Here is a 54,621-nt window from a genome sequence, read left to right as displayed (position 1 = left end):
GTTCGAGGCCAGCCTGGTCTCCAAAGCGAGTTCCAGGAAAGGCGCAAAGCTACACAGAGAAACCCTGTCTCGAAAAACCAAAAAAAAAAAAAAAAAACCACAGGCAGAGATGGCATGGCATACAGATTTCTGGTTCTAGCCTGTGTTTCAGAACGGTGAGCAAGGCAAGGGATTGGCTTATAGAACATCTCCCTCACCTCCTTGATTGACAGATGAGCGGCTCCCAAGCATAGCATGTGGGAAAGGTTTTCGGGAGCCTTAATCTGATGGCAGGCAGCTTCTGTTGGGTCTGCTCATGTCAGCTCCAAATGGGAAAGGAATCCTGCCATCACTACTGGGTGTTCAGCAAACCTGTGAGAATCTAAAAGAAGAGCGGGTGGGGGTCTGGGGAGCGGCTTCAGTTGGAGCTGGGCTTTCCTGGATCTTGCCTGTTCCTGACTGCACCCTGACCTTTGGTGGTCAAAGAGAGTGATTCACAAGAGCAACTCCCGGGGAAAATAAGTGATAGGCTTGGAAACCCCACCTGAACTTCACAGAGGCTCTTGTCAATACTGGGACGAGCTGAGGAGGCTGGATCAGTTTATGGATTCCTTGGTTCCCTGTTCACCTCCAGCTGGTGTGGAAGGTGTGCGTTGGTAGCTTATTATTCAGACCACGGCTTCTTTTCTTTTCAGTTTCCCTCACAGGTACTTACCTAGCTGGAGCACCCAAAGCCACTTCTGAGGAATGACGGAGTTGGCTCTGCTATAGGGCTGGCCCCTTCCACTGGGTCCCCATGCAGCTCCCTCACCATCCAGACCATGCTCAACTTCCTAACTCGTGGTCACTCACGGGATGAGAAGGCTCTTCAGGGTTTCCTAAGCGACACACCTGGATCAGCTGTACCTCGTGCTAAAGCACACAGAGCCTTTATATTCCCAGAATCCATCTCGAGGAGTGACTATTGCTCTGTCTGGTGACTCCTGGGCCGTGAAGGCAGAGAAGGTAAGAGCAGTGCCCTTGTGGTGAGCAGTTGTGAGCCGGGAGTCTGGAGGGCTCGATGGTGGTTGTGTGCAGTTCATTTAGCAGGTCACCTGGCATACAGCAGAAGGCCTCCTGTAAGGCCGGTGCCAGGCTGGATGCTAGAAGGACAAAGCAAACTAAGGTATGTGGATGACCGCTACTCTCGTCATCTCTGGTCCTGTGAGAAACAGAGGGAAGACTCTGAACCCAAGAGCTGCCACCCATGGACTTCTCCGGTAGGTTTAAGGCTTTGATCTCCAAATGGATCCCCCGCCCCAACCAGTCTCATTCATAGAATAAAAATTACTTGACCCTTGAAGCGCTTCTATGAGGGGGGTTCTTCTTCTTCTTCTTTTTTTTTTTTAAGACAGTAATATCCTGAAACTTACTCTGTAGACCAGGCTGGCCTTGAACTCAGAGATCCACCTGCTTCTGCCTCCTGAGTGCTGGGATCAAAGGCCAGTGCCACCGCCACCACCACCCGGTGGGTGGTGGTGGGGGTCTTTCATTATCCTCATTTTACAAAAGAGAAACTGAGTCTCAAGGAAGATCAGATAATTTGCCCAAGGTCAAATAGATCCCCCGGCACCAGAGTCCAGGTCAGCCTTTCTTCGCTGCTCACACTGTTGTCCACCAGGTGACGGTCCTTGAGCACTTCATCTCCAATCTTTTTCCCACAGCTTTGTTGCTTTGAGTCAACTTATCACGCGCTCACTAAGACTTACTTCTCACTTTATGCATGGGTTTTACTTGCATCTCTGCAGATCTACCACATCTGTGCAGTGCCCTGGAGACCAGAAGAGTGTGTCACATCCCCTGGAGCTGAAGTTATAGTTTGCTGTGAACCGCCATGTGGGAAACGAACCAGGGTCCTGTGCAAGAGCAGCCAGTGCTCTTGACCACGCAATCATCTCTCCAGCCCTCACTCCCTCACCTTAGACGTTATCTTTAACCACTCACTCAGCCTGACACTCTCCTCTGGCCTCAGACAATATTGCATGCACACCTGCCAATCAAAATTCACTCATTGCCACCCCTTCTCTTCCTCCCTCTTAGGACCATATCCCTTCTCTTTTCTTTTCCTTCCTTCCTTCCTTCCTTGCTTGCTTTCCCTCTTTCTCTTTTTTTTTTTCTTTTTTTCTCTCTATGTAGCCCTGGCTGTCTTGGAACTCACTCTATAGACCAGGCTGACTCAAACTTAGAGATCTGCCTGCCTCTGCCTCCAGGGCGCTGGGATTAAATGCATTCACCACCACCTCCCGGCTAGGACCATATCCTTTTGACCCATCCCCCCATACTCACTCCCTCCTCTCAGTCCAGGAGTATGACAAAAGCTTTCCTTTTCTAAACCAGCACACAAGTGAAACACAAAAATATAAAAGATTCTTCTGCCCTCTGTCCAGTCCCACCTCATCCCTCTGCCCATCTTCCCCTTTTCATAGAGATCCAGAAGGTATCCACCTGACTGTCTCTACTCTGCCTCTGCATCCATCCAGGCCCATCTCATCCACATTCCTGCTTTGAACTGCACCTACCTGGTTCTGTCCCCCAAAACAAATGAAACCTAGTCACCTCACCCCAGTCCCCAGCCTTGCCCCGCTAGTCACCTCCACCTAACGTATTCAGGGCACTCCAGATCAGCATCACCACATTCACCTCTAAACCAACTCCTCCTGGGAGTCTCCCTATCAGCTGGTGAGGCCACTGTTTCTTTTTCCCTTTAAGCCAGAAACTTGGAAATAACACTTTTTTTTTTCAGTGTTGGGGATTGAGGACAGAGCCACATGCCTGTGGGGCCACTACTGTTCTCCCTCGGAGCTTTGTCCCTTGCCCAGACGTCACACTTGGTACTTGACAGTTGCCATTTAGTAGACCCTCTTCTGTGGGTCTCCCAGGTGTTCCTAGGTACATATATTACCATCACCCTGGTTCTGGGACAAGAACCATTGTCTTGTCTCTAAATTACTGTCGTGTCATCCTGAGTACAGAAATACCCCTCTAAATCTGTCTCCCTACCCTGGAGGAATCTATGAACATTTTAACTGCCTGCCCTGAAATCTCCAGGGGCTCCAGCGCTTTGGTGGGGTATACAAGGTGCTGTGTGATCTTGCAACTGTTTCTGGCATGAGTCTCTCCGTCACACTCTGTGGTCCTCTCCACAGCACAGAAGCTGCTGTGGTCCCCAAGGTGCCTTGCAGTTTCCTGCTTCCAGTCAGTGTGTCCCTCTAAGATTTTTTTTTTCTCACCCTAGCCCCACTCCTCAACCCATCCATTTGTTAGGAATCACTTCTAACCATCTGTTTCCGGGTGTATTCTCTCCAACCACGTATGCATGCATCTGTACCACGTTTTGCAGTTTCTCAGGAAAGATGACGTCACCTAACTTAAGCTCTAGGCTTCTGATTACCTCGTGCCGCCCAAATGTTCTCTTGCTTGAAGAATGAGATTATCAGCCACCCATTGAGGATGCTCTGGGTTTCCTAATCCACCTTCCGCAGACGAGAAAGAAGGACTTGGAAAGAAAATGAACACCCCATCAGCAGAAGGCAACAGGGAGCCTTGGCTCTGAGGCCTGGCAGAGTCACTTCTGCCTAGGCCTAGATGTGTCTGAGAAAGGACACTTTCTATCCCCAGTACTGGCAAGGCCACAGGTGATAGGTGGTGTATGTGTATGGACTTGCTAAAGCAAAGAACACGGAGAGAAATGTAAACATGTGCTTTTGATGCAGGGGAAGGAATAAGGAATATATTCTAATCTTTATGATAGACAAGGAAGGGGTTTGTTTTGTTTTGTTTTGTTGAGACAGAGTCTTACTGTGTAACCCATAGTGACCTCAAAACCACAGTGATCCTCCGTGTGCTGGAATTACAGGTGTGAGCCATCACATCTGGCAAGGAATTTGGGGATTTTAAAGCCTCATGAGGGCTCGGATGTTGCCTGATCAAGGGAAGAGAGCCTCCCTATGGCCCCTGTTGGAGTTAGGAGATTTGCCTGTGTGGGAACAAAGACCTCAAGGTAGACAGGCAGGCTGTGCCTCTTTCAAGACACTCTACAAGGCCTGCACACTCCATCTCCCTCCACCCTTCAGGTCTCATCCCAAGCAGAGCTTTCTTGGTGTTCTCTGGCATATCCTTACTATTTCAGAAGGGAGGGAGGCAATTTTTGAGAAATAAGTACTTTATCATCTGAGTTGAAAAATGCTGTTTTAGCTTCCAGTTTGACCAACTTTGCACTTCTGAAAGACGAGAACCGAGCGCCATCTTGTGGTTGATAGCCTCCACTTCAATGGCTATTAACCTCCAGTCCAGCCCCAGGGCTACCCAGCACAGAGATCTGGAAGAAATCTGGTCCAGCACAAAGTGAACCAGTGTCTCACTGGGGGCTAAAACGGTCATTAATGTTAACAGCACTGAGGTGGGTCCAAAGGAGTTTTTCTTGGTCTCTTAACTAGTATGGTTTTATCAGTAGATATGGATTCCGATTTGAAGTAGTCTAATAAAAACAACACCCTTGCCCCGTGGCAGGAACACCAGACTGGAAGCCAAGACACCTGGTATTTAACTGCCCCTCTGCCACATGGTACACAGGTAGGCTAACATCAGAGGGTGACAGACAGGGGTCTCCATCTGGGTCCAGGGGTAAGTGCAAGTATGGCCGGCCATAGGCTAAGAAAGCCTTTGCTAAGTATTTCTTTCCCCTGCATCTTCCCTGTATATTATGTAATTATTAAAATGGGAGCCAAGCAGTGGTGGCACACGCCTTTAGTCCCAGCACTCGGGAGGCAGAGCCAGGCGGATCTCTGTGAGTTCAAGGCCAGCCTGGGCTACAAAGTGAGTTCCAGGAAAGGCGCAAAGCTATACAGAGAAACCCTGTCTCGAAAAACAAAGATAAATAAATAGATAGATAGATAGATAGATAGATAGATAGATAGATAGATAGATAAAATAAAATGGGATCCACTAGACTGGCTTGGAGGATGTGGTCCAGGTAGTCCAACAATGGCTGTCTCACGTCAGAAAGGCTGAGAATCCAGTAGTTCTTTAGATTATGAGGCTGGATGTTTCAGCAGTCCTCATCTGAGGCTGGAGTCTGGAAGATTCCTTAAGAGTTGTGGTTCTTCAGTCTACATTGGAATCCTGGTGAAGCCGGGTTTAATACCAGCCACAGCAGCAGGATAGACACTCGCCAGCAAGAATGAAGGCCAGCAGGCAAAAAAACAAAGCCTCGGGGCTGGAGAGATGGCTCAGTGGTTAAGAGCACCGACTGCTCTTCCGGAGGACCCGGGTTCAATTCCCAGCACCCACATGGCAGCTCACAACTGTCTGTAACTCCAAGATCTGACACCCTCACACAAACATATGTGCAGGCAAAACAAATAAATAAAATAAAAATAAATAAATTATTAAAAAAAAAAAACAAAGCCTCCTCCTTCCATGTCTTTCTATCTAGGATGCCACCAGAAGGTGTGGCCTAGACTTAAGGTAGATCTTTCTGCATCAAATAATCTGATTAAGAGCATCCCTCACAAGAGTACCTAGCATCTTGGGCTTTAGTTGATCACAGGTGTAGTCAAGTTGACAACCAAGATTAGCCATCACACGTGGCAAAATTAAAGGAGGCTGCCCAAGGTAGCAAGTGATGAGCCAGGACCTGACCCTCGGCCTGACTCTAAAGTATGTGGTCTTTATTTTTTCAAAACTTATTTTCTTTTTATAATTTTTATCATGGTGAATATGGGGGTGGGGATCCACACATCATAAGCTGCATGGTTTAAATGTTTGCTTCCCTTGGTGGTCTGCGAACCCAGGCCACAGGAGTGCTCAGCAATGAGCAGGCATTCTTCACATGGCTGCCTGCTTATTCTGTGAGTTCTCTCTTGTTTCCATATGAGTTTTTGGCTTCAAAAAAAAAAACAAAAACAAAACAAAACCTATCCTTTTGTTTCTGAAGGTTGAACACACGGAGAGAGAACACAAGCATTTTGCTAAGGAAATAAGAGGAAAAGTAAATCTGTTACAGAAGAGACAAGATGCTGTGTTCACCATGGATGCAGACAGCGCTGTGCTCAGAGCTTAAAGCACCTTGTGAGGTACGTGTTTTCTTGCCCTCTTTTGACCCCCAAGGGAGCTCCCACGTGAAGAGCTCAAGAATATTGCTTCTGGTCACATAGATACACCTCTAACACAAGCCTTTCCCTTAAGCAATGTCATGGAAGCATCCTTGACATGCAACAGACTGCACATATTTCAAGTATAAAACATGAGTTTTGATTGTATAAACCTCCGTCCGAAACCATCACCACAATCAAGATGATGAACACATCTGTCATCCTGTCCATTTCCTAAGGCTCCTTTGAGATCTCCATACAGCTCCTCCCAGCCACCCACTGATCTGCTTCCAGCACCGCTTCCATTTTATACAGTTATGTGACTAGAAGCATACAGCAGATTCTCAGTTCTGACTGGCTTCCTTCGTTCTAATTATTTGGATATGCACATTGCAGTGTGTGTGAGTACCGTCCTCTTCATTATCAAGGAACATTTCTTTCTGTGCATACACCACCATTTCTTGATGATGGACATTTGGGTTTCAGTGAGCCCTCCACCCGCTGTAATCTCAAATTCAATGTGCATACACTGAGCATGTGCAGGTATTTCCCTGTGCTACTCCATTGGCAACACAGCTTAACAGCTATCTACCCAGCATTCCCATTGTGTTAGGTTGAGTGATGCTTTAAATCACACAGTGGATGCACATTGACTGTATGATTGTATGATAGTTCTAGGCTGCTTTGAACAGGGGACTTGAGCATCTACAGATTTTGGTGTCTGCAGGAGATCTTGGAGCCCTGGAGCCAATCCCTTAAGGATGCCAAAGGATAGCTGCATTTTTATTTGGGAGCTTTTATGAATGACACTTCTAAGAACATTGATGTAAAAGTTTCTGTGATGGATCTAAGCGTTGCTTCTTTGTGGTAAAAGCTTGCTCTTTTTTTTTTTCAAATGTATTTACTTTTATTTTATGTGCATTGTTTTGCCTGCATGTAAATCTGTGTGAGAGTGTCAGACCTTGGAGTTACAGTTAGCTGCCATGTGGGAGCTGGGATTTGAACCCTGGTCATTTGGGAAAGCAGTCAGTGCCCTTAACCACTGAGCCATCTTTCCAGCCCCTCTTATGTCTTTTAAAAAAATTACTGGGGACTGGAGAGATGGCAGCACTGACTGCTCTTCCAGAGGTCCTGAGTTCAATTCCCAGCAACCACAAAGTGGCTCACAACCATCTATAGTGGGATCTGATGTCCTTTTCTGGCATAAAGGCATACATGGAGATAGAGCACTCATACATAAAATAAATAAATAAATCTAAAAAAAACCCATATATATATATACATATATATGTATATATAATTATTTTGTGTATATGGGTGTTTTGTCCACATGTATACCTGTGCACCATGTGTGTGCTGTACCCTGGAGGTCAGAAGAGGGTGTCAGGTTTCCTGGGACTTGAGTTACAGAGGCTGTGATCCTCTGTATAGGTGCTGAGGAAGAGCAGCCAGGACTCTTGACCAGTGAGCCATCTCTCCGGCCTCCATGTAATTTCTTTAATGATGTCTACTCGGATTTTCTTTAAAGAGGTCTACTCAAATGTCACTCTCATTTTAAGACTCGAGCGTTTCCTTAGTTGACTGCTGGGATCTCGAAAGTTCTGCAAAAATCCATGTGCTAAACAAGATGTGGTCCCCAGGTGGCGCTATATCGGATGGTGGTGTGTTGAGGTCTGTTATGAGGACCTTAGACCCTTAGCGGGGTACTCTTGAAGGATTCATGGGACCCTACTCCCTTTCTCTTTTCGATTTCTGACTAGGAGATAAGAGCTCTGTTTTGCCATAACACCAATATGATGCTCTGCTTCCCACAGGCCCAAGCAAGAGGGCCAGTCATGGCCCAGAACTTGCCGAACTGATCTGAAGAAATCTTTTCTCTGTGTTAAGTTAAAGAGCCCAGCTCTTTCACTATAGCTGCAGAAAGTTAACACACTGACTTTTATGAGGGCTTTTTTTTTTTCTGTTTTTAAGAATCCTTTTTTTCATATTGGATACTTTATCACATACGGGGCTTTCCAAATACTTCCTGTTACTCTTTCCAATGCCTTTTCATTTCCTTAGTGCCTTTGGATGGGTCTTTTACATTTTAATTAAATACTATTGATAGTATCATCTCTAAGAGACCTTCACCTAGCCCAAAGCCACAGACGATTTTCTCTGTGTTCTTGAGGTTTTGTGGTTTGGATTTTGTTTTTAGGCCTACAATTCATTATTTTTTATGAAATACAGTCCTTGTTTCTTTATTTGCAAATGAGCATCTAATTTTTCCAGTGCTATTTATTTAAACCACCCTTTCTCCATGGGATTTCTCCTGCACCTTTGCTGCCCAGGTGTGTGCATTGATGTCTCTGTCATCTTCTGTTCCACGGTTCTGCGTGTTTATCATTACGTTGTTACCAACTCCTTACTACAGCTTTGTAAGCTGGGGTGGTTTGAATAGGAATGGCCCCCGAGGACTCGCGTTTGAATGCTTGGTGACAGGGAATGGTCCTGTTGGGAGCTGTGGTCTTGTAGGACTAGATTTGGCCTTGTTGGAGTAAGAAGTGCGTCACTGGGGGTGGGCTTTGAGGTCTCAGAAACTCAAGCCAGGCCCAGTGTGTCTCAATCTCTTCTTGCTGCCTTCAGATCAAGATGTAGAGCTCTCAGCTCCTTCTCCAGCACCATGTCTGCTTGCATGTCGCCAGGCTTCCCACTATGACTTAACTGAGAGCCAGCCCCAATTAAATGTTTTCCTTTTTAAGAGTTGCCGTGGTCATAGTGTCTCTTCACAGCAATAGAAACCCTAAGAAGTCTTGACATCAGGTACCTCTTTCATTCCTATTCTTCTTCAAACTTGCATTTTGCAATTTATTCTCTCTCTCTCTCTCTCACTGTGTGTGTGTGTGTGTGTGTGTGTGTGTGTGTGTGTGTGTGTGTGTGTGTGCGCGCGCGCGCGCACGCGCGCGCGCGCGCTCAAGAGCGCCAAAACAGGTTATCAGGTTAAGAATGCCCTGCTCTGTCATTCTTTACCTTATTTCTTTGAGACAGGGTTTCTCACTGAACCTGGAGCTAGGCTGGTAGCCAGCAAATCACACCCATCCTCCGGTCTCTGCATCCCACACACACCCATAGCCCCAGCACTGATTACAGGTGGATGTACAGCCAAACCAACTTTTTTTGAAGACTGGGTGCAGGGATCCCAACTCAGGTCCTTATGTTTGTTCAGCAAACACTCTTAAGCACTGAGCCATCTCTCCAGCCCCAAGGCAGGACATTTTAAATCTAGTTCCTGTTGCTCTAACTTGACTAAATGGCACACTAGTATGCAAGGCCTCAGAGCCCCAAACCTCAGCTTCTTCCCATTAGAAGTCTGATGTGAGTGCAACATGGTCCAACTCACTTTTAAAATTATTACCACCAGGGGCTGGAGAGATGACTTAGCGGTTAAGAGTACTGGCTGTTCTCCCTAGAGGGCCTGGGTTCAATTCCCAGCACCCACATGGCAGCTCACACCTATCTGTAGCTCTAGTTCCAGGGGGTCTGGCACCCTCACACAGACACACATGCAGGCAAAACACCAATGTACATAAAATAAAATAATTTAAAATTTTTTTTTAAAGATTATCACCATCACTGCCTTCAACAGAGGTGAATTTCCCATTCCCAAGCCTGATAAGACTAGGTTCTGCAGACCAACGGGAAAATTCTCAATTTGACTCTCACAGATCAAGTCTATCACTTTTGTTAAACTTAAAAAAAATTGAGGAAAAGAAACCCTGTTCTTCTGGCAAATGTACTTATCTGAGGGAGATGGATGGCATGCTATAACTCTGAACTGAGTTGTTCTCTAAGACTAGTCTACAACCTTTAGGGATCCAAAGAATGTCTGCTCCTGATAAATCCCAAGAGAAAGGGGACTCTAGACAGAGCTAGGGACACTGAGTGGCCCTAAGCAGCAATGCTTACAGCTACACACACTTAGCTTGACTTTATTAGTTTTCTGGGAAATGAACCTGTTGGGGGAGTTAACTGAATGCCTTGCCTTCCACACAATAAAAAAAAATAAAATAAAAATGAGATCATTCACAATAGTGAATGTAGCTGGGTGCAATCACTCTCCTTTATTTCCAAACAGGCCTTTAATTAAAATTTATTTTACCAGCAGAATTAACTTGGTAAGTTCATGTAAACAACAGATTCCAATTTACACACTCCAGAAAGTGGCACTTTTGTATCACAGGGAATCTGCGTGTAATGTCCTGGAAGGAAATAAGACCTAGTGACAGGAAGCCCGCAGAGGGGTGGTGGGATGGTTCTTCCCGATCAGTTTGGGCAGGTAGGGTGAACAGTCACATTTTCAGTGTTTGGTTTCAGCTTCATCATGTGATTGCCCTCCCTGACGTGAGTGTGAGGACCAGACTGCCCCTGGCTCTGGCCCGCCTCCACTTGATAGCTGAGGACTTGGAATAGCTTGTGGCCCCAGTTGCTGGTTGCAGTGACGATAGGCAGCCTCATGCTTGGAACCACTCCAAAAATTAATGTCCATGTCATCCTGGTAGTCTGTGATCACTAGAATGTCTGTGCTGGCCTAGCTGTCCCAGCTCTCTTAGAAATGACTTCACCACATAGTTGGAACAGTTGCTAGATCTGGGAGGAAAGAAGGCCAGACCAGCAGAGGAGAAACAAGGAAGACTGAATGTGTGGTCCAGGCTAGACCAGCGGAGGAGAAACAAGGAAGACTGAATGTGTGGTCCAGGCTAGACCAGCAGAGGAACAAGGAAGACAATGTGTGGCCCAACTCATGATGAAAGACCCCCGTTTGGAGTCTTCCCTCTGGAGAGACCCTCGCCCAGAGATCACACCGAGACCACAAGTCAGATGCAAACAGCAAGAGGCTTTATTCAGGAACACGGGTACCCGGGGCGATACAGTCCCTCCAGAGGCTGAAGAGACTGGCGCGCCGACCGGTTGGGGTGGAGGGTTTTTATAGGGTTGGGCAGCGGAAGGGCGGGTACAGAAGCAGGAAGCATAGTTTACAGGGTTCTGATTGGACGATTCGTATGAGGCCAGGTTCAAACTCAGGACAGCTCGTGGTTTTTCCCCGAGCTCGACACGCCTGTTGACTTGGCTCTTATCCAGGGTACAAGTTGTTTTTCTGACCTTTAGTACCCTGTTCTGGGGCCGGGTGGCCGACAGCAGATACCCTGTTTGTTCCTGTGCCCATGTCCTCTAACGGAACTTTCCCCGTACTTTTCAGGCCTTGCTCAAAAATGGCGTTAGGCTAAGCAAGTATGCTGGGGCCCTTCATTCCCCCATTTTCTTATCTCAGGGAATGGAATCCTCCATTCATGGGGAAGAATAGGGACGTGGCTCCATTTCCACCTGGTTGAGTCGTTGGTATTGTTGGGTCAATACCAAGGTCTGAATAGTAGAAACGCGTTCCCTGATAAATTGGACAAGTCTGTTTAGGATACAGGGCCCGAGCGTCAGAAGGAGCAATAAAATCAGAAGGGGTCCCATAAGGGTGGAGATGAGGGTGGTGAGCCAGGGGGACCTTCTGAACCATCCTTCAAACCATCCCTGCTGTTCTTCAAAGAGTTTTTGTCTTTGTTCTAATCTCTTTCTTAATCTAGCCATGCTATCTCTCACCACCCCAGTATGATCCGCATAGAAGCAACATTCTTCTTTAAGGGCGGCACATAACCCCCCCTCCTGCAGGAAGAGGAGGTCTAATCCCCTCCGGTTCTGCAGAACTACTTCAGACAGGGAGGTGAGTGACTTTTCCAAGGCACTCACGGATTCCTCCAGTGCCTGGATATCGGTGTGCATGGCAACCTGGAGTTGTCTGAACTGGTTGGTTTCCATGAGGGCAGTGGTACCTGTGCCTATTCCGGCGGCGACTCCTCCCATAGTTAATCCACCTAGCATCAGGGCCAGGGTTAGCGAGACTGGCTCTCTTTTTATACGGGGGACCCCTGTTTCATATCGGGCATAGATATCTTCAGGTGCATGGTAGACTATCTTGGGGTACAGTTCTATGAGCACACAATAATCGGCCGTGTTGGCTAGTATTGAGGAGGAGAGGCATGGTGTAAGTCCAGTGCTACAGGCCCAATAAGTCCCGTTGGGAGCCACGAGATAGTGGGGTCCTGGAGCAAGTGCCTGGGTACGATTACACAGGTGTTGGTGGGTGTAGGGTACTATCCCCAGACATAGTCCTTGTCCTGACACCTCGGAGATTGTGAGCTTATGCTGAGGTGTCGAGGCACATCCTGACGGGGGTGAAGAAGAATTGGTGAAGCTTCCGACTACGGCCACCCCCTCATAATAGGGAGGTGTGGAGACTAGGCATAACCAGCATTCCTGAGTCTGATTTGGGTTGGTAACATTGAGGGCTGAGTAAGCGCCCTCTATAAGATTCAATAGCCGGTCTCCCGTACCGGGCCTGGGTGGCTGGAGGGTGACCGGGGTTACAGTAGCATTCGGAGCCGTGCTTGGGCGAATGGCCGAATTGGGTCGGGGGGTAGCCCTCGGGGGTGCCGGAGTGGGTAAAGAGGGGCGCTTTTGGTCAGAGAGAACCTGGTTGGGACCTATAGAGGCGGAGGGCTCCGTGATTTTAAGCCTAATCGTAAACACGACTCCCTGGTCCCGTCCCGTCATGTAAAGTCTAAGTCCCCATGTTTTACCTTTAATCCAGTCTTGTGTTATCTCCCTTCCCTTTTGAGTAAAAGATATATTCAGGGGGTTGCAGGTGAAATTTACACAAGGCCCCTCCCCTTTCCAGTAAGCGTTATCTCTTCCTGACGTGACAGTTCCCCAACAACGTCCTTGAGTAAGAGGACGCCATGAGTGGCTTTCTCTTTGGGTAGTCCTTTTTACCCTAATGAGGTCCCAAGTGGATGAAGGCTTCCAATAGGTATTACCAGTTGTTTCACATCCCCATGCTTTACAGAAGTAACTTTCATAACCCCCACATTGTCTAATCATCTTTCTGTCCCTACCATCCCGGGGGCAGACGTAAAAGGATAGTTGTGACAGGGCTGCTCTGGTTTCAGGGTGACCACATCCATATCTCCCGTCACTACATTTGCAAGTTCCCTTACCATCCTGACAGACGTCTGGTGCTCTGGGGTTCATGGGGTCAGTGGTAGGGATGTCCCAGTCCTCTGACCCTGCTACTAGTTGGCAGAGATCTGGATGCAAGTTGGGCCACCATGTGAAGGGGGTGTGAAGGGCGGTCGTTTGCCAGACCGTCTCCCCAGTTTGTGAGATAACCTGCCAAGTGAGCCTCTTAACTAGGTGCGGGCTCTCTGCCGCCCTAGTCCCCTGGGGGTAGGCAGAGATTAAGAGGAGGGGGAGGAAGAGGAGCCGCGGGCCAACCTTATTTTTAGGGGGTTTCGTGTGCGGCGCACTGTCCATGTTGACTTTCTGGATCCTGCTGGGTCGGGTTCCCTGGCAGCCTTCACATGCGAGGCGTGGACCCATGCAGCAATCCCGTCGACCTTGAGTGCAGTGGGGGTGGTCAGCAAGACAGTGTAGGGCCCCTTCCACCGTGGTTCCAGATTCTTGGTCTGGTGTCGTCGGACCCAAACGGAGTCCCCGATCTGGAAGGGGTGGGGCATCACCGGCTTGTCTAGCTGCTCCTGATAGGCCTTGGCCAGGGGCTTCCAGATCTCCCTCTGCACCAGTTGGAGGGCTTGAAGATGTGCCTCTAAAGTAGGGGTGGTATCTAAGGAGGAAATATCAGGATGGAGAAAGTCTACAACAGGAGGTGGGGCCCCATACATGATCTCAAAAGGGGTTAGGCCGTGTGGGCCAGGAGTATTTCGGGCTCGGTAGAGAGCCAAGGGAAGTAGGAGCACCCAATCTCTAGTGCCAGTTGCAAGCGTTAATTTGGTTAAAGTCTCCTTGATTGTTCTATTAGCTCGTTCTACCTGTCCTGAGCTCTGGGAGCGGTATGCACAATGGAGTTTCCAATCAACCCCCAATAGTTTGGCCACCTTCTGACTTACCTGAGAGACGAAGGCAGGCCCGTTATCCGACCCCAATATTTGAGGCATCCCATACCTGGGGAAGATTTCTTCCAACAGTTTCTTTGTTGCCACGTTAGCCGTCTCATTCTTGGTTGGAAATGCCTCGATCCATCCGGAAAAAGTGTCCACGAAGACCAGGAGGTACCGGTACCCGTAGAGTCCGGGTTTTACTTCTGTAAAGTCTATTTCCCAATGAACACCAGGACGATGGCCTCTTTGGCGGGCCCCCTTGTTTAGATGAACCTTTCCTGCGTTGACTTGAGCACAGGCTGGGCAGGTAGAAGTTACCTGCTGGAGTACCTGATCCTGGTTCAGCAGCACTGCCCAGGTGTTTTCTCTGTCCAATAGGGTCTTCATCTTGTTTTTGCTCAAATGGGTCAATGCATGGAGAAATCTCAGCATGTATCGGGTATGGGAGGTTGGCATGACCATCCGGTCCCCTAGTATATATGCTTGTCTTCCTTGTTCCCAGTCCGCCCCCATTTTCTTTGCTAGCTCATGGTCTTCTGGGCTATAGGGCACGGGGTCTCTCTCAGGCTGTGGTTCTTGTATGGCCATCAACTGGCTGCTCCCTGCTGGCTGGGAAGCCACTGTTCGGGCAGTCAGATCCGCCAGCCGATTCCCTCTGGCTACCGCAGAGTCATCCTTTTGATGCCCTGGGCAGTGGACAATACTGAGTTGGAGCGGGAGGAACAGGGCCTTTAGGAGGTCTAGGATCTCTTTTTTGTTTTTGATTTCCTTACCCGCGGACGTCAGCAGGCCTCTCCGTCTGTAGATTTCCCCGTGGACATGCGCAGTGGCGAAGGCATATCTACTGTCAGTATAAACTGTGAGCTTCTTACCTTCTGCCATCCGGAGAGCTTGGGTGAGCGCAATCAGTTCTGCGCGTTGGGCCGATGTCCCGGGCGGGAGTGACGATGCCCATACCACTTCCGATTCGGTGGTTATAGCGGCCCCGGCTCTGCGTTTCCCCTCCTCCAGGAAACTGCTCCCATCTGTGTACCAGACAGCGTCTGGATTCTTAAGCGGCTGATCTGTCAGATCAGGGCGGGTGCCATGTGCTTCGGCTAGAATCTGGAGGCAGTCATGCTCCTCGGAGGGGCTAGGCAGTGGCAGCAAGGTAGCAGGGTTAAGGGAAACTGTCGGCCCAAAATTTACCCGGTCTGAGTCCAGTAGTAAGGCCTGATAATAAGTCATTCTGGCGTTAGAAAGCCATCTGTCCGGTGGTTGTCGGACCAAGGCCTCCACTGCATGGGAGGCCAGCACAGTCAACGGCTGTCCCAGAGTCAGCTTCCCGGCATCCTTGAGTAATACGGCAATGGCTGCCACCATGCGGAGGCATGATGGCCATCCTGTAGCCACCGGGTCCAATTTCTTGGACAAGTACGCTACAGGTCTCCTCCAAGGTCCCAGTCTTTGCACCAGTACCCCTTTGGCAAAACCTGAGTTCTCATCTACAAACAGCTCAAAGGGCTGGTTAGATCTGGCAGACCCAGAGCCGGGGCCTCGAGTAAGGCCTTCTTGATCTGTTGGAACGCTTTCTGATGCTTCTCCTCCCATTGGAACATGGCCCCTGGTTTAGTGAGGGGGTACAATGGGGCTGCCAGTTCGGCAAAGCCAGGAATCCAAAGGCGGCAGTACCCAGCCGTACCCAGGAGCTCTCGAACTTGGCGGGGGTTCCGAGGAGGGGGGATGGAGATTATCGTCTCCTTCCTCACTCTTGTTAACCATCTTTGCCCCCCGCTCAGGGTGTAGCCCAGGTAGGTAACCTTGTCTCGGCATACTTGAGCCTTTCTGGCTGAGGCTCTATAGCCCTTTTGTCCAAGTCTGGCCAATAAGGCTCGAGTGCCCTCCAGGCACTCGGTTCGACTCCTGGCCGCCAGGAGTAGATCATCCACGTACTGGAGCAGAGTCAGGGTTGGGTGTTCGACCCGGAATCCGGCCAGATCTGCATGTAGAGCCTCATCAAAGAGGGTTGGGCTATTTTTGAAGCCCTGAGGGAGCCGGGTCCAGGTTAACTGTCCCGAAAGCCCTTTTTCTGGGTCTCTCCATTCAAAAGCGAATAGCATTTGACTTTGAGGGTGCAGTCTCAAACAAAAGAAGGCATCCTTCAGGTCTAGCACAGTGTACCAGACGTGGGTCGGTGGGAGGGTGCTCAGAAGGTTATAGGGGTTGGGCACCGTGGGGTGTATGTCCTCCACCCGCTTATTGACCTCTCTCAAGTCCTGGACCGGCCTGTAGTCCCCTGTCCCCGGTTTCTTAACAGGCAAGAGAGGGGTGTTCCAAGGGGACTGGCAGGGCTTTAGCACCCCTTGGTCTAGGAGCCTTCGAATATGGGGCTTGATCCCCTCATGAGCTTCCCGTGACATTGGGTATTGTCTAATTGAAACGGGAGTCACGGAGGCCTTTAGTGAGATCACCAGCGGTGGCTGATCGTGTGCCAGCCCCAAGCCTCCAGTCTCTGCCCAGGCCTGAGGAAACTCTCTCAGCCAGTTCTGTAGTTCCTCAGGTAATTTCTCCGGGGGTTCTGGTTCAAACAAACGGTATTCTTCTTCTAAACTGAGGGCAAGGATTTGTAGAGGGTCTCCTTTAGGACCCGTGACCCTCGGTCCCTTCTCATCAAAATAGATTTATGCCTTCAATTTGGTCAATAGGTCCCGTCCTAACAGCGGATGGGGGCATTCAGGTATGTGCAGAAAGGAGTGAGTTACTTGCCCTGATGCCAGTTGGACTTTTCTCTCGGCAGTCCAATAATACCTCTTGTTTCCAGTTGCCCCCTGCACCAGTGCAGAATGCCGGCTAAGAGGCACTCCGGCATGGGTTAGGACTGAATGTTCGGCACCAGTATCAACCAGGAAGGTCACGGGCTGCCCCCCGATCTTGAGGGTTATCCTAGGCTCAGGGGGGGGCTCCTGGCCTCGACTCCCCTAGTCTTCCAGACTAAGGAGGTCTACGGTCTTGGGCTTGGGCCGGCGGGGTCCTTGTGGCTTCTTGGGGCACTCTCGGGCCCAGTGTCCCTTCTCCTGACAGTAAGCACATTGATCTTTATCAAGGGGTGGCCTCCTTCGCTCTCCCGACCTATCTCCCTCTCTCCGCTGTCCCTGAGACACAACGGCGGCCAAAACCTTTTTCATCTCCCTATGCTGTTTCTTGTCCCTTTCCTCTTGTTTCTGCCATCTCCTTTCCTCTCGCTCCTCAGGAGTTTCTCTCTTATTGAACACTTTCTCTGCTTCCTTCAATAAGTCTGGCAACCCTAGCGCCTGTAAACCTTCCAGCCGCTGCAATTTGGTTCTGATATCTGAGCTAGACTGATAGATAAATGATAGGATGACACCTGGTGCTTGCCCTGGGTCTTCTGGATCATACGGAGTGTACATCCTATAAGCCTCCTCCAGCCTCTCTAAAAATGCAGCGGGTGTTTCTTCCTTTCCCTGTATCACATTCCTTACCTGAGCCAAATTGGTAGGCCTTCTGGCGGCCGCTCGGAGACCCGCTAAGAGCAACTGGCAATAGAGACGTAGATGCTCCCTACCTTCAGGTGTATTGAAGTCCCAGTCTGGGTGGGTCAAGGGAAAAGCTGCATCGATGATATCTGGGAGTTGGGTTGGCCTCCCGTCATCGCCCGGAACCTGCTTCCGGGCCTCCAGGAAAACTCTCTGCTTCTCCTCTACTGTTAAGAGGGTCTGCAGGAGCTGCTGACAGTCGTCCCAAGTCGGCCTGTGAGTCACTAGGATGGACTCAATTAGGCCGGTTAAGGCAACAGGATCCCTGGAGAAAGGGGGATTATGTTGATTCCAATTATAGAGGTCTGAGGCTGAAAAGGGCCAGTACTGCCACTGACGATTCGGCCCCTCTCTGAGCGGGAAGGCCCTGGACTCATTAGGGGGGCCATCCCGGCGGCCGTGGAGGCGGCCGGCAATGGGGGACGGGGCTGCGTCCTCTTCTTCAGCCCCGTGGGTCCTGCGAGTCGAGGTGACTTCCGGATCTGCCACGGGCACGGCCGGGGACGCCGCCACCGGGGCGGCGGCTGGGGCCGCTTCGGCCGGCTCTCCAGGTGGTCCGGCTCGATATGGTGGTGGGTCCTCCGTCAGGAGATCTATAAGGGGGGTATGGGGGTCTGGGGGAAGGACTGGAGGCTTAGGAGTCTCCTTGTGAGGGAGCACGGGGTAAAGGGAGGAGTCCGGGTTGGGGGGCGCAGAAGGCCCAGAGACTGGAGGGGGCTGCGGAAGGAAAGGCTTAACCCATGGAAATGGGTTCTCGACCAGTGATCTCCAGATGGCGATATATGGGACCTGGTCGGGATGCCCATAAGGGCTAGGGGCAAAAACCTTACCCTCCACCTGCGAAATAAGAGAGAGGTTAAAAGATCCCTCTCGCGGCCAGCCGACATTCATCATGACCCATTCGGCCTCGCAGAAGGTGATCCATTTCTTCTTCCTGACAATGTCACCTTCATTGTTTCCTCGGGCCTTAACATCGGACCAGTGGTCCTTGGTTAGGCTCAATGGGGTGGCGACAGCCTGTCCCATGGTGGTCTCTAAATAAAGAAGGGTTAAACACACAACGAGAAACAAACAGACAAGACAGACCACAGAATTTCGCGCTGCGCGGCTCCGGCGTAAAACCGAAAGCAAAAACTCAGATGGGGACGCGGAGTGTTTGAATTCTCCGTCCCCTGCCAGTACCACGTATCCTTCTGATGCGTGGGTGGCCCCGAAAAACCATGCCCCAGAGGGGACTTCCCGTGCCCCAGAGGGGACTTCCCGTGCCCCAGAGGGGACTTCAGATACCCGTGGAACGTCTTCCAGGGTTTCGGTGGGCGAAGTCCGAGCTCGTCAGCTCCTTCAGCCCCCACCAACTCAGAGCTGACTTTGGACGCCCGACGAACACGAAAGACAAGTAAACAGACTGAGACAATACAGACAGACAATGGCCGGCCAACTTACCTCCTGACAGTGGGTCGGTGGTCCCGAGACGAGGGTCTCCGATCCCGGACGAGCCCCCAAATGAAAGACCCCCGTTTGGAGTCTTCCCTCTGGAGAGACCCTCGCCCAGAGATCACACCGAGACCACAAGTCAGATGCAAACAGCAAGAGGCTTTATTCAGGAACACGGGTACCCGGGGCGATACAGTCCCTCCAGAGGCTGAAGAGACTGGCGCGCCGACCGGCTGGGGTGGAGGGTTTTTATAGGGTTGGGCAGCGGAAGGGCGGGTACAGAAGCAGGAAGCATAGTTTACAGGGTTCTGATTGGACGATTCATATGAGGCCAGGTTCAAACTCAGGACAGCTCGTGGTTTTTCCCCGAGCTCGACACGCCTGCTGACTTGGCTCTTATCCAGGGTACAAGTTGTTTTTCTGACCTTTAGTACCCTGTTCTGGGGCCGGGTGACCGACCGCAGATACCCTGTTTGTTCCTATGCCCATGAACTTTCCCCGTACTTTTCAGGCCTTGCTCAAAAATGGCGTTAGGCTAAGCAAGTATGCTGGGGCCCTTCAATGAGAGCAACTCCAGCAACTCTTTTTTTTTTTTTTTTTAAGATTGATTTATTTATTATGTACACAGAAGAGGATGCCAGACCTCATTATAGATGGTTGTGAGCCACCATGTGGGTGCTGGGAATTGAACTCAGGACCTCTGGAAGAGCAGTCGGTGCTCTTAACCTCTGAGCCATCTCTCCAGCAACTCTTAGTTCTCACGATTCTGCAGAAATCATAACAAACCCCGGCGCATCACTAAAAGCATCTGGAGCATGTAGTTTGCTCAAAGTAGGAAGAGGTTTTCCAAAGCGTCAAGGGACTTATGCCCAGGTCCGCCCGCCTCTGCCTCCTGAGTGCCGGGATTAAAGGCATGTGCCACCACACCAGGCTTCTCCACTCATCTTGAAATTCCCTTCCCCATCACAAATTCCTATTTCATGCAATTACTTCCAAAAATTTACTTTCAGGAGGATCACTGATCAGACATGCAGGTAAATATGTTTACTAGCAGCACAATTTCCAAAGTTGAGCATTGTGCAGACTTAACAGAAAAGACCTTGGCCCTGCTCAATTCAGAGGCAGGTTATGAAAGATATTCTGGGGATGATCAGGACATTCCTTTTCCTACAGTCATAGAGATAACACCCAACCTAGCATACCAACATTAGTTAGTCGTTGGTAGACTAGGCTTCATCTTAATCATAACTTCATTTGAATTTAATTACATCGGCAAAGACCCTGATTATAGTAAAATCTCTTTCTGAGGTTCTTGGTAGGCAAAAATTTGGTAGGTCTACCATTCCATCCAGTCCAGCAGCTCTAAGATCTCCTGTGTTACCTCTCTCCTCTGTGCCCTTCTGACAATCTCTTCAATACTACACCAAGTTAAGCTATAATTCTAAAGAAATTATTTTCATAGTAAGCTGTGAAGCATGTAACAGTCCTCTGTCAGAGTGCCAATTTGTACTTTATCACAAAGATTTTTGCATCTCTCCGCAGCTTACACAAAATTTTGGAGAAAAAAGCACCCTCTGGTTCAGCACTGTTTCCACTAATCCAGACGGAGGCTCCACAGATTCAGATGCTACTTTAACTGTGCTTTATCTGGAATTAAAATTTTTAGATGACTCGGTACCAAACAAAACATCACTTGTACTTATGTTAGAAGATTTTTGTCTGGGCGCCGGTGCACACGCGTGTGGAGGCCAGAGGTAGCGTTAAGCGTCGTTTTCAATGGCTTATTTTTGAGATAGGATCTGTCACTCAGCCTGGAGCTCCCCATGCACCAAGGCTAGCCGGCCAGGGAACTTTGGGGATCCGCCTGTCTCCACCTCCCCAAGGCAGGTTTTGAATTCAGACCTTAGGATCCGTTTCTAGGACCGCTGCGGGAACAGTGAAAGTCAGTCTCTCCTGAGCAGACTCTATCTTGCGTGTTTATTGCGGCGATTAAATGTCAGGACAGACCTCCAACACAGAACTGCGGAATGAGCCAGGGCTTTTGAGTTCCCGCCTCCACCGTCAGGGCGGGAAAGAGCCGGCCGCGCAGGCGCCCCAGGCCGCAGGGCGGAAGGACCCGGAAGGCTCCGCCCCCTAAGGTGTCCGGCGCGCCTGAGCGCCTGGGCCTTCCGCGCCCTCCCCGGACCTCCACATGAGAGCGTCTGCGAGGAAGGCTTACGGCGTCAGGCTTCTCCTTGGCCAGTTCGGGTCCTCAGCCACGCGAGGACCCCGCCCCGCCCCCGCGCCGAGGCTAACTCTCGCCCAGCTGACTGCCTGACGTCTGCACGGTCTCTCCGCGATGCCGCTCTACGAGGGCCTGGGGAGCGGCGGCGAAAAGACGGCGGTCGTGATCGACCTGGGAGAAGCCTTCACCAAGTGAGCGGCCCTGGGGTGGCTGCGGGCCCCAGGGAAGGGCGGGTGGTCGCGGCCCGGCAGCTGTCGGTAGGCCCGCTGGGCAGCCGGGACCTTCCCCCGGCGTTCCCGCAGACCGCCGCCCTCGTTGCCTCGAGGCAAAGCTCGGTCCGCAGTGCCGAGGTGTTGTCCAAGAGGACTCTCGGGCGGATCCGGTGGGCCGAGAGGCCCGGGAAGCTGCGGGAACTGCCCTCGCCCCCGCCTAAGATGATCACGGGCCATCACTGCAGGGTTTGACAGCGATGCCCCGGAGTCGGCTTTCTACCTCTGGCTGGGTCAGATAGGAAAGCAGAGATCGAGTTGTAAGATCTTGTTGTAAGAGATCTTGCTGACTCTTTCCGTCATAAAACATGTATGGAGTGGGGAGCCCTGTGGGTTCTCTGGAAATGGATTGTTCCCCAAGAGTGTAGGAAACCCTGCTCCTAGGAAGACCAGGCACATGAAGACGTGAAACCGTATAGATAAGACTGGAAATCGTGTTGGTTACCTAACCTAAACTCTTAGACCATAGTTTGCACTTTAAAAAAAACACTTTGTAAACACTGGAGTAGTGGTCCTCAAAGATGCAGAGATCTCTTTCAAGGGCAGAGGTGAAAGACACAGATACACAAACCTTAGAACTTTTGGACAGTGTCGGGATTGATGGAGATTTTTGAGGTCTTTGGACCATCCATTTCGGAGGCCCTGTATTGGACTCAAGAGAAAACACAGAATTATATCACATATATGCATATACAAGGTGATGTTAAATTTGAAATACATATTCGGCTCAAGAGAAAACTGACAGAATTACATCATATGCACACACATATATGTATGTATGAGGTAAATTTATTTATGAAATAGAGATGCTTGAATTATTCCTTTACACATCTGTAAGCACTGTCTCACCTCAGTAAATATCAAGTAACTACTGAGTAAATAGCCACAGGAACATACTTAAAAATTGCCCGTTAGCCGGGCGGTGGTGGCGCACGCCTTTAATCCCAGCACTCGGGAGGCAGAGCCAGGCGGATCTCTGTGAGTTTGAGGCCAGCCTGGGCTACCAAGTGAGTTCCAGGAGAGGCGCAAAGCTACACAGAGAAACCCTGTCTCGAAAAAACCAAAAAAAAAAAAAAAAAAAAAATTGCCCCTTAGGAGTTACAGAATTGGATCATACATAGTTCTTGATTATTATTCTCTCATTCTCTACTTGGCCCTCTCATATTCATATTTTATTTTTTTAAAAACAATGTGGTAAGTACTTAGAGATTACTACCTGGAAATAATTATTTTGGCTATACATTGGAAAAATAAATTATTGTGTAGGAATATAATTAAACACATCGTTTAAGAATGATGTCAAGGAGAGCTTAAACTACCCCAGTACGTGTGTCTTGAGGACTTTGAGGAGCACTGTGTGTAAATAACGTGGAGATAAGAATGGAGAAAGAAGCTGGAAAGAGAAGCTGGGTGGTGGTGGTGCGTGCCTTTAGAGGCAGGAGGATCTCTGTGAGTTCGAGGCCAGCCTGGTCTACAGAGTGAGTTCCAGGACAGCCAGGGGTTTAAAAAAAAAAAAAGGAATGGAGAGAGAGAGACAGAGAGAGAGAGATACCTGGGCATAGGAGAACAGTATAAAAAAGTACCCTGGAGAACAAAAGGTGTGATTTAAGGGTAAATTTGCATTATAATCATTTTTACAATTTTTTAAACAAAATTTGTTTTACTAACACAAAAGAGATATGGCACTGGCTACTGATTTTTCTTTTTCTTTTTTGGAAACATGTCTGATGTAGCCCAGGTTGGCCCCAAACTCATGATCCTACTCTCTCTGCCCTCCTAAGTTACTGCATATATGCCCAGTATGCTTGGCTTAAATACTAATTTTTAAAAGGATAGAATATACAGTTTTAAAAAATAACACCTGGGCCAGGGCTGGAGAGATAGCTCAGCAGTTAAGAGCACTGGCTGCTCTTCCAGAGGACCTGGGTTCAATTCCCAGCAACCACATGGAAGCTTGTAGTTGTCTGTAACTCAGGTTCTAAGGACCTGACACCCTCACACAGACATACATGCAGGCAAAATACCAATGAATATAAAATCAAAATAAATAACCAAACCTGGGCCAATGAGATGACTCACCCAGTAAAGGTTCTTGCTGCCAAGTCTGAAAACCTGAGTTAGTCTCAGGACCCAGAGTAGACGGAGAGAACCCACAAGCTGTCTTCTCACCTCCTGTGTCCACTGTATCACAGCCACACACATACACACAATAAAGAAATATTAATAAAAATAATAGCAATGCTATTGTGAATGTAAGCGTGTTTGATTTCACAGTGTATGAAGTTATTGTAACTGTCAGATTCACATAGTTTAAGAAAATAGCCTTGGAGCTGGAGAACTGGCTCAGTGGGTGAGAGCATTTGCTACTCCTGCAGAGGACCTGGGTTCAGGTCCCAGCACCCACATAGTGGCTCACAACCATCCTTAACTCAAGTTCCAGGAAAGCTAATGACTTTTTCTGACCTCTTTGGGCACCAGGCATACATATAGTGCACATACATACACACAGGCAAAATACTCATACACATAAAATAAAAAAAAAAATATATATATATATATATATTTTAAAAAGAACAGTCTTGAGAAGTAGCATGCTAGCAGTTACTTTATTAGCAATAGTACTTTATTATTTATCAATGTTAAAGCTAATAACAGAATTATAAAATTATTTGATAGTGTGTATGTGAATCAGTCATGTGTCATATAGTGAATGACATTTCAGTCAGTGAAAGACCACATATATGATGTCATGGTTTTTCATTAACATGTGGGTTGTCATTGACCAGAGTTTCTTTATTCTGAATGATTGTAGTTCCCGTTATTCTGTGTTTCCATGCATTTAGCTGTACAAATACTTACTCTTTTCTGTGTTTTTATATAGAAAAACACCATTGAGTTAGAGTTGCCTGCAGTATTTAGTATAATAACTTGTTATAAAAGTGTATAGTCTAACAACAGTCACACACAGCTGTGTTTTTAAGTTTATGTAAGTACACTCTTACAATGCTACAGAGTAACTAAATCACCTACCAATGCCCTTCTCATATCCTATCACACTTGAAGGAAGTCACATAGTGTATATGCAGGGTTGTAAAAATAAATGAGACACTGGCTTATTTTGGTGTAACAAACTTGATATACTTTGCTTCTTCCTATAGTGTGTTATCAAATTATCAATAGGTGTTAATATCTTTTTAGATTTTTTCCTGTGACCCTTTAAGTGAGCAGACATATCTCCAGATGTTTTGTGGCCATTGTTTCTCTGGCACATATTTAGAAAGAATGTTATAAGTCGAGTGTTTATTTTCCATTTCTTTGCAGGTGTGGATTTGCGGGAGAAACTGGTCCACGATGTATAATTCCTAGTGTGATAAAAAGAGCTGGCATGTCTAAGGTATCTTTAAAAAAAAAAAAAAACAAACTATGGAGGGGGGCAAGATGGCTCAGTGGATAAAGGTGCTTGTAGAGCAAGCCTGGCAGTTGAGGTCAACCCAGAACCCATGTAAAGGTGGAAAGAGAGAACCAGTTCCACAAAGTTGTCATCTGACCTCCACACAAGTGCTGTGACACTCACGCTCATACATCATGCATGCACGCACGCCCCTGCACACATGCGCAACCCACCCCACACTAATATTAATAAGATGTGCAAATTAGAAAAATATGATTTCAGGAGAATTTTTTGTGAGTTTTTTGTGTGTATGTTTTTGTTTGTTTGTTTGTTTGTTTTGGTTTTTTGTTTTTTGAGACAGGGTTTCTCTGTGTAGCCCTGGCTGTCCTGGATCTCACTCTGTAGACCAGGCTGGCCTCGAACTCACAGAGATCCACCTGCATCTGCCTCCTGAGGGCTAGGATTAAAAAGTCATCACCATCACTGCTGGTTGAGTGTTTTGTTTTTGTTTTTTCAATCAACTTTATTAAGGTCTATCTAATTTTATATGACATGAATTTAATCATGATGTGCAACAGTCATATAATCCAGGGAATGAACCAGGTCTAGAATATTTGAGGAGGCCTTTGCTGTTTTTTGTTTTTAAGATTTATTATTTTTATTTTATGTGTATGTGTGTTTTGCCCTGCACTCATTCAAGTCCACTTCATACATGCAGTGCTCCTAGAGGCCAGAGAGGGTGTCAGATCCTCTGGCACTGCCATTACAGTTGTGAGCTACTTATGTGCTTGCTAAGAACCAAACCTGGGTCCTCTGCAGGAGCAGCCAGTGCTCTTAACTGCTCAGCCTTCTCTCCAGCCTTTTCATGCTTCTTAAGCTGTTCTGAGTTTTTATCATCAGTCATGCCCAGATGTTTTTTTAAAAAAGCTTATAAACACAGCACTGTGTATTCACTTATAAATGTATGTTTCTCTTTCTTACAATTCAAATTGCCATTTTTTTAGCCATTGCCAGTTATTTGGAATTCCTAACACTTTTTGGAGGGAGATTTGTTTTGTTTGGGGTTTTTTTGTTTTTGAGATAAAGTTTTATGTATTTTAGGTTGGCTTTAAACTCTTATGACCTTAAATTGGGATCCTCATGCCGGTTTATAGACATGTGCCACCACAGCGAGTTTTATGTATTTATGCCATGTTTGGGCTCTATATATGCTATGTAGGTCTGCTAATTGAGCTACAGGTGTAGCCCAAGGTTAATTGTTCTTGATATCTATATCATTAATATAAATCCATTTGTTATGAGGAAATATATTAGTTAAAAAAGCATAAAAAGATTGTTTATTAATAAAAGAAATCATTTTAATTTTTTTACAGCCAATCAAAGTTGTCCAGTATAATATCAATACAGAAGAATTATATTCCTACTTAAAGGAATTCATCCACATACTGTATTTCAGGTAAGTTGAAACTTTATTTCAGGGTTGTTTTTCCTAACTTCAGCAGTTAGGTAGATTGTTTTTTTCCTCTAATGCCAGTTGAAGGGATGTTTGGTTATAGCGCATCTGATGCAAAAAAGAAAGTTGAATTCCATTGCCAATTTTGTTTATCTTCAACCTTTTGAAATTTGTAAAATTGTTTTTAAAAGTTTATGTGTGTACATGTGCATGTCTCTAGGCACTTGAGTGTCAGGGCATGTGTATGGAGTCAGTTGTCTCTTTCCACGTGGGTCCCATGGGTCTAACTCGGGCGTGTCAGCAGGTGCCTTCACCCACGGGCCCATCCCACCATCCCTCTCTTCAGCTTTTGGAAAAACATACTTGAAGATTAGAAAATTAAAAACCGTAAGAAAACATTGAAGGCAAATCAAGTGTCCATTAATAAAAGGGTAAATAATGGATATCCATATGGTGAAAGATGCAGTCGTTATTAGGGCTGAGACGCTTTGCTCAGTGGTAGAGCACTTGCTTATTAGCATGCTCAAAGTTCTGCATTCTGTCCTGAGCACCAGGGTGGGTGGGGTGGGGAGTGTTCTGTATCTGTGTGGAGTGATTCAGAAGAGTAAAGTGTATTGAAAAGTGAAAAAAACACTTCAAAGGACAACTATGGATTGTGTATTCCTGCTTAAATGTTCGTACTCCTCTATAAGAGTGAGAAAACAATACAAAGCATTTCTTGTACTTTCCGAACAATAAATTTATTAGACTCTTGTGGTTTTCAAGTTAATGTCTATAGCAACTGGAGTTTTGTGAGCCTTTACTACTTTTGCAAATCTAACAAGAAAATACCTGTCTAATGGCTAATGGTGGTAATGATAATGACTGTAGTTCCTGCTACAGTGCTTGGCATACTCTAAGAACTCAGAACATCATCTTCCTGGAGTAATAAAATGAAGATGTCTTTTTGTCATAAAACATCTTAAGATACGGTAGTACAGTTTATTCTTAAATTGCATTACTTATCAAAAAAGTACAGCTCTTTATTTCCTTTTAAAAACAAAACTATCATTTTTTTCAGGCATCTGTTGGTGAATCCCAGAGACCGCCGGGTTGTGGTTATTGAGTCGGTATTATGTCCTTCCCACTTCAGAGAGACACTTACTCGTGTTCTTTTCAAATATTTTGAGGTACCTATTTTTATTTTTAATGTGTATGTATGTGTACCTGTTGTGTACACGTGTATGTGAGTATCTGTAGAGGCCAGAGGTCCAGTGTTTTCCTTAGTCATTTATCCATCTTATTTTTTCACTTATTTTTGACAGTTTTGAGGTCTTATGAAGCCCAAATTGACCTCAGACTTGCTGTATAGCTGAGGATGACCTTGAACTTTTGGTCCTCCTGCCGTGACCAAGCCTTCATTATCTGCATTGCTTTCAACATCTTCTAAGAGCCTACAGAACAACCCATTTGAGCTCTAAACACTCAGTGGCTTTTCTAGCTCCAAGTTCCAAAGTCCTTCCAGTTCATCACAGCAATACCCTACAAGCCTGCTACCAGCTTCTGTCTTAGTGTGGGTTTCTGTTGCTGTGATGAAACACCATGACGAAGAGCAACTTTGGGGAGGAAAGGCTTTATTTTGTTTACACTTCTAGGTTACAGTTCTTCACTGAGGGAAGTCAGAGCAGGAGCCTGCAGGTGGGAGCTTATTCAGAAGCCATGGAAGGATGCTGCTTACCAGCTTGCTCTCATGACTTGCTCAGCCTACTTATAGAACCCAGGACTTATAGTCCACAGTGAGCTGAATTTATCCATGTATGCACCACCGTGCACCCCCACCCCCACCCCATCAATCATTAAGTTAAAACATGTTCTACAAGCTTGCCTACAGCCTAATCTTATAGAGGCATTTTCCCAATGGGGTTCCCTTTTCCAGGAGACTCTAGCCTGTGTCAGCTTGACATGAAATTAGCCAGCACATGCCTTCACCTCCAAGTGCTAGGATTGACATCTGTTTTTGTGCAGTGCTGGAGATTGAACCCATGGCTTCATGCACACTAAGTAAATACTCCTACCAGCTGAATCACATCCCTAGCCTCTCTACCTTAGTTTTCAAAACAAGATCTCTCATGGATTCAGGTAGCCTGGCTGGCCATGAAGTCCCTGCTGTCTCTTCTCACTGGCATTACAGGAGTGTGCCACTTCGCCCAGCTTTATTTATATGGCTCCTGGGGTGATCTGAGCACTTTCCTGAGGAGACACCTCGCAACTCCTTGAGATACCTATTTATTTATTTATTTATTTGGTTTTTTTGAGACAGGGTTTCTCTTTGTAGTTTTGGTGCCTGTCCCGGATCTCACTCTGTAGACCAGGCTGGCCTCAACTCAAAGAGATCCACCTCTGCCTCCCGAGTGCTGGGATTAAAGGCACGCACCACCACTGCCCAGCCGAGATACCTATTTTTAAATGAAATTTGTAAATTGTTTTTAAGTAGAAAGAAGGCTAAAGGTTAGCTCAGTGGTAGGGCATTTGCCTGGCATGTACATTGTTCATAAAATAAATCTTACTTATTACATTTTAAGGAAATGTTTAAACCAAGTCCGAATTTTATCTCATAAAATGGGAGGTCCCGGGAGTGGGGATTACCTCTTACTTTTAGTAACATTACTTGTAATCTTCATTTTATAAGAGCAGGAACCAGTGATGCTTGCCTGAACTCCCAGGATTTGGGAGGTGGAGGCAGAAGAGTAAAGGCACCTCTGTACATAGTGAATTGGAGGCCAGCCTAGGCTGCTTGAGACCTTGTCTGAGAAAAAAAAGTTGATTACATATAAACATTTATTTATTTTTATTTATATATATATATATAAAGTCAAAACATACTTAATACTAAAAACACCCTGGCGAGGGTGATTGGTTGTCAGTCATTTTGTAAGACAAGTCTGAAGAAACAAGTCCTCTAGCACTGCCCTTCCTGATGCCATGACTCGAATTCACTGCAGTGGAAGATGGCAAAGTAGGAAGGCAGATCAGCTCTTAGCTGAGGGAAAAAGTCTGCGTGTATACTGAAGGATTTCAGTGGCTTTACATTGGTATCCTTATCTTATATGACTAGAATACCTTCTCTGTATAAGTAATAATAATCTGGGGACTGGAGAGATGGCTCAATGGTTAAGAGCATTGACTGCTCTTCCAATTCCCAGCACCCACATGGCAGCTCAAATTGTCTGTAACTCCAGTTCAAAGAGATCTGGCACCCTCACACAGACATACATACAGGTAAAACACCAATGCACATAATTTTTTTTAAATGAAAAAAAAAATACAACTTTTTTATCTGTCATTTGATTATAAAAGACTTTCATATTTTGATCAAATATCTGTGCTATCACCAAATCTAGCAAATTCTCACAGAAAAAAAAGTGTTAGCCGGGCAGTGGTGGCGCACGCCTTTAATCCCAGCACTCGGGAGGCAGAGGCAGGCGGATCTCCGTGAGTTCGAGGCCAGCCTGGTCTCCAAAACAAGTTCCAGGAAAGGCACAAAGCTACACAGAGAAACCCTGTCTCGAAAAACAAAACAAAACAAAAAAAAAAGTGTTAAGGATTTATAGTTTTGCTTTTCAATTTTTACTGTTATGTTATGATAGGATGATGGGATTTTAATTTTTTTTTTTTTTTTTTTTTTTTTTTTGAGACAGCGTTTCTCTGTGGCCTTGGCTATCCTGGAACTTGCTCTGTAGACCAGGCTGGCTTCGAACTCTCAGAGATCTGCCTGCCTCTGCCTCCCAAGTGCTGGAATTCAAGGAATATGCCACCACAACTGGGCTGGTTTTAAATTTCTTCTAAGTTTGTATTATTATTGTGTATATGCACGTGATGATGGATGGCCATGCCACAGTTTCAGTGTGAAGAATAACTTTGGAGTCAGTTCTACTTTTATGTGGGTTCCAGGGGTCAAACTCGGGTCTCTGGGCTTGTGCTCCAAGTGAGTGTTCCTGCTGAACCATTTTTTCAGCCCCTGGTGTTTTAAAAATATAGTTCATAGTGCAAACTTTGCAAATAATGATAATCATTATTTGCCTAGCAGGGCGTGGTAGCATATTCCTATAATCTCAATACATGGGAGGTTGATGTAGGATCAGCAGTTAAGGTTATCCTCAACCACATAGCAAGTTGAAGACCCTGTGAGGACTGTTGATGCACTGCAGTGGGTAGAGGTGCTTGCCCTTAAGTCTGACAACCTGAGGAGTTTATTCAGTCCTCAGGACCTGTATGGTAGAGGGAAAGAACTAATTTCCACAAGTTAGCCTCTGACTTCCACATGTTTGCTACACGTGCATGCATGTGTGCGCTTGCGCGCGCTCTCTCTCCTCTCCTCTCCTCCCCTCCCGTCCCGTCCCCTCCCCTCCCTTCCCCTCCGTCTAAATTTTAAAAGGGAAAGAAAAAGACAGCCTGAGCTACATGAGACTCTTGTCTTAAATAAATTAGAATTGTTTCCTAAAGCTGGGCATAAGAGTGCATGCCTGTGACCCCAGCCCTTGAGAGTGAGCAGGAGGTCACTGCAGTTCACCCACAGCCTGGCTGTTTCACCCTGTTCCCCAAAGGGAAGGAAGGGGCGGGGAGGGTAGAGAGAGGTGGGGAATTCTTTCCAGTATTTTCATATGGATGGCAGAGGCACCAATTTTTTTAGTATCATCTTCCCCTGACTACATTTTTCTGGGCTTTTATCTCTTTCAATATTCAACTTCAAAAAAGGTAGTGTTGATAAAAATGCTTCAGAATTGTCATTTGGAATGAAACAACCTAGTTAAATTACTTCTGTTGATTGTGATATACTTTATTGAGTACATTCATCTAAATCAGAAAGCTAGTTCTTCATTTAACACCAACAGTTTTTGAACAATATAAATCAATGCATTGTACCTATGAATTTTTCCAGGACATTGCAAACGAATCAGACATCTTTAAACACTGAACTCAGCCCTGGTCTCTGCTACTTTGTTTTCCAGGTTCCATCTGTCTTACTTGCTCCAAGTCATCTAATGGCTCTCCTGACACTGGGGATTAATTCTGCTATGGTCCTGGATTGTGGATATAGAGAAAGCCTGGTGCTGCCTGTATCTTTTCATCAATTAGCTCATGTTGTGGGTTTTTTTTTTTCCACTCATTTTAACTAAAGTAATTGGGGTTATAAGAATGATTTTTGTTATTGAAGTATTTTAGATTACTGTGTGTAATACAAGTTAATCATGTGATAAAGTTCATAGACTTGTAAAACTTCAACTTCTTGTAGAAGTTATCCTTATGATTCAGTCTTAGTTTGTGCTCCAGGAGCAGATCTAGTCAATATTATGTTCGGTTTTCAAGATGCATTATCAGCTAATGAGGATAATTAAATTCTAAGAAAGGAAATCATACAAAGAATAATTGGGCAAACTAAAATGAGAAAGTTAAACTAAGAAAAAAATTTTAAATGGTAGAATGAAATTGACCTTCATTATAGAAAAAATGCATTTTTTTCCTATCTGTGGACATTGGATTAATGAGCTAGGGCAGGAAAGGACAAATCTAGGCTGTGCTTCTTCCTTACAGGGTACCACTCAAGTAGCTTACACTCTTGGCCTCAGTTTCCATATCTATAAAATAGTGATGATATCCCATCTCATGGAAATGCTGTGTGTCTTTTAATGTAGGACCTGACATGTAGTTTATATCATCCAATAAGAGACAGCTAATAATTCGGGCTGTCACAGAGTATTACTACTGGTTTTATAAATAGGTATATTCCTTTCGATATAAACTTAAAATATAGATAGACACTTTATAGTATTGTCACAGTGAATGTTGCATTGTTGAAAATGCAGTTAAAGTACATGAACATAAGGCTAGCAGTTTTGAGACCTAGATTTATATGAGAAGAAACGTTTACCTGAGGGAAATAAGAACTAAATTAGGCAGTAGCTTTTCAAATATGAAGTACTTTGTGTTTAGTTCTCAAAACAATCGTGCCATGTAAGTACTATTCTTTTCATAAATGTAAGAAAATTGAAAGTTAGGGTGAGTTTCTATAAGCATTTGGCTAGACTATACACCTGTGTTTGTGTCCGAAACTGACACACTCATCAGTATTCTTTTTCCCTTTATAAGTATTGTACTTACCGAATGTTAACCAAAACAGTGTATGAAGTGAGGCAATAGATGCAGAGTTTGGTCTTGTGTGCTGGCCTTTCAGCTCAGCTAATAGAAATACAGGGTGGGCCATACATGGAATTTAAAAATATCTAAGAAATTCTTATAAATTAAATCAGTAAAGTTAATAGCATACTTTATTTAGCCCAGTATATTAAAAAATATTATTTCTCTGTGTAATCAATATAAAAATTATGATATAATCCAAGTATTTTTTCCTTTATTAAACTTTTGTGAATTTGCCTTGTAACTTGGGCTCTTAAAGATGTCAAAGCTCTGAACAGCTGAATTTTAAGCACTCAACAGGCCTGTATTGCTAGTGGCGTCCTTGTTGGGTGCCTCTGCCCTAATTAATGGATGGTGATATGTGCCTGCCTGTGCACACTGAAGTCTGTTTTCTTTGGTGAACACTATGTAAAAGACTTGCTCCTAACTTTTGTGTAACTTTGAAAATAAGAAGTAATAGCTTACCACCAAGGTTGATTAGAACAGTATGGTAGAGGGTGGTGTAAATACCAAGGAAACATTGTATCTCCTAAGATGGTGATGGCCTTGACTACGCTCTAGATATATGAAGGCATCCCAGTACTGAACTGCTGGGGAGCACTCCCCTTAGGAGGAAAAGCTCTTCACAAGTAAGTTTCTTGGATGTTTTCTCACCAGTGCCACAAAAGCCAATGTTTAGAATCTGATTTTTAATTCATTCTGTTCTCTTTTAGATTTGAATGCATCATCAGATTTTTTTTTTTTGAGATTTATATAATTATAACATTTCACCCTTCCCTTTTCTCCCTCCAGTCCCTACCATCAACTTTCCCTCCTTCAGATTCATGGCCTCTTTTTTCACTATTGTTATTACATATGGGGTGTGTGTGTGTGTGTGTGTGTGTGTGTGTGTGTGTGTGTGTGTATTCCTAAATATAACCTGTTGAGTCCTTGTAATGTTACCTGTATGCATGTTTTCAGGGCTGACCATTTGGCACTGGACAACAACTGGTATGCTCTTCTCTGGGGAAGACCACCTCTCCAGCTCCCAGCTTTCCTCAGTTGCCTGTAGTTCTTTGTGTAGGATTGTGGCCTTGTCCACTTTGGCATGCCCAGTGATACTATCTTTATTCAGCTCACATTTGGGCAGTCCTTTTGTTCAGACTATGGGTGTAGCTTCTGGTATTGCTGAGACACAATCTCCCAGCAAGTCCCTGGTCCTCTGGCTCTTACAATTTCTCTGCCCCTCTTCTGTAGTGCTCCCTGAGCCCAGGTGCAGGAGTGTTTTTTAGGTGTGTCCACTGGGACTGGATGCCACAACTCTACATTTTGATTGGTTGTAGTTTTCTGTAGTGGTCTCTGTCTCTTGCAAAGAGAAGTTTCCTTGTTGAGGGGTGAGGACTACAATTCTATCTGAAGATTCAGAGTCAGGAGCCTCCTATGAGAGAGAACGTTACATTGTTTTTCTGGTTCTGGGTTACCTCACTCAATATGATCTTTTCTAGTTCCATCCATTTACCTGCAAAGTTTATGATTTCATTTTTCTTTACGGCTGAATAGTATTCAGTGTATTTTCTTTACATCTACACTTTATCTAGTATACATTACCACATTTTCATTATCCATTTGTTGGTTAAATTATTTTTCCCTTGTTTACATTCGCTCCACTCCCACCCCCACCCCACCCCCTGAGACAGGGTTTCTCTGTATAACAGTCCTGGCTGTTCTGGAACTCACTCTGTAGACCAGACTGGCCTCGAACTCACAGAGATCCACCTGCCTCTGCCTCCCAAGTGTGCCACCAAGCCTGGTTTATTTCCATTTCCTGGCTGTTGTGAATAGAGCCATAGTGAACATGGCTGAGCAAGTATCTGCGGGCCAGGAAGTGGTATAGCTGGGTCGTATGGTAGATTTATTTTTAGCTTTTTGAGAATTCTGTACACTGATTTCTAGAATGGCTGCTCCACTTGGCAATCCCAGCAACAGTGAAAGAAGGCTCCCTTTTCTCTGCATCCCTACCCACATTCTATGGCAGTTCTTTTGTTGATGTTTGCCATTGTGTCTGGAGTCAGACACAATCTCAGAGTTGTTTGGAATTGCATTTCCTGATTGCTAGGGATGAGGAACAGTTTTTGAGATATTTCTCAGTCATTATTTTCCTTCTTTTGAGAACTCACTGGTCAGGTCCCAGGCCCATTATTTGAATGAGCCATTCAAATGCCTAAATAGTTTTTTGTATGTTCTGGATGTTGCTCCCCAGTAAGAAGTATGTATAGGTGGCAAAGATTCTGTGTGCTCCCTCTTCACCTGGTTGATTCTTTTGCAGTGCAGAAGATTTCTTTTTAAATACAGTCCTACTTGTCGTGTGTTGGCCTTCATTCTTAGGCAAATAGAGTCCTATTCAGGAAGTCCTCTCCTGCACTTCTATCCTGTAGGACACGGCCTGCGTTTTCTTACAGCAGTTTCAGGGTTTGAGGTTTCACGGTTAGGTCTTGGATCCATTTGGAGGTAGTTTTTTTGGCCAGGTGATAGCAGTGGCTCTAATTGCATTCTTCTGCATGTGGACATCCAGTTTTCCCAGCACCATTTGTTGAAGATACTTTTTCCCTCCAGTGTGTTTTTGGCATCTTTGTTGAGTATGAAGTGGCTGAAGTTATGTGTGCTCATGTTGGACTTCAGTTTAGCTCCATTGGTCTAGATGTCTGTTTTTGTGTCAATACTGTATTGTTTTTATTACAGTGGTTCTGTAATCTATCTTAAGATATTGAATTGTAGCCTGGCGTGGTGGTACAGGCCTTTAATCCCAGCACTTGGAAGACAGAGACAGGTGGATCTCTGAGTTAGAGGCCAGCCTGGTCTACAGAGTGAGTTCCAGGACAGCTAGAGCTACATAGTGAAACCCTGTTTCAAAAACCGCACACATACACAAAAGATCTGGAATTGTATCCCTACCGTCCAGCATTGTTCTTTTTGCTCAGGATTGTTTTAGTTATCTTCGCTCTATTGTGGTTCCATATGAATTTTAGGATAGTTTTTTTCTGTTTCTGTGAAGAGTGAGGTAGAGGTTTTTATTGGGATTGCATTGAATCAGTAAAAACTTTTGGTAGAATAGTCATTTTCACACAGTGTTAATACTACCAATCCATGAGCATGGATTTTTGTTCCCATTTTCTAGTGTCTTGTCTTGTCTCTCTCTTCAGAGGTTTAAAGTTTTTGTTGTAGAGGCCCTTCACTTTGGTTGGGTTTATTCCTTGATGTTTTGTTTTCTTTGAGGCTGTTATGAATGGGAGTGTGTCTGTGATCTCCAGTCTGTGTGTTTGTTGTATAGAAAACTAAGTTATGCTTACCATTTCTAGAAGTTTTCTGGTAGCATTTTCAGGATCTCTAATGTATAGTATCATACCATCTGCAAATAGGGATAGTCTGACTTCTTCCTTATTTATATCCCTTTCATTTCCTTCTCTTGCTTTCTTACTCCAACTAGTGCTTCAGGCACAGTGTTGAAAAGGTGTGGAGACAGTGGACAGCCCTGTCTCGTTCCTGAATCAACTGGATTGCTCCAAGCTTTTCTTCATTTAGAACGATGTTGGTTGTGGGTTCTCATATATGGCTCTGTATGTTAAGGTATGTCTCCTCTGTCCCTACGTTCTCTAGGACTTTCATCATGAAGGTATGTTGGGTTTTGTCAAAGGCTTTTTCTGCACCTGTTGAGATGCTCATGTGATCTTTGTCTTTAAGTCCATTTATATGGTTTATTACATTTATTGACTAGCATGTGTTAAGCCACCCCACATTTCAGGCACAAAGCCAACTTGATCATGGTGTATAATCTTTTCAGTGTATGTCAGTATTCTGTTTGCGAATTTTTTTTGAGTATTTTTTTAGTCTACATTCATTAGGGATATTGGCCTGTAGGTTTCTTTTTGTTGTTATATCTTTTTGGTTTTATATCTTTTTATATCTTTCTGGTTTGGGTGTTAGAATGATGCCAGCTTGATAGTCCCTCCCTCCCTCCCTCCTTCCCTCCCTCCCTTTTAGTTTTAGGAAGGACTGATTGTAGATAATCTGACTGTCTGGTAGAATTCTGCTGAAAATCCATCTGGTCCTGGACATGGTGCCCACATTTTCCTGTGCGTTCTTTTCCTCTATGTGTGTGTTCTCCTTTTCTTTTAATTGTTCATGTTCCTTGTTTCTCTGGTGTAGATCCTCAGACTTTATCTTCAAGTCCAGATATTCTGTCTTCTGCTCGGTTCATTCCACCTGAAGGCCTTCCTTTGAGTTTTGTAGTTGGGCTGTTTTTCAGTTCTGTCTTCATTTCAGCTTGAGTCCTCTTCAGTCTTTCTATCTCCTGACAGAATTCTGTTCTCAATCTGGGATGGTCTTCCCCATTTCCCTCAGCCTTATGCTTGTGTTTCTTGGGCGTCACTCGGGTGTTTAATTCTCCAAATTTCATTGAGCTGCTTCTTTGTGTCTTCTTTAAACTCCTTGAATTCTTTGATGAAGTTTGTAATGGTTCTTTTCAGTTCGGTGTCCTGGAGTTCATCTAGGTAATTCTCAATGGCGAGCATTTCTACAAGGCTGGTGGTTTGGAGCAGGGTCACTAGCCTGATCTTTCATATTGTTGGTGTACTTTCAATGAAGTCTGGGAATGTGGACTCCCAGCATTAGTTCAGGCTGAGCCCTCAAGGAAGACTTGGGAAGTGGGGTTGTCGAGTGGGATGGTGGAGGGAGCAAAGAAGGGACCAGGCTAGACCCTGGAGGAGGACGTGGGAAGTCTGGGTATGAGTGGGGTGATTGAATGTATTCCTCTTTTAAAGATAAAGCCATTTTTTTAAGATTTATTTATTTATTATGTATACAGTGTTCTGTTTGCATGTGTCCCTGCAGGCCAGAAGAGGGACCCAGATCTCATTATAGATGGTTGTGAGCCACCATGTGGGTGCTGGGAATTGAACTCAGGACGTCTGGAAGAACAGCCAATGTTCTTAACCTCTGAGCCATCTCTCCAGCCCCAGATAAAGCCATTTTTATGGGTCTAGAGATGTAGCTTCGTTGGCAGAGTGCTTGCCCAGCATGCACAAAGCCCTGGGTTCAATCCCCAGTACCACATGACACCAGGCATGGTGATACACACCTGTAATCTCAGCACCTTGGAGGCAGAGGCAAGGGAGTCACAAGTTCAAGGTCACCCTCAACTACATAGGAAGTTCAGGATCAGCCTGGGCTACAAGAGACTGCCTCAAAACAAACACTTTTATATGAGACATCATGGTTATTAGGTGAAGTTATTAAATAAGAAAAGATTATCAGTTGTGGTCTTTTAATTTCAATATCTTTTTCAAATTTCAGGGAGTTGGAAACTCAGCTGTTGGAACAATGTACTGTTGACACTGGTGCTGCTAAAGGACAGAGCCTTCCCTCAGTGATGGGTAACAACGCGCTGTTTAAATACCTGCTGTAACTTCTCGTCTCGTCTCTGCCCCTCTCCCCAAGTCACTCTGACCCGGCTCCGTTATAAGTCGTTGTTGTTAGTCCCGCTGTGTGTTAGTCGTCTGTTCTAGAACTCTTGGTGTCATCGTTTCCTCCTGAGCTCTCCTCCTTTATTTGAGTATTCTTCCTTGGTTCCTTCTGCTCTTCCTTTCTCTACTAGTGGTTCCATGGGAGACTTGGTTTTGTGTGGTTTGTTTTCTACTGACTTTTCAGTAGATGTCCTCTCTTCCTCTGACTGCAGTCACCTCTGCGTGCTGTTGAGTCTCAGATGGAGCCTGGGTCTCATCCTTCTGAACTTGACACTCATGTATGTTTCCAAAGGATTGTTAGATACAGACTGTGCACGTCTTAAAGCCTCAAAACCGGTACTCCCAGAAGTGAACACGGCATCTCTTCTCTTGTAATTTTTCAGTCATTATTAGATAAAGGTAATAACTTCTCAGGGAAGAGGGGAAGAAGGAAAATGATATAATTATATTTTAATTTTTAAAATGCAATAACGTCTTCAAGGACGGTCAAGGGTACACAGAGGAACCCTGACTCAAACACAAGCAAGGTAATAACATCATCTCTGTTTCTCCTTTTAGAAAACAGGGAGTTAGCAGATCTTTCCCGTTCTTCCTCAGAAAGTCTTCCTTATCTCACCCGTTGTCTGTCTGCCTCCTCCGCTGTCTGTCTCTCGGGAAGCAGGGCCGCTGTACCTCAGCCTCCGCCGTCTGTCTGTCTCTCGGGAGGCAGGGCCGCTGTACCTCAGCCTCCTCCGCTGTCTGTCTCTTGCTGGTTTTCCTGTGGGCCTGTGCTTGACAGCTTTGGTGTGTTTCCTACTGCTGTGAGAGAGAACTGTTCCCTAAATTGCTAAGGAGGTTTGGGGCTCCTGTAGATTAACCCACACGTCATATCTGCCACACATTTCCCATAATCTCATTCTAGTCTCCCTCTTAGCCTTAGCTCTACCTCCTTTACTCCTCATTTCAGCTAGAAATGCAGTCTTCCGGTCACCAAGAGTACCTATTTGTGCAGCCTTCTGTCTTCATCTTAGGTTTTGACCTCAGAGCTGCCTCCCACCCTTACACACACTGCTTAAGATTTTATTCCCGTACATGACCCAGCTGGAATGGCGACTCCTGTAAGGTTTTTCTGGTTTTCCCTAAGCAGAGTAGGTTGTTCCTCTAGTAAACCCTCACAGGACATGTTCCATTTGCTTAACTGTTTCCAACATAGACTTGGAGGGTCCTGGTCTTTTTTTTTTTTTTTTTTGAGAGCATCTGGTGCCAAAAGTATGTTGGAAAGAAAAATATGCACTTTTAGGGGCAGTTAGCCTTGCTTTTCCTCTTTTCTTATAATTCTTTCTTGATGGTTAAGATGATAGTAATTTTCATTTGATTATAGAACTCTAATTAGTTTTTCTTTAGCAAATAAATTTTGTTACTATCTTAGTATATCATTGATGACAGTTACATTATGAAAAATCTCCAAAGATAGTAAGTTAAGTATATCATTCCAGAATGTTTTTTAAAGCTATTACTTTAAACTGACCATAAGCCATGCATGGTAGCATCCACTTGCATTTGAACTAGCCCAGGCAACATATGGAGGCCCTGACTGGGTTAGGGGTGGAGGCTCTAACTATAATGTTAGGAACTCTGCATTCTTGGGATTACTCTCCATAGTAAACCTTCTTTGACTTATTCTAATCTTTCCTGACTATACCCCTCAGAATTCTAATCATTATTACACTTCTGACATTGAGAAGTCAGAAAGACCATTGTTTCCTGAATCTCTCTCAGGGGACGACCAGAGCCATAAACAAATTTAAAGTGCTGTCCCTGAAGTCCTTAGCAAAGCTTAGATGAAATCTTTGGTCTGCTGGAGATCCTCAAATGGATTTTTTTTTTTTTTTTTTTTGATTTTTCGAGACATGGTTTCTCTGTGTAGCTTTGCGCCTTTCCTGAAACTCACTCTGTAGCCCAGGCTGGCCTCGAACTCACAGGGATCTGCCTGGCTCTGCCTCCCGAGTGCTGGGATTAAAGGCGTGTACCACCACCACCCGGCCCTCAAATGGATTTTGAATTAGCCTCTTTCATTTCATTTAGAACCTACTTTTTAAAAAAGAATGAATAATCTCAGCACTCTGGAAACCCGGGTAGATTGTGAGTTCAGGCCTAGCCTGGGTCACGTAGCAAGACCCTGTCTCCATAAATGAGAATCTAAGTACCCTGATTTGGAAAGTGTATAATATAAATTATATATCAAACATGATGCTTTTTGTTCTACTAAAAAGGCTGAAATTAAGTGGACTTTTACAAAGCTGTCATTTCCATTCTTTACTTGGAAAATTTAAACAGTTGTAGTTACTTGCCAAGATTGTCTCCTCTTTTTAAAATAGCATCTAAATCCAACTAAATTAAACCCTTAATTTTCAACCCATCTTTACTTTGACCAACAGCAAACTGCTCTTATCAGCCATTTCTTGGAAGTTCTTTGACGAGTCCTGGAAAGAGGACAGCAGGTGTACAGTGCTGTGTCTATAGCCCTTATTCTCGGGTGGTTGATGCTTTTTTCTTTTGAGACAGAGTTCTCTGTGTTGTTTTGGTGCCTGTCCTGGATCTCGCTCTGTAGACCAGGCTGGCCTCGAACTCACAGAGATCCGCCTGCCTCTGCCTCCCGAGTGCTCGGATTAAGGGTATGTGCCACCACCTCGTGTACCACCACCGCCCAGCTTGGGTTGTTGATCTTACAGTATAGTTCCATCTCTCTCATTTGTTTGTAGACAGGATAAATCTTGGGAACTCTCTTAACTATCCTGAGAAGTAAATTTGAACAGTTTTTTTGTCTGTCCTTTTCTTTGAGGTGAGGCCTCATGTAGTCCAAGTTCTAAACTCACAATATGGCTGAAGTTGTCCTTGACTCCCCTCCTCTAGCCACTAATGCCTGAGTGCTGGAGTACAGATGTGCTGCCACACCTGGATAAATTTAATGTCGAAGAATAGGACTTGTCAACTGTTTGGTTCACACAACAGAAGCACTTTGAACCATGTACCTTTAATATATGTTTATAAACTTGTGTATTACCATGTTATGAACCATAAAGTAAGAAATTGAAAAGAACAAAATTGATGGAAGTAACTCTAACCCTAAAGTTGCCCTTAGGTGGGTTGGTGTGGGGTGCGGGGAGTTAAACCCAAAGCTTTGTCTATACTAAGCATGGGCTCTATCACTGAGTTATGCCCTGGCCTCTTTAGCCACACTTGAAGTTTTAGTTGTGAGCTGTAGCCTTTAGCAGCTGAGCGCTCTCACACCAGCCCACTGAAGTCATGTTAAATACATGTTTTACCCTTTTTCAAGCACAATGTGATTAAATATGCCACTTTTCAAATCACGGGTTAGTGCTTTGAGGCTGTAGTTTTAGATTCAGTTGATTATAAAGAGTTTTCTTCCAGAGAAGATGTAAAGATGCAGGTGGGAATTACAGTGCTACTTGCCCTTTGATCATGATCCAGTTCTTTACCAAAAGCTTCTTTGTTTTTATACACCAATCAGAATACTTTTTGAGAATTGGTTTAGATGGTATTTTATTATATATTGTTTTGAGATAGGGTCTACCATGTAGCCTTGACTAGCCTGGAACTCAACATGTAGACCAGGCTGCCCTCCCCCTTAAAATTGATCCGTCTGCCTGTGTCTCCTAAGTGCTAGGATTAAAGGTGTGAGACACCACACATGGCTAGATTAGAAGACTTTAAGGTTAGAAAGTTGTGTTTCTGTTTCTGCCTCAGGAAATTGACAAATAATCGGTAGCATATCCAAAAGGTTACTTTTTTACTCTCACGTACGTGTGTGTGTGTGTGTGTGTGTGTGTGTGTGTGTGTGTGTGTGTGTGTGTGTGTTTTACTTGTTTGTTTTTGAGGCTAAGTCTTGTTATATAGTCTTAATATGTGGCCCAGGCTGGCCTTGAACTTGGGACAGTCGTCCTGCCTTAGCTTTCCAAGCCACCTTGCCTAGCCTTTTCCTGTTCCTTTAAATGCCATCTTTAGACAGGGTTGGGAGATAGCAGAGGAGACAGCAAAGGGTGCTGGGGGAGTAGTGTGATTAAACTGTACGTTCATGTGTGGAGATGGAGTTCATTACGATCCCATTGTTTTGTACAGCTCATGTATGCTAAGAAAAAAAATCAAATGTACCCTTGACTTTGAAGTAAAAGATTAAAAGATTGTACGTCTTTTTTGTTTGTTTGTTTTTTGTTTTTTGAGACAGGGTTTCTCTGTGTAGCTTTGCGCCTTTCCTGGAACTCACTTGGTAGCCCAGGCTGGCCTCGAACTCACAGAGATCCGCCTGGCTCTGCCTCCCGAGTGCTGGGATTAAAGGCGTGCGCCACCACCGCCCGGCGTATGTACTTCTTTTTAAAAATATGTGCTGGGGGTCAGTTAACAGCAAGATGGCTCGGGATAAAAGCACTTGCTGACCTGAATTGACCTTTGAGAAACCACATGGTAAAAGGAAAAAAATGACTCTTCCAAGTTGTCCTCTGACCGCCACATGTGTGCCATGGCACATGCCTGTCTCCCTGCATATGTGCTGGTTTGTGATGTTACTGGCAGCTATTGTCATATGAAAGATGCAAACTCAGAACTTAACTTTTCTGTAAAATAATAATACCCCGACTGTAAGCCCTGTTGAGGATAGCCAGCAAGGCTCCTTAGGACAAGAGAGACTTCCGTAGTTTCTCTACTGCGTTTGAGGTGATAATTAGTTATGTTTCGTAGTGCTGGGGCCTGACCCATCCTTGTGCGTGCACTGTGCTGCTGAGCCTGTGCTGGCCCTGTTGTAATGTGTCCAAGCTCAAGCCTCCTGGGGTCAGGCTCTCTGCTCTCTCTTCACTTGGAATGATGAGGTTTCTTCCCTAAAAGCAAAGTTGCTTTTTCTGTTAGGCCTTTAAAACGATTGTAGTACTTAAATATTTTTTAATTTTGCTTAAATGAAAAAAAATGGGGAAATGGATAGAATTTAATAGGATTTTTAAAAATTATTATTAAAGTTCCTTAATTCTTAATAAAATTCTTTTTCAGGTTCAGTTCCAGAAGGTATCTTAGAGGATATTAAAGGTAAGCAGAGTTTTCTCTGTCAACATGTGGATCCTCGGGATGAGCTCAGGTTGTAGGCTTGACAGCAGGTGCCCTAACCTTCTGAGCCATCCACTCTCTGGCCCTGAGTTCTCTTTGTCCTTTTCATTCTTTAGTGTTAGTGTGAAGGGCATGAGTTTCTAAAAACACAGATAAAAATATATACAAAATGGAACCAGGTGTGATGGCATGTGCCTGTAATCTCAGCACTTGGGGCAGATACATACATACATACATACATACATACATACATACATACACACACACACATACATCATACATATATATTACATATACACATACATCATACATATGTATTACTTACTTACATACATACATACATACATACATACATACATACATACATACATACATACATAGCAAGTTCCAGGCCAGCTAGGGCCATCCAACACCCTGTCTGGAAAAAAAAAAAAGCAAACAAAAAGCAGCCATGTTACTGAATAGTATGTTCAACAACAGAAACTTATTGTTTTTTAAGATTTATTTATTTTAGTTGTATGAATGTTTTACCTGCATGTATGTATGTGTACCACATGAGTATTTGGTGCCTGTGGAGGTCAGACGGCATCAGACTCCCTGGAAGTGGAGTTAGGATAATAGTGAACCACCCTGTAAGTGCTGGGAACCGATCCTGGTCCTCAAAGAACAGTGTTATTAACTGTTAGTCATCTCTCCAGCCCCCAGCAGAATTTATCTTCAGCTGAATAGTAAACACATTACATAGTTGTAAGTGTGTCTGTAATGTTCTACAATAATCTGGCAAAAGTCATTAGATTTCTTGCATTCAGCACCACTTTTCCTCAGATTTTAAATTTTTACTTGCTCCTATGTCCAAAGGCTTTATTAAGGGTATTTGCAGAAAAAAAGTCTTAAATATTAAATGCAAAAATTAAAAGGCTAGCCAGGTGGTGGTGGCACATGCACTCGGGAGACAGAGGCAGGCAGATCTCTGTGAGTTCGAGGCCAGCCTGGACTCCAGAGTGAGTTCCAAGAAAGGCGCAAAGCTACACAGAGAAACCCTGTCTCAAAAAAAAAAAAAAAAATTAAAAGGCTAGCGTAGCGTGCAGGTGGTATTGCTGGGTGTCCATGCAGGAAGTGACCACTGCAGAAACTCAAGCTAAGGACCAAGTGGAGTTTGTGTCTTCACTAAGATCTTTTGTTAAGGGAACAAAAGAAGAGAAAAATGAATACAGAAAACCTGACGACACATACTGTTTAATTGGAAGAGCTGTCTTCATGGTGCTGCAGTTTCTTTGTATTGTTACATGTCTACAAAGGCCGTCCAATGGCAGAGTAGTTTCTGCAAGGGTATTTTTAGAATGTCGTTTTGTAGGCAACACTCCCGTGGAGAAAGAACCCTGCACCCTGTTCTTGACTGGTCTTTCTTCCTGGGCTCCTCTAATCTCTCTGCCTCCCCCATCCTCTCCCTTTATCTTCCTGGCCCCTCTTGTTTTTCTCTTAAGCTTCATGCTTAAGAGAAAATGTATTAAAATGTCTTTAATAAAATCACAACTGTGGTTAAGAGCACTGGCTGTTCTTCCAGAGGTCCTGAGTTCTGTTGCCAGCACCCACATGGTGGCTCACAACCGTCTACAATAGGACCCAGTGCCCTCTTCTGACACGTAGGCATACATACCGACAGAGCACTCATATACATAAATACATAAATAAATAAATCTTAAAAAAAACCTCAACTGTGCGTCATTAAAAAGCAGTGAAATGATACACGACTTTACAGAAGACGACTATGGAAATTGTACGTTCACGTGAACGGAATTATTCTGAGGTGTAAGCTCCCCATCCCTTTAACAACAAGCAGTAACCAGGGCTCCGTTTCCTCCCTCCTTAGTGCGCACGTGCTTTGTATGTGATCTGAAGCGTGGACTACAGATCCAAGCAGCAAAATTTAATATTGATGGCAACAATGAGGTAAGCCTAGCCATCGTGTCTGTTTTGAAAGATACTTACGTGTTTGCTTATGATTATATATATTTTTTTCTAATGTTTCAGCGTCCCTCCCCACCCCCAAATGTTGACTATCCATTGGATGGAGAGAAGATTTTACATGTGCTTGGATCAATCAGGTTAGACAGTATTATTACGAGCAAAACAATGTGTTACATTTTGGCTCTGAAAAATACTTGTATAAGCCTTTAGGTGAGTGTTGGTTAACAGTAAAATGTTTCTCATGATGCTTCATTTTTTGTAACTTTATTCAGCTTTTTTAAATTTTAAAAATACTTAAAAATATTCTTTCCTGTTCATTAGAATAATTCAGAATTATTTTAATGAAACTAACAGTGTTTTGAAAAGCAACAGGAAATATGTTTTAAAAAGGGTCGGAATCTCTTTTAAGAACCAAGTAGTAACTGTCTTAGACTTTGATGTCCATATAGTCTTTCACCTACTCAGCTCTGCAGATGGAGTGCAAAACTGATGTATACTATGCCCGTGTTCCAAAGAAACTTCATGTGGAGAGTGGCTGGATTTTATTTGTAGTTAGTCATTTGCTCATTTGTGCTCTAAACCTTTGTTTTGGAACCCAGAGACAGGCATGGATCAGCAGTTAAGAACATCAGCGGTTAAGAGCACTGGCTCCTCTTCCAGAAGTCCTGTGTTCAATTCCCAGCACCAGCATGGTAGCTAGGAACCATCTATAGTGGAATCTGATGTCCTCTTCTGGGATAAAGGTGTATATGCAAATAGAGCACTTATATACATAAAATAATTAAGTAAATCTTAAAAAAAAAAAAAAAAGAACACAGAGAAGCCAGGTTCAGTTCCCAGCACGCACATGGCAACTCAGAACTATCTAGAACTCTAGTTTCAGGGTGTCCAGTGTTCTCCTCTGGCCTTGGTGGGTACTTCATGCACATGGTGGACAAACACACATGCAGGCAAAATACCCATACACATAAAATAAGTAAAATTTTAAAACTTTGTTTTCTTAGAATGAACTTATCATTCCAAATAAATTCAAACTTTAGAATCCATTGGTGATTCACATTTTGTTACTCATTTCATTATTTCTCAGATATTGTAATAAAAATTACTGTTAAGGGTTTACATAATTATATTGATAAACATAATTATATTGCTAGCAATGTAATTTTATTTATATCCTAATTTATATATATCCTATGAAATTTGATTATAAATTCCCTCTGTTTTCAGACAGGGCATCACACTGTAACCCAGGCTGACCTCAAACAGTGGTTCTCCTCCTCCCTGAACTTCTTGAGTACAGCTATTGTGAATACATACCTGACTGCCTTAAACATTCCATTTCTAAGATATGATATCAAAAGATGGACTGAAAAACAGTCACCATACTGGATAGCCTTTAAGTGTTAAGGTAACAGAGGGTGAGATGTCAAGAGAATGAACATAAATACATAGAAGTTAAAGATTATAAATTAAAGGACCCATTGGTGTGAAAATGTGGTACTTCTTGGTAGTCTTTTTTTTTTCCAAGATAGGGTTTCTTTGTGTAGCCTTGGTTGTTCTGGAACTTGCTCTGTAGAGCAGGCTGGTCTTGAATTCACAGAGATCCCCTGCCTCTACCTCCCGAGTGCTGGGATCACCCGGCTCTGTTGTTATTTTTATTAAATTATTATTTTAAATTTTCTTTCGATTATTTAGTGGGACCCACAATAAATGAATGCTACCTAGTGAGACCCTACTAAAAGAAACAAAAGCAGAGCTCCGATGTGGTGTGTGTGTTCACTTGGGTGTGTGTCGTTCTGGCTGGTATTTTTCTTGGCCGCCCAGCTTACACAAACCTGAAGAGAGTGGCCTCAGCAGTGCGGGAGTGTCTGCCATGTGATCCAAGTTGAGAGAGTAGGCCAACTCCCAGTAGAGATGGGACATCCGTCCATCTTCTCATTTCTTGGGGTCCTTGTGGCTGCTGGAATCATAGCTTCCCTGTCTCATGCAGCAAGCAAGCAGTCCTAAGAAGGGAAGGGAAAGGAGGAGTGCTGCTTCTCCTCTGTAAGGAGCTTTATAGAACTCCTGTGGGTCGCTCTGTCTGTCTGCGGCTTCCTGTCTACTGTCGGGAGGCTGGGAAACAGGAGTAGTTCAGCTGACGGCAGGGGCACAATCCACCCGGCCCACAAATGGATCTGTGAGCCAGCTGTGCTCACACACCTGTAATCCCAGCAGGTGGGGGGCTGAAGCAGATGGTATGTCATAGGTTCAAGGGCACCTTAGGCTACATAGTGAGTCCCTGTGTTTATGAAGTTTTTTAAAGAGGTTCACTGTTTTGGTTTCTTTTAAATTTTCACATAATTCTAGACTTAGAGATAGTTGAAAAAGGAAATACAGAAGCTGAATATGGTGGTGTACACCTTTAATTCGAGCACTTGGGAGGCAGAGACAGGTGGATCTCTGTGAGTTCAAGGCCAGTCTGGTCTACAGAGTGAGTTCCAAGACAGCCAGGGCTACATTGAGAGACTTTATCTCAAAATTTAAATAAGTAGTAAATTGGTATTGGTATACAGTGTGTGTATAGTTCTGTGTAATTTTATGTGTAGATTTCTGTGATCTACACTTCAACAATAGAGTTTTAAACTATTATGGCCATGAAACTGCCTTGATAAAATTAGTTTCCATTAGGTTATTGTATTATGTGTGATCCATGATCATGTATGATTTGATCATTAGTTTATTTGACTTTGCTTTGATTTCCTATTGTAAATCCCCCATTATTTATTCATGTATTTATTTGTTTTTGCTTTTTTGAGACAGGGTTTCTCTATGTAGCCCTGGCTATCCTGGAACTCTCTTTGTAGACCAGGCTGGCCTTGAACTCACAGAGATCTGCCTGGCTCTGCCTCCCGAGTGCTGGGATAAAAGCATGTGCACCATGTGTGGTGTAAATCTCCTATTTCTTTTTCTTTTTTTTTTTTTTTTTGGTTTTTCGAGACAGGGTTTCTCTGTGTAGCTTTGCGCCTTTCCTGGAACTCACTTGGTAGCCCAGGCTGGCCTCGAACTAAATCTCCTATTTCTTAATGTGCATATGTTTGAAAAATACAAATAAACATGAAATCTTACAAGCTTGATTAAAAAGAACTGCGCCACATAGGAGAAGGAAATACTGCTTAATCTTTTATTAGAAACGGATTACAACAGTGGCTACTGGGTTAGAGCGGGTGAAGGGAAGTGGATCAGAGGGCATAAACTTTGACCATGTAACACGAGGACTATAACTGATAATGTATGTCATATACCGAGAAGTCTGGAGAATAAACTGTAGCTACTCTTACCACAAAAAAGTTAACTGTGGAAGGTGATAGGTAATCATTTCAGTATGAGTGTGTATAGCAAAACATTATGTTGTATGTCTTAAATATGTACAATGAAAAATACTGTTCACCCCAAAGACTTTTCTCATGTTGGCCAAAGTAGGCTTCTGTTAAGTCTCTGTCATGACCTTGCTGCTTCCTGTTTTTAAAACAGGTGTTGCTGTGTAGCCCAGGCTGGCCTACAGTCTGTAGCAGTCCTTCTGCTTACCTTTCTTGTGTGCTGGGGTTACAGGTGTGGGTCACCGTACCCAGCTTTTATTGTAGATTTTTAAGACAAAAAAAAAGTGTGGGCTGCCCCTTGTAGTGGCTCACACCTGAATTCCAGCATGTGGGAGGTAGAGACAAGAGGATAAGGAGTTTGAAGTCAGCTTCAGCTCCATGGAAACGTGCTTCAGAAATCCTTAAAAAACAAAGGGTTTTGTTAGCTTTTACAGAGTACAACCTCTTTTCTGTTGTTATGTTTGAGGAGGGGTAATGAAATCCAAAACATGCAAATCTTACTTCCCCAGGAGCTCACACTGAGGAATGCTTCCTGTGTGCCAAACCTTGTTTGACAAGAGTGTTGCATCCTCCTCTCGACCCCTGGAGGTGGACACTACCATTTTCCCCACTTACGATGAGAAAAGCTTTGTGTTTTGTTAAATGATTCATGAAGGTGATACTGCCACTTAAAAACATGATGTCAGGGTAACTAATGCTTTATTCCACGTCGGGTTGTATGATGCCAATAAAGCGCTCTCTTTTCTTTTTACTCTCATAGAGACTCAGTTGTGGAAATCCTTTTTGAACAAGATAACGAGGAGAAATCTGTCGCCACTTTAATACTGGACTCCCTTTTGCAGGTATTGATAAAGTCTCCCTTCGTTGTAATGGTCCTTCAAAGAAAAAATTGAAGTGTTGGCTTCTGCATTTTTCCTTATCATATACTATTTATAAGAATGAAGTAGTTTTCTAGGCTCTTTATTGTAATTTTTATAGAATATTGTTATCTTTTAAAAATATTTTACTTGCGTTTTTTTTGTTTTGGTTTTGACCTGTAACTCAATATATCATTGGATTTTGGCAATTCTTCAGATTCTTCTGCCTCTTCATCTCGAGTGCTAGGGTTACAGGCATGCACCTCCACACCTGGCTTACATTTTCCTACTTAAACTTCTCTGTGGAGTTTTACAGTTAATGCTGCTAAGCATAGTGGCGGTTGAGTGGCCAAGGCAGTTGAAGAATTCCAGGCCAGCCTGGTTTATATCAAGAATTCGTGCTAGCATGGATCACACAGTAAGACCCTGTATCAAAAAAACGTTTTTCGTAGTATTTTAAAAATATTCATAGGGCCAGAAAGATGGCTCAGCAGATAAGGGTACTTGTCACCAAATCTGATGGCTTACCTTCAACCCCAGGACACACATGGTAGAACCCACTCCTGCAGGTTGTCCTCTGATTTCCACCTGCGTGCTGTAGCATGCCCACACCAACACACGCACACGCACACACATATAAAATACATGAATGTAAAAACCATGTGAAAAACATTTCTAGTTAATGAGTTTGACTTTGGCGCTGAGTGAGATATGGTATCCCAAACCAGGTAATGAGTTTGAACAAAGCAATTTTTTTCAGAGCAGATACCAGACTTGGACCTTGAGTAGCTTTTAGTTCCTCCAAATTCTGTTCTGTATGGTAGTGAATTTTCAAGTGCTTGAGGCATATATATATCTTTGTTGAGTGACTATGCCACTGTAGAACTCCATCTGAAGTACCATCACTGTGGAAAGGTACTGTCTGCCTCTCAGGCACCACTTCCTGAAGAACTAGATCGTTCCTAAGTCTTAGAACTGATGAGGAAGCGCAGTTCTCAGAGGGTCCGAGTGAGGATGATCTGGCACCCCGTGGGCTGCCAGGCTGATCTGACTGGCCAGCAGAGTTCACTTCTTTTCTCCTTTTGAAGCACGGCCTCTGGAAGCTGGGCCAAGAGTGTGACTTTTCAGTAGAGGAGAGGGTCCTCCAGGCAAGGGACATGAACAGCTGTGCTGTCCTGTGACTTTTCAGTAGAGGAGAGGGTCCTCCAGTCAAGGGACATGAACAGCTGTGCTGTCCTGTGACTTTTCAGTAGAGGAGAGGGTCCTCCAGTCAAGGGACATGAACAGCTGTGCTGTCCTGTGAGAACCTCCAGACAGACTCTGAGAGTGAGCTTCCCACCCAGCAACTGGCCTTAGGTATGGGAGTAGAAACATAATACCTTGAAAATTAGGGTTTAAGCCAGATACAGTGTGTACAGTGGTACACACACCTATTATCCTAGCACTCTAAAGGTTGAGAAAGGAGGATTGCAAGTTCAAGGCTAACCCAGGATGTGTGGTGAGTTCCTGGCTGTATTTGGCTATCTGTCTCAAAAAACAAACAAGTTAACAGAGAGAGAGGGGTGGTGGTCAAATATTACATGCTTTCCTTACTTATATGAGAAAAGATAGTTGTTGTTTCATACCCTCTGCCCAACTTACTTATTCTGTCTTGAAATGAGTACACTCATACTACTGCCTCTATGACTTGGAATTTACACTATTTTCAAGTCTAAAACTGTGGGCCAGCTAGATGTCTTAGTGAGTAAAGGCACTTGCCACCAAGCATGATAACCTGAGTTCAAGCCTTAGGACCTCCATAGTAGGACAGAGCCCACTCCTGCAAATTGTCCTCTAATCTCTGCACATGCACTGCACCTATATACTTGTCTGTGTGCATGGGTGTGCATGCTCACACACACACACACAATTTAGAGACTGATGTAGAGGGTAATGCAGAGGCTGAGTGTGGTAGGGCATACCTTTAATCCCAGCACTTGAACAGAGAAACATTACAGTCTCTTGTATTACGGCTGCTGCTGCTGCTGATACTGTATACAGTGTCCATTTCTGTGTAGTAAGTCTACTTAACCAGGATTTATCCAATTAAAAATAATTCTTTTCTTTTTCAATACCAGTGCCCAATAGACACCAGGAAGCAACTGGCAGAGAATTTGGTAGTCATAGGTGGCACATCTATGTTGCCAGGATTTCTCCACAGATTGCTTGCAGAAATACGGTATTTGGTAGAAAAACCAAAATATAAAAAGACACTTGGCACCAAGACCTTCCGAATTCATACTCCACCTGCAAAGGCTAATTGTGTGGCCTGGCTGGGAGGTAAGAACTTAGTCCTGGGTGTTCTCATTAGTAAATGCATCGAAGTAACTGATTCACTATTGAAAACTGCCCATCTCGTAGGTAGAACTGTTAGCTGGGTCATGTACCTGACTAGTGTCCCCTCACAGTTCACCTTCGGAAATAATGTCTGATGTTGGGAACACTTAGCCACAGATGATGCTGAAGATATATTTTCCACTGAGAAATAAACCCACAGTCCAATTACTTAGGAGGCTGAGGCAGGAGGATCAAGAGTTTGAGGCAAGCCTGGGCTACATAATGAATTCCAAGCCAGTCTAAGCTGCAAAGTTAGACCTTTAAATGAACAAATAATTTTCATAAAATGTGACTTTTCTCTAAATTATTTGAATTTTTAGAATTATATGCTTGTTTCTGTTGGCCTTTGCACTGTGATTTTTTTTTTTTAAGTAAACTTCATCCTTAGGGACGGGTCGTGATGTGGTGGCACACGCTTTTAATACCAACACTCTGGAGGTAGAAGCAGGTGGATCTCTTATGAGTTTGAGGACAACATGGTCTACATAATGAGCTCCAGGCCAGCCAGGGCCACATAGGAAAGCCCTGTCTCAAACACTAAGTACACTTCATCCATCTGAAGTCGTCCCTCAGAATAGTGAAAGTGGCGACCGGAGTCTAGAGAGATGCTTGCTGTTACTTAGAGCTCTTGTGTTAATGGGGAAATGGGTTCTTGGCTTCATCCTTGCTCTGTGATGGAGCTCATTGAATGCTCTAGATGGTGTTACTGCTGGATAAGCAGGCAGTCTAATGACTACCTAGAGAAAAACAGTCACATGTATACATTGTACACTGTGTATTTTATGATAGAGCCGGTGTTGAGATCATACATTTAGAGAGGAAAAACAAATGTTAGGATTTTTAAATGAATGCAATACTATTTCTTTTTCAGTATAAAATCTTAAGACTTTTGGGGCTGGAGAGATGGCTCAGTGGTTGAGAGCACTGGCTGCCCTTCCAGAGGACCCAGGTTCAATTCCCAGCACCCACATGGCAGCTTACAACTATCTGTAACTCCAGTTCTAGTGGATCTGACACCTTCACACCATTGCACATAAAATAAAAAGTTAAATAAGTTATATTAAAAAGTATGAAAAAAATCTTAAGACTTTTAAATGATACCTGTTGGGTTTTGCAGTTTTGTTTTACTTAAGTAAATGACATGTAGCCAAGTTGTGACAAAGAAAACTTGGGTCTTTCCTAAAGTTGAAAATCCTTCCACCTCATTCTATTTCACTTCCTTATAGATTTTGTAATTCCGTATTCACTGTAATCTGCAAAAGGTTATTTAAGTTACTTTCAACATAGGAGTTATGGTTGATCCTGTTATTCAAAATCCCAGTGAACTGAAATGGAGAATGTGGTCTGCACTGCTGGATTTGCCGGTCTGTCTTTTCATAGAATGGATGTACGCAGCTTACAGTTTTCTGATATAGCATCTTAGCTATAAAAGTATTCTTGCTACACAGGTGCTGTTTTTGGAGCATTGCAAGATATACTTGGGAGCCGCTCCATTTCAAAGGAATATTATAATCAGACCGGCCGTATACCTGACTGGTGTTCTCTCAACAACCCACCTTTGGAAATGATGTTTGATGTTGGGAAGACGCAGCCACCACTGATGAAAAGAGCATTTTCCACCGAGAAATAAAACTTTGAATAAATTGAGCCTTGCTTTATTTCAAATACTTAATCAATTAGAAATAAATTGTACAAAGTATGTAGGATGCTTTACTATATATAGGTGACTTATGTAACAAAGCATTTCTGTATTTTCTTTTTGCATTAATATATAATTGCTCTCACTTTGTCTCTTGTGTAGTATGATAAAATAGTGGACGCCTGTGAGATATGTTGTATTTATATCAATAAAATAGAGTTAAGCTGTTTGTTCTGGAAGTTTATTGTGTAGTTCTGTTTCCTCCACAGCTCACAGCTGGACTATAGATCCAGTCCATGAACATCAGCCACTGCCAGTTGTTTCAGACTCCTTTTCACTTTTCCTTTTTTTTAATGATGTGTAGGTTTGTGTGTGCATGTGAACACAGGTGCCTCTGGAGACCAGAGGCATCAAGTCCCCTAGAGCTGTGGTCACACTGAGTCACCTGATAGAAGTGCTGGGAACCGAACTCTGGAAGAGCATGTGCTCTTAGCCACCGAGCCATCTCTCCAGCCATAGTTTCAGATACCAGCATGGTCTGTTGTTTAAAATCCTTTGTTTCACGATATGCCCATGAGAGGGTAGGGCTGCTTTTCCAGGCCTGTCTGATCCTTCAGACTGTTTGAGAGCAGGGCCATGCTTTCATTAAGCAGGGTATGGAAATGTGCACTTCTGAATTTCATGTTCAAGAACACGTAATCTCTACATTCCTAAGAAATGTAGTTTGCACTCTTCATAATTGCTTAATAAACATATTTGTTGCAGAATATTTATTCGCACTGACACTCTGAGACTGCTAATAAAGTTTACCTTGAATCAGGGCGGAGTCAGCAATTGGCTGACTGGAATTAGCCATAGAGATTTTGGAGGACCCAGATAGGGGGCCCCAGGAAGATAGAGGGAGGAGCTTAGAGAGATTTGAGGCCTTTTTCGATCTGGAAAGCATGGAGAGTTAGGGTCAGCTGATCATTCCTCTTCCTCTTTGGATCTATGTGGGAGCCTGTTTTCAGGTTCCTCTCCTCATGGCTTTACCCAGCAGATCTGCATAGAGAGGATGATTAGGAACACAGGCCTGAGTGCAGGTGTCTGAGATGGTCTGCACTTAGCTGTGCTGGGGGGTGTTGCTCCACTCCTTGGCATCTCTATAAATACCTTGGGACAGAGACAGGGCTCATTGGAATAGGTTCTAGGCCCTCTTGAGGTTATTCTTTATTTTCTGTTTATCTCCACAATCTAAATCCTTCTATCTAGTATTTCCTGCTGCTC

The 54,621-nt window shown here is 44.4% G+C and overlaps 1 protein-coding gene across 1 annotated transcript; it reads left to right on the top strand.

Annotated features, from left to right (window-relative positions):
• Positions 1-21,250: 21,250 nt before the first annotated feature.
• Positions 21,251-53,584, top strand: Actr10 (actin related protein 10). Its single transcript, XM_052739653.1, has 13 exons — positions 21,251-21,474; positions 24,874-24,946; positions 26,317-26,399; positions 27,457-27,565; positions 31,385-31,492; positions 33,132-33,199; positions 37,899-37,978; positions 43,106-43,141; positions 45,030-45,109; positions 45,191-45,264; positions 49,244-49,325; positions 51,458-51,659; positions 53,165-53,584. The coding sequence occupies exons 1-13, from the start codon at positions 21,398-21,400 to the stop codon at positions 53,344-53,346; spliced, it is 1,254 nt and encodes a 417-aa protein (XP_052595613.1). The 5' UTR covers positions 21,251-21,397; the 3' UTR covers positions 53,347-53,584.
• Positions 53,585-54,621: the final 1,037 nt, after the last annotated feature.

The sequence above is a fragment of the Peromyscus californicus genome, unplaced genomic scaffold, assembly GCF_007827085.1.
Source record: "Peromyscus californicus insignis strain IS unplaced genomic scaffold, ASM782708v3 Scaffold_15__1_contigs__length_86483966, whole genome shotgun sequence".
NCBI lineage: Eukaryota > Metazoa > Chordata > Mammalia > Rodentia > Cricetidae > Peromyscus > Peromyscus californicus.
The sequence above is the reverse complement of the archived record's forward strand: the minus strand, read 5'-3'. Positions and strand labels throughout refer to the sequence as shown.

Coding starts and splice junctions, on each gene's coding strand:
- Actr10 (XM_052739653.1), top strand. CDS start 21,398: ATGCCGCTCTACGAGGGCCTGGGGAGCGGCGGCGAAAAGACGGCGGTC. Junction 27,566..31,384: donor TTCTTTTCAAATATTTTGAG/GTACCTATTTTT, acceptor TTTGTTTTCCAG/GTTCCATCTGTCTTACTTGC. Junction 45,265..49,243: donor CATGTGCTTGGATCAATCAG/GTTAGACAGTAT, acceptor TTACTCTCATAG/AGACTCAGTTGTGGAAATCC.